Source organism: Bidens hawaiensis, unplaced genomic scaffold (assembly GCF_021521415.1).
Source record: "Bidens hawaiensis isolate Kalapana, Puna unplaced genomic scaffold, B.hawaiensis_p1.1 tig00030813_1, whole genome shotgun sequence".
NCBI lineage: Eukaryota > Viridiplantae > Streptophyta > Magnoliopsida > Asterales > Asteraceae > Bidens > Bidens hawaiensis.
In genome coordinates, this window is record NW_027495157.1 from 97,321 (window position 1) to 169,409 (window position 72,089).

A 72,089-nucleotide genomic window follows, 5' to 3' on the forward strand; every position below is an offset into this window, starting at 1 on the left:
TAGCATTTTAAGTTCAATTGTTAACTGAACTAACGAGATGTTAATAGTTGAACATGATGTGGATTTTTTTCCCTATTATTTGGTGTTAGTAATAGGTTATTATTTATATCTGATATGTTTTATTTTGTATCCTAATTATGTTTCGTATAGTCATAACTGAGCATAATATTTATTCTTTTCATGCATCAGCATCTACTTTACGATCAGGTTCCGGTTATTTGCACGGAATAGAACCTTTGAACGGAAATAACTTTGGTACTTGGATAGAATAAGTTAAGTTGGCATTGGGATTTATGGACCTTGATTATTCTTTAAGGCATGATGCTCCTGCTCCTCTTGCCGATAATTCGACGGCAGAAGAAAAGAAAATTCATGATTGGTGGGAGCGTTCTAACAGAATGTCTCTTATGGTAATAAAGAATTCAATCTCTCCTACCACTAGAGGAGCCATCCCTGATTCGGAAAATGCTAAGGACTACTTAGACTTGGTTGAGGATCAATTCAAAGGTACCTCAAAAACTAATGCTGGTATCTTAATTCTTAGAATGTTAACTACCAAGAATAACGGGACTAATGGTGTGCGTGAGCATATCATGATGATGAATGACATGTCTAACCAATTGGAAACTCTAGACATGGAAATTAGTGAAGGTTTCTTAGTTCACTTCATTATGACATCTCTCCCTTCTCAGTTTGATCTTTTTAAGATTAACTATAATACTCAAAAGGAAAAATGGAAGATGAGCGAATTGATTTCCATGTGCGTTCAGGAAGAGGAGCGCTTAAAGCTAGAAAAACATGATGTTGCTCACCTAACCACTTTTGACTCCAAGAAAAAAAAAGAGCACATTCAAAGGCAAGGGTGAAATGGGAAATAAGTCAAAACCCAAAAACTTCTCTACCCCTGGAGCAAGTACTAGCATAGCTAAAGGCACTCCTAAATGTCGTTTTTGTCACAAGATAGGACATTATCAAAGGGATTGCCCAAAGTTTATGGAATGGCTAGCGAAAAAAGGTATTGCCCTAAATCTTATGATTCATGAATCATTTAATATTAATGCACCCTGCAATACATGGTGATTTGACTCTGATTCCACTGTACACATTTCTAATTCTTTACAGGGATTTCGTACAATAAGGAAGCTGGGAAGAAACCAGCGGACGGTTAAAGTGGGAAATGGCTTGGTTTCTGAAGTGGAAGGCGTGGGGACTCTTTCTTTAGTTATGGAAGGAGGCTTCATTTTAAATTAACTTGAAACTTTATATGTACCAACTATTACTAGAAACTTAATTTCTATACCTAAACTAGATCTTGATGGATATGTATTTACATTAGGAAATGGTAAATGTATTATTAGTTTCAATTCCCACAATGTTGGTTATGGTCTATTAGAAGATGGTGATCTTTATAAATTACGTTTAGATCATAATTTTTCAGAATCCCTATTGTCTTATAATGTAGAAGAAAACTTCGTATGTAAAAAGAGGAAAAGAATTATAGAGACTTCATCTAAATTATGGCACCAAAGATTAGGCCATATTTCATGAGAAAGAATGAATCGACTCGTGAAAAATGAAGTACTACCAAAACTAGACTTTTCCGATTTTGAAGAAAAATGTGTTAAATGTATTAAAGGAAAAATGATCAAGAAAAATAAGAAAGGTTCCACTAGAAGCACAGGATTACTTGATTATATCCATACCGACATTTGTGGTCCTTTTCTTACAGGTATTGGAGGGAATAAGTCGTTTATTACTTTTATTAATGACTATTCGCGTTATATGTACTTGTATTTAATACATGAAAAATCTGAAAGTTTAGAAACTTTTAAAACCTTTAAGGCTGAAGTTGAGAATCAACTAGACCGGAAAATAAAGGTTGTAAGATCAGATAGGGGTGGGGAATACTACGGCCGACACACCGATGTTAGACAAAGCCCGGGGCCTTTTTATGAATTTTGTAAGAATCACGGTATAATAAATCACTATACCATGCCCGAGACTGCTCAACAAAACGGTGTAGCTGAAAGGCGTAATCGTACTCTTATGGATATGGTACGTAGTATGTTGGCTAATTGTGATTTCCCTTTATTTCTTTGGACTGAAGCATTAAAAACAGCCCCACATACTTAATCGGGTTCCTTCTAAGTCTGTCCCAAGACTCCATTTAAACTTTGGACGGGAAGGAAACCTAATTTAAATTATTTTAAGGTGTGGGGATGCCCGGCTGAAGCTAAACTATATAATCCTCATTCCAATAAGTTAAATATGAAAACTGTTAGTTGTTCTTTTATTGGATATCCAATAAGTTAAATATGAAAACGTTCAAAAGGATACCGATTTTATTGTCCTTCTCATTCTACCAGAATTGTTGAGACTAGACATGCTGAATTTCTTGAGTTTACAAACTTGAGTGGGAGTAATGGTGGTAGGCAAATAAATCTTCAAGTAGAAACTGAAGAGGCACCATTCAATGACATACCGGTGCCCATTAGTCAGCCACTTGAACCACCTAATGATTTGCCGGTTTCTCATAATAATAATGTTACTAACACTGAGAATCCATCTACATCAAATCCATTAACATCTCAAGAGGTAAATGAACAAGCGACTCAAGAACCGCCATTAAGAAGGTCTTCTCAGCCTAGGCGACCCATAGTTTATTATGATTTTGTGACTTACCTTCATGAGACTGACTTTGAATCGGGTAAAATAGATGATCCAACTACTTTCAAAGAAGCCATGAATTGCGACCAATCAGCTAAATGGTTGAGTGCCATGGAAGACGAGTTGAACTCAATGAAAATAAATAATGTTTGGGAACCTACTGAATTGCCAAAAGGTTCTAAGCCTGTAGGTTGTAAGTGGGTCTATAAAACTAAATTAGACCCTAATGGAAACATTGAACGTTATAAAGCACGTTTGGTTGCAAAAGGATATACTCAAAGAGAGAGAATTGACTATCAGGAGACTTTTTCTCCTGTGTCAAGAAAGGACTCTCTAAGAATAGTTACGGCCTTGGTAGCACATTTTGACTTATAATTACATCAAATGGATGTTAAAACTGCATTCTTAAATGGAGATTTGCATGAAGATGTGTTTATGAAACAACCCGAAGGTTTTGAGCCTAAAGGAAAAGAACACTTGGTATGCAAATTAAATAAGTCAATTTATGGGTTAAAACAAGCGTCTCGACAATGGTACATCAAATTTGATGAAGTAATGAAAAGACATCATTTCATTAAAAACCACGTAGATCAGTGTGTTTATATTAAGATGAGTGGGAGTAGATTCATCATACTTGTATTGTATGTTGATGACATATTGCTTGCAAGTAATAACTTAGACATGTTGCATGAATCCAAAAGATTATTATCTGCTAATTTTGACATGAAAGATCTCGGTGAAGCCTCTTATGTGATTGGCATAGAAATCCATCGAAATAAATGCATTGGGACATTAGGACTTTCTCAAAAGGCATACATTGAGCGGATACTTAAAAGATTTAATATGGAACATTGCACTCCCACTGTAGTGCCTGTAGTTAAGGGTGATAGTTTTGGGTCTTATTAGTGCCCTAAATCAGAGGCAGAACTCGAACAAATGAGACTCCTACCATATGCTTATGTTGTAGGAAGCTTAATGTAAGCTCAAGTTTGTACTCGTCTCGATATCGCATACATAACTGGCATCCTAGGTAGGTATCAAACAAATCCTGGCCTAGATCACTGGAAAGCTACTAAAAAGGTGTGGTGATATTTACAAGGGACAAAAGAGTATAAGTTAACTTATAGAAGGTCAGGTGATCTTGAACTCATAGGCTATACCGACTCTGATTTTGCGAAGTGTAAGGATGACAAAAAGTCTACTTCGGGATACATTTTTATGCTATCAGGTGGGCTCATTTCATGGAAGAGTCAAAAACAACAATTGACCACTACATCGACAATGATGGCAGAATATGTTGCGTGTTATAATGCCACGTGCCAAGCGATGATTCTAAGAAATCTTATTAAGGGACTCAAAATTGTTACTTCCATACAGAGGCCTATAAGAATGTATTGTGATAATAGTGCAGCCGTGAATTTTTCAAACAGTTATAGCTCAAGTGGTGCTGGACTATATCTCGACACAAAGTACTTGTTTGTGCGAGAGCGAATGGAAGACCAAAGTGTTATTGTTGAATATATTAGCACACATGACATGTTAGCGAATCCACTTACTAAAGGTCTACCGCCCAAAATATTCAATGATCATGTAATTAATATGGGCTTTAGGCGAGACCTTTTATGAATGTCATGTACACAATGTAAACACATTTAGGATACTATCTTCTTACTTCACTCAAATGTAAAGTTTGTCTATGTTTATAAATATATGTGCACTATAATGTTCATTTTAGACAAACGTATTATTTACCACCTAACCTATAAATTTGAAGATGAAATCATTATCATAAGAAGGTTTAACGAAATTACCTAATTTTATTATTTGGCCAATTAGTATTATTTTACATGAATATATAGTACACACATATATAAATTTTTAGTAAAAATGGTCCAGCAGCCAAGTGGGAGAATGTTACAAATATTTTTGTGGCTTTTGACCATTTAACATTTATATGAACTAAATGTGTGTAGCCCCATAACAAAGGTATCTAATTTGATGGGAGTTAATACTTTAAGGGGTTAATATGTAAATATGGTGGTTAAAAAGGATTGATGAGTCGTTACCCTAATTAACTGTCATCATACGATCGTTCAATCATCCATTCATACGATCACTCTGACAAAACTCTATAACATCATAATTCAATCCATCTTAATTCAAGGGCAATTAGACTCTTAATCTTGATCATCATCATGGCATCATCTTCATCAAACACTCAAAGGAATGAATCATCTCCATTAAGTAAGTATTACATCCCATTATTTATGGTAGATTAATTTGGGACTTATAGAATTGATATTATATGTTGAAAAAAACAAAAGGACGGTATTTCTGGTGTTGTCGTTTTCGATACTTAAACGGTACACAATTATTTTTTTGACTTTTCCTTTACCTTTTAGCAAGTAGCAACCACTAATGAAACCATAATTAATTATTTAAAATTATTTTTATCATTTTAAAAACCAATATCAAAGTTCTTGTTTTTAAGCATTAGATTGTCATCCAAATCAAGTAGTCATTGGTCAAAATACACAAATTGTTTCACTCTTATTCTCAAAATCCGCCGGGAAGGTGAATATCCTAACTAATTTTATAATATAAAATACTATCTAAATATATTCACATGAAACTCAATAACACATCGTATTACTTGTCTTGAATATTGATGTATGATCTTTCAACAAGACCATTGAAGGTTTGCTCGATAGATTGTAATAAACCTCATCATGAATAAAAGAACTTTACAAAGTAGTAAAAGATCAGGCTTGTAGATTCATGGTTATAAATAACTTTGTTATGCATTTATAATGAAAAACATGCATTAAGATACCAAAACACTTTCATTGCATTGCACTAAAAATACAAAGATGGTTAAAATGCAGGATTATTTACGGTGGTGTCGCTTTCGATACTCAAACGGTACACAGGTATAATTTTTTTTTTCGTTTTATTGTTTTTACCTATTAGCAGGTGGTAACCACTAAGAAAACCATAATTAATTATTTACAATTATTTTTTGTCATTTTAAAAACAAATATCAAAGTTCTTGTCTCTAAACATTGGATTTTCACTATCCACGATTTGCTCGTCAATACCTTATGCATACACCTATTATTAATATTGCTTGCTTATATTCTTTATAAGTTATTTTTAGATATTTCGCAACTAACAATTTTGTGGACCACTGTAGTTTCTTGTATTTACATAATTCTTCAATTAAAGCTTGAATTTGCAGATAGATTTATTGATCCAAGCTTGATTGGACTAAATTGCTTGACCCAACAATCTTTCAAAATACTAGGCTATTATTAGCCTTAGCAACCAGACTAGAATTTACAAACACAGTCTAGCCTCTAAAATATGCAAAAGCATCCTTATAAAGACGATACTTTTTTGCGCGCAGAGTGAACATTTGTATTTTGAGCCATCATATTTTCACAAAAGCGCAAACCATGAAACCAACGATTACTAACGGTTTGGTTCGATTTTTATTCGTAATGGTTCGGTTTTGGTTGTTGAAATAGTACAGATGCACATGTATATAATGAAATTTCAGCATAAATAGAAGAAAACTATCCAACCCCCCAAATTTGCTACGTATTTTTCTTCCCCTATCTTTTTATAATATTTTTTTAGTGGACGTGAGTGGAAAAAAGAAAGAAAAATAGTATTATCTATTTGAATAAAGATAAATATAGGGAAATGTGGAAATTTTATAAAAAGTAATGAAACAAATTTAAGAAAATAAAATATAGAGTTGAGGACAAGAGATAAAAGATGAAGAGGGGGGGGGGGGGGGGGGGGGGGGGGTTGACATCAGTTAATTGGAAGTGATAATCATGGGAAAGAGGGAATTGGTACCATCAATGGATAATTTTTTCATTATAAAAGAATGAACTATGTTAGTATTGGCTATGTAATATTTTTTTTTAATACAGAAAATATAACTCTACTTTTAAATATTTACAATTTTTTTGTTTGAAAATTACGAGAATTGAACCCCCATTCTTAAGACAAAGCATTAACCTATTTTGTTATGCCACTAAGCGAAAGAACTTTTGGTTTACAAATATAAACGGAAAAATATTTTATTCCACAGCTAAATTAAGTTCTAGCCTAAACACAAAGTTGTAAACCATTTGGAGGTGATATAGAACTTATTGTGTAAAGGGTAAATCCACAAGAATTGAGGAAAGTGGTATAGGAAAAGGACATAATAATTAGTACCCCTAATATTTATGGGTGAGTGTGACGCGGCTCGATGCAGTTTTGGGCTAAATCAAACCAAAACCAAAACCAAAACTTCGGTTTTTAGATTTTTGGAATCGTTCAGTTTTCGTTTTTTTGGTTTTTGTTTTGGATAAGATTCGGTTTTGGTTTTTTTTTGTTTTTGCCATTTGAGCTTACAAATTTTAGGCCAAAAAGAAAGTTGGCCGAAAATAATGAATTTTAAGTATAAATGATTTTGTTTTGTTAACTAATAGACTATTATGCATCTGGCCAAAAGTATTTGAATTACATATTTAGTAAATTCTTATAAATAACTTAAAATAAAAAATAAAAATCTAGAAATTCGGTTCGGTTTTTATTTCATGCAAAACCAGAACCGAGCCGCTATGTAAAACAAAAACATAAAACCAAACCGTCGGTTTTTGTTTCAGTTCGGTTTTTTCGGTTTGAAATTTTCGGTTTTTTCGATTTAGGATCAGTTTTTTCGGTTTCTTACACACCCCTACTAATATTGGCGGCAATAGATGTCCACGAAGCGATTTGAATGATAAAAGTAATAACTTTGTTACTTTAGTACACAATACAAGACCACGAGATAGTGAAGACTTGAAAACGACATCACCAAGGGTGATCCAGAATATCCGTACCAAATAGAGTTATTTTGAGAGTGACATGCTTACACAAAATATCATTCACCACACCGAGTAAGATTTTTAGTTTGTCGGTCATTTAAAGAGAACCTATGTGGCTCAAACTCAACAGAACATAATATCTAAATCATATTTTTGATTATGTTAAGGGTCACAATGTGACACACATTTTCAAAGTTAAAAAAGGCAAAGAGTAAATAGATGTTTTACGTGTGGTAGATCAAGTTTCCCCGGGCCGCTAAGACTTACGTTTATCATGAAATGAGATATATTATTGGTCCATGTGCGATTCTAGCTAGTCGGGTTGTATGTCGTTACGCGGTAGCAATCACTTGCAATAACAAAAAAACTATGAAATGAATAGAAAGAATGATCATATAACATACTCTCTCGCTCCTTTTTGATATTTTTCCCTTGTTTCTTAAGAGAAAAAAACACGACAAGAATGAAACACCTTGTGACAATTGTGTTGTGAGTTTAGTTGTTATTTTAGTTGTTGTCAGAAATAACGCAACATACCAACGCAATAATAACAAAATGAAATTGGTCGAACCCAAAGTGGAGAGGCTCGTTTTTCAACCTCCTCATGTGTTCCCGAGTTGAGTAAAGGAGAGAAAGGAAAGGAATCCTTTTCTTTCTTTTCATTTTCACTTTCTTTCCTTTTTCCTTTCCTTTTCATCCAATTCTTTCCAATTTGGAAAGAAAATAAACCCATCCAATTTACTCTTCATTTGCCTTGTTTTTCGTTTCCTTTCTTTTCTTTTCTTTCCTTTAATGAAACTCGGGAACACACATTTCCTTGTTTCTTTTCCTTTCCTTCCTTTTTAATGAAACTCGGGAACACACCACTCCACTTCTTTTCTCTCCTTTTCCTTTCCTTTCTTTCGGTTAATGAGACTCGGGACACAACGTTAGCAAAAGAAAAAAAAAGTAAGTAAATAAGATAAAACTAGTAGTTTATTAATTACGTGAAATTGAATGAAAATATACTTAAAAAGGACTTTTGAGTTGGATAATATATGTGGGGACCCAGCAGCAGTAACCGGAGTAAACTTACTTACTTTTACTTACTTTACTTACCACCACCGGCGAAGTAAATAAACTCCTCCGTCTCTTTTCCCGAAAACTATATATACTCACTCCTCCCTCGTTATTTCTTTCCTTTGCCCTAATATATATACATATATCTCAGCCGCAACTTCAAAACCCCCAAATCAATCACTCCTTCAATGCTCTTCATTCCTCTTGATCCAACCTCACATATTATTATCATTATTATCCCATGGACTCAGCTCCTGTTGTTACACACATCATCAGATCCTCATTTCTTCCCGATAAAGGTACCTTATTATTATTATTATTATTGTTTATGTAGGGTTTCGATCAAATACAAATTAAATTGACGTGCTAATTGTAGTGTAATTATGTAATTACACCACTTGATTCGCACAGTTAGCACGCTTATTTAATTTGTACGTTAATTTCCCCTGATTATTTTATTATGTATATCAGTATATGTACAGTTTGATTCTATATGAGTCCTGTTATTTAAATGTCTACGGAATTAATTAGGGCTTTTTTCATTTCTGTTCGTGTAGTTTAGAATTAGTTTTAAATTAGGGTTTGGTTAGTTATGTTTGCTTCTGATTCATTGCAAATTGTCTATTATTTGGCTATTAATATTATTACTAATGTTTTACAGATGATAATTGTAATGTAAATGGTTCAAAACCAGCTGCCTGTCTGTACAGGCAAGCTGGTGAATTGACCGGTCTTCGAAACGGGGATGCAGTTGATGGCCTTGATATGGTGGGTAAGCATCTGCAAAGGAAGTCCGGGAAAGGTTGTAGAAGTAATGGTAATGGTAATGGAAATGGTTCTAGAAGGTCACGGTTAGCGCATATGGAAGGTTCTTTGGATGTGACGGCAGGGGTTGACGGGAACAATGTAGTTAGATACAGTGTTGTGGATAGAACACAGACGGGTCGACATAAGACGGTTGTTTCTGGGAAACGAAGTGAGAAACGGAGTGGGAAAATTTCGAAGAGTAAGTGTGATTCTTTTTCTGTTAAGGCGGGTTTGTCGAACTTTAGTTCAGCTGCTGGTGGAAATAACGTACTCGGTATGGATCTTTTTGCAGTGAAATATTATTATTCTGTATTATTATGTTCATTTAATTCATTTAATGTTATTGTGTGGAACAGGGGTGTACGGTTCTAAACATGATGTTCGTGAGTTTGCAAAACACGTGAAAGAAATGTCACTGAAAGAGCTCCTTGATGGGAGTTACAAGTGTCCCGACTCCATTAAAGTGAAAGAAAAGTCAACAGAAGCGTTAAATGGAAGTATTTTGCAGTCAGTTAGAGAAGCGTGCTCGGTTCTTCATCTCCACAAGCTTACTCAAACTCCGAAGGTGCCTGCTGTTGATGCTAGTTTTAACTATTTAACAAACTCTAGCACAAATGATGACAACAAAGGAGATGCAGTAGACCCGTCTGCTTGTAATAAGGTTAGTTAAATTTCTGTATTAATCTTTATCTTCTAAGAATTTGTCTATTAAGCAGCTGCTCATTATTTGGGTTATGTAAAGAAATGGTTTATAGGAAAGTAATGTTTATTACTTGAAGGTGTGAATAATACATAACCCACTACATCTATATATACACATCAAACCCTAGCTAACAGCCCATAAAGGGCCCATGGGCTCTATCTAACCAAATGGGCTAAAAAAACCCTAACTAAATACAATTAACACTCCTCCTCAAGTTGGAGCATAGATGTTAATCATGCCCAACTTGTTACAAATAAAATCTATCTGAGCTTTCCGGAGCGGTTTAGTTAGAATGTCGGCTAGCTGGAAATTTGTCTTCACATGAATTGGTTGAATGGAAGGAGGATCAATTTGTGTGCCTACTACCCGATCTCTGATAAGGTGGCAGTCGACCTCAATGTGTTTTGTCCTCTCATGAAATACTTGATTCTTGGCTATGTGAATAGCTGACTGATTATCACAGTATAGCCTCATCAAGTCATTAGAAACAACCCCGAGCTCTCTGAGAAGACGACGAACCCATGTCATCTCTGATGTTACATCTGCCATGGCTCTATATTCTGATTCGGCACTCGACCGGGAGACCGTGTGTTGCTTCTTACTCTTCCATGATACAAGGTTTCCTCCAACAAACACACAATATCCGGTGGTAGATCGTCGAGAAATTGGACAACCTGCCCAATCTGCATCTGAGAACCCTGATATCCGACCATCTCCTTCTTCCGTGAAGGCACCTACACGACAATGACCCTGATCAGAGTATAATATGCCCAAGCCAGGTGAGGTCTTAAGATATCTTAAGACACGAAGGGCAGCATCCCAGTGACCGGTGTATGGTGTAGCCATAAATTGGCTCAGAACACTGACAGTAAAGGAGATATCCGGTCGTGTGACGGTTAAATAGTTAAGTTTACCAACCAGCCGTCTGTATCGCTCAGGATCTTTCATTGGATCTCCTTCCTTTGGGAGGAGTTTCTTCGTAGGAAGCATTGGGGTATCAACAGGTTTACAACCCAGTAAGCCACATTCAGTTAACATATCAAGAACATACTTTCGTTGGGAGAGAAGTATTCCTTGTGGAGATCGGGATACTTCTATGCCAAGGAAATACCTCAGTCGACCTAAGTCGCTGACCTGAAACTGAGACTGAAGAAACTGCTTGAGTTCGGAAATCCCGATCTCGTCATCACCTGTGATTATAATATCATCCACATAAACAACTACGATAATCCTCTTCCCTTTCTGGTGTCTAAAGAAGACAGAGTGATCGTAGGAACTCCGAGTCATCCCAAACTGTCCCATGACACTAGAGAATCGACCAAACCATGCCCTGGGAGACTGTTTAAGACCATATAGAGAACGACGTAGTCTACAAACTTTCGAGGCCTCCTCCTCAACGACGAACCCTGGGGGCTGCTCCATATATACCTCCTCCTCAAGAACACCGTTAAGAAAGGCGTTCTTGACATCAAGCTGGTGGAGCGGCCAATGATTAATGGCAGCAAGAGCGATGCAAATACGGACAGATGGCATTTTAGCAACCGGAGAGAAAGTTTCATCGTAATCAATGCCATATGCCTGAGAATACCCTTTTGCAACCAACCGAGCCTTTAAGCGGTGTAGGGAGCCATCCGGGTGTAGTTTAACCGTAAACACCCAACGACAACCAACAATACGCTTCCCTTTAGGAAGTGTTTCAAGATCCCATGTATGATTGGACTTTAGAGCCCCAATTTCATCTTCCATAGCCTGTCTCCATCCTGGGTGAGCGAGAGCGCTCGTCACATTTTTGGGAATCGGGTAGGAATCAAGGGTAGTGGTATACGCATGAGATTCAGGAGATAGGTGGGTGTAGGCAACATAGTCCTGAATTGGGTAACGAGTACATGTCCGGGGTTCCTTGCGAAAGGAAATAGGTATATCGGGAAGTGGGGCACCAGGAGGGTCATAAACAGGTGTGTCAGATGTAGGCGGAGTATCGGAGGGTATTTCGGGGTCGTGGCCAGGTTGTGATTCAAGAGTCGCTGATGTTTGACCCCTACTTCGCCTAGCATATGTGAAAAGCAGTGGCGGAGATTCTATCGGTGGGTCAGAATCAGAGGAGATTGGATCGGTAGAAGGAACTGACACAGGAATGGTGGGGATGAAGGGAGATGTGGGTATATCGAGGTCAGGAAATGGGTCAGAAACAGGAGTGGAACACTCAGGAAAGTAAGGACAGGGCTCATTAAAAGTGACATCGGCACTAGTAAAGTAGCGGTGAAGAGAAGGGCTATAGCATCGATACCCTTTTTGAACCCGTGAGTAACCAAGGAAGACACAACGAATGGCTCGGGGATCAAGTTTGATGGTTTTCGGACGATGGTCATGAACATAGGCGACGCAACCAAAAACTTTAGGTGCGAGAGGAAATGGATCATCGTTGGGAAATAGTACAGAAAACGGTGTTTTACCATGAAGAACGGGTGTGGGCATGCGGTTAATCAAATATGTGGCAGTGAGAACGGCATCTCCCCAAAAACGATGAGGAACACGTGACTGGATCATGATTGTGCGAGCAACATCCAATATGTGACGATTTTTGCGTTCGGACACACCATTTTGTTGAGATGTATACGCACACGATGACTCATGAATAATGCCGTTGGTTTTTAAGTATGAAGAAAAGTCGGTGGAAAAGTATTCTTTAGCATTATCAGAACGTAAAGTTTTAATGGTGGTGTTAAATTGGTTTTGAACATAAGCATTAAATTCTCGAAATATGGAAAATACCTCACTACGAGATTTCATCAAATAAACCCAAGTAGTGCGAGAATAGTCATCAATAAAGGTAATAAAATATTCAAAACCCAACGTAGATTTGATAGGGCAAGGACCCCATACGTCAGAATGCAACAGTTCAAAACAAGAACTGACTCGATTAGGTACCCTAGGGGGATAGGGACGCCTGGTATGTTTACCAAGTTGACACGACTCACAATGAAAATTAAAAGAGGAAAGTGGTAAATTTGGTTGCATTTGCCTTAGAACCGCTGTAGAGGGATGACCTAACCGACAGTGAGCCTCCCTGACAGCGGAATCACATAAGTTTGCTACAGGATGCGAAAACAGGGATATACGATAGAGACCTCCTGATTCAAAACCAGTACCAATTACCCGGTTTGTTCCTAGTTCATGAAAAACGCAGTGAGTTGGGTAAAAGGTCGCAGAACAGTTGTTTTGTTTGGTAATCTGACTCACTGAACAAAGACTGGTAGGAAATTTAGGAACAAATAGGATAGAAGACAGTTTTAGGTTTTCCGAGTTGCTGATGGATCCTATGCCGAGAACGGGACATGAAGATCCATCGGCAAGACGTACCGGTGTATGGGAAACATTTTGAAGACTAGAAAAAATGCCCCGATTCCCAGTCATGTGATGTGTGGCTCCAGAATCGATTACCCACGATGAGTCGAGGCTAGAAAACTTACTCGGATGTGCTGAGTTGGTTTGAGGAGGATTCAACTGGGAGGCAAGAAACCGTTGAATCAGATCATGCTCCTCCTTAGTAAATGTATACGTGTGTTTCTCTTCCATTGTAAAAGACGGAATTGGGAACAAGTGATGGTGAACTTGACAATACCCAACAAACTCAGAACTAGGCAGGTGATTTCAAACAATATTTGTGGAACCGAAACGCACAACGTGGACCAGAACTGATTTAGGTTTTAAATAAAACTTGTCGGAACAGCAGGTGGCGGGTGATGGCAGAAGGTGGTGGTGGCAGACGGCGAAAGGCGGTTGCGGAGCAGGAGGTTAGTCGGAATATTATTCCGACAGTACTGGAAGAAAAAACCGGCTGCAGCGGCGTCGCACGCTCCTTCACGCGCCAGCGCGTGGGAGAGCGGCTGCAAATGACGGCAGCGCGTGGTGGCGCGTCAGTGGTGGTGCGGCAGTGATTTTTTTTTAGGGTCGGCAAGTCGAGGGGTGACGAGTTCAGTGGTGGTGGAGGTGAGATAAACGGTTTTGGCCGAAACTGGAACAGGAGTGAACAGTAGCAGGGATGAACAGTAAGTGATGAACAGTGATGGTGAAAAGTAGCAGGTCTTGAACTTCTGGAACTTAAACGGGAATTGATATTCAGACAGGGGTTTGTACCAAGAGCTCTAGCTCTGATACCATGTAAAGAAATGGTTTATAGGAAAGTATTGTTTATTACTTGAAGGTGTGAATAATACATAACCCACTACATCTATATATACACATCAAACCCTAGCTAACAGCCAATAAAGGGCCCATGGGCTCTATCTAACCAAATGGGCTAAAAAAACCCTAACTAAATACAATTAACAGGTTATATTTAAGGTGGAAAGTTGCGCGGGTGCCATTAATAACCGTGCAAATATACTTCAGTTTCCATTGTTTGAACCGAAAGATATTTTGGACCGTTTAACTCTTCCTCCAGATAAGGATCTTGATGTTATGCTTCTTGACAGTATGAAGCCTACTTTGTCTTTAAAAGGTAACTTTTATAAACGTTTCGTTATAGAAAATTGCACAAATGGCCCCTGTGGTTTGACCATATTGCAAGTTTGGTCCCACATTTTAAAAGTTGCATACTTAGTTCAAACATTTGAGACGGGTTTTTTGTTTAGTTCCCACCGTTAATCCTAGTTAGTTTTTAACGGATAAGTGTTATGTGTCATTCATGTTAGGGTAATTGTGTCTTTTCATTCACGGGACCTTGATAACATACTCTTTTAAACTCCAGAACTCGTAGCATTGACCTTATCACCTTTGATCAGTGAAAAATCGAGGGTTCGGTTATTGAAGGTGATGAAGTGAACATTAGGAGTTTAGAATTTGAAGGAGAGTATTATTAGTGTTCCGTGTTTGAAAAGACACAATTACCATCGCTGAAATGACACATGGCATCCCTTTTTCGTTGGAAAATAACTGGGATTAATGGTGGGGACTAAACGTGCAACCCTCTCATAAATGTTTAGACTGAGTTTGCAATTATAAAACTCTGGGGACCAGAATTTCAAAATGATCAAACCACGAGGACTATTGCTGTAATTTTCTCTTTTTTATTATGCATTAACTGTTAACGTTATTAATAACGACAGTACACAATGGAGGTAGTTTACCAATGTTTCCTTGGTCGCATGTTTCTGGAGGACATTTCAAAGCTAACCTAGATGTGGTCAAGTCAACACCGAGTAAGAGCGCGTGCCAAAGTAGATGGGTCAAAATGGGAAAGTCAACCGCTTCTTTACGGGACATAAATGCTACTACTTATCTTCAGGATTTTCAGTCTTTTACGTATAATCAGAGCCTAGTCCCGTTACAAACCCAACAGCCGCAGTCAACTGTAAAGGTTGATCAAGAAATAACACCTTCTGGGACCCGCACAACAGCTTCTAAAGGTTGCATGTTTGTGAAAAGATTAATAATAATATGTGCATTTTCCATGATGAAAAATAGGGATATATTAATATATAATAACTTTATAAATCTACTTGTTCTATCACAGGTGAACAACATTCTCCAAGGGCGTTGTCTGCTGCACAAACATTATGCAGCATTGCAGCAGAGTTTCGTAAGCGCAACCAATATGGGCTCGCCAGCTGGCATAGGAAATCTTCCCAGAAATCTATAGGAACTAGCAAGTTAACATCAGACGAGAAGCTCGAAAAAGCATTATTCACCATCCCGAGTTCAAGACCACCCGTGGGATCCACCAATGGTCCAGATGGTGCCAGGTCACATAGTTCAAAGAAGCTGAAACAACCAGTCAACGACCCCACCAAAGGTCAATTCCACTGGTCAACTTTTACACCTCAATCAAACAGATCATCATCTCCAAGTAAATTGTTCAAGAATAAGAGTTCACCGATGGAACTAAAACACCATGAAAGTAGCAGTAGCCTGTTGAAAAGATCAATGACTGCCCCGCCTGCAAAATTACCAAACAAACCTTCAAAACTGAGGAAACTTGTACCTTTTGAGTGGAAAAGCCGAGGGGCCGAAAAGGGTCATGCAAAGTAGTAAAATTTGATTCTTTTGGTCAATTATGTTGTTAATTTACTGTAATTTGAATTGGTAGTTTGGTGTGTATAGTTTTAGAGTTTATGGTGTAGTATTTGTAGTACAGAAAAGTTTCCCTTGTTGGGCCCATAATTCAACCAGCTATGTATGTTATTTTCTTTTTCCTTATAGTCGCACATTTTGCATAGTTTCTATCGCGTGATAAATAAATAGACTCGTTAGATGAATAATGTTTCGGAAACTTTAAACTTTCACCGATAACGAATGTGTTTTTAATGATTTTTAGAGTTCATATATTGTGTTTTTACTGTGACATTTGTATTTCTTTTGATTAAACTTTGAGTTTTATAACTCTATAAGTTATTTTGTATATTAAATCCTATTAAAAGGGGATGTAGCTCAGATGGTAGAGCGCTCGCTTAGCATGCGAGAGGTACGGGGATCGATACCCCGCATCTCTATTCACTTTTAAATTTTATCCTTTTTTTTCCTTCTTTATCTTTTTTTCTTATACATATTGCCTCCTGTGTAAAAACAATGAGTTATACTATGTTAATTGGTATATGTATGGGCATATAAGAGAGTATAATAGAAAAGGAAGACTTCAAACGAGCAACAAATGGTTTTTGATCTTTCGGGGAAGTTGTTAGATCTAGCATATGTTATATTTCACCATAAACTATAAAGGCTTTTTGAATAAGCGAACCACATGTTTAGTTCAAAATACTTGATACCTTCATCATTCGTATGGCTCTAAAGTCTAAGCATGTTTCATTCATATTTAAAAACTAGTTTTAACCGTCAAATCTAATTCTTAATGTGTGATATCAAAATGAAATTTTGACATAAAAGCTTATCTTTCTTCTCTGCGTCTTCTTCTCTTGAGTCTTGACCATATTTTTTTGATTTGTTTTTTTCGTTAAAACACAACCCGAAATGATGTTACTTCATATATTAAAAAAATAATGGTCATGTATATCTTTTAATATTATGTGTAACTCCGTTTTAGTGTAAATATATTGTTCTTTTTCTATGCATTTGTCCAACACGTTTAACTAATATTTGTAATGATATATGTAACTACGATACTTTTTTTCTGAAAGGCAGACAAAGTTTTATTAGTATACTAGCAAGAAGCTAGCACCGCCAATTACAATTATAAGAAAAAAACAGGCTTGACATCACCAAGGCCCACCGCCAAACAACAAGATCAAGAACAACTACTTATTACAATCGAAACTTGGTCCAGTCCTCTCACGTTAAACCTTTCCTTTTAGATCTATGCTTGATCCAGATATAACCAAGAGCTTTATTCTCTTCAATCAAATATCGAAGGTTAGCCGGCTTTCCATTGTGGACTAAGGCGTTCCGTTTCTTCCAAAAGCACCACATTGTGATTAAACAAACCGCATGAAACACTTTCGCTTTTGCTTCATGAAATGTCAAAAATTTATACAACACAACCAAATCCCGAACACAAAAAGCAAAAATATGAGGTACCTTACACCATTAGGAGATCAAACACTTACACTGCATTTTTGAGTTTTTTATTTAAGGGTTTAGATAAGAAAAGATAAGAAAATTTTTCTTTTTTCATTCTTGAGTTTTTTCATTAAAAGAAAAGAAAAAGAATGAAAAGAAAATTTAGTGTTTTTTTCCTCCAAAATTTTCCAGTCAAATATGGCCGGATTCTGAAGGAAAGTTTATAGTCATGACAATATTACTAATTTACCATATCTTTTCCTTACATGATTATAAACTTACAATTTTTTTCTATCTTTTCCTTCCTATCTAAATTAAGAATATAATTAACACTTCTGTTTATATTCTTTTATTTTAACTCAAGAATTTCGTTTAAAAATATATAATTTCTTTTCCTTTCTTTCCCTATTTTCGTTAGTATTTTAAAACCGAGAATGCATTTGAGTAAACTCGGATGAGAAAAAAACATGCTCCACCTACTCTCATTCTTCTCACGTTCCGGACAAACCGTAGCCATTACCGGGATATTTCTTCACGCCAATAATATTTTTACACGTTGAAAAGGAATCCGACTTTCGAAGAGTTATTAATTTAAAACAGCACATTTTTGTACTCTGTTATGCTTGGCCTTTTCTTCTTCTTCTTCTTCTTCTTCTTCTTCTTCTTCTCATCAGGTAATTAGTGTCGTTCCTCTTGCTTTTTCTAATGAAATCAGGGTTTTAGTGTTAGTGTGTGCATTGCTTATTCGGTTTCGTCTGTTGTCATGCTTGCTGATGAAATTAGGGTTTGATGTATTTTGGTTTTTTGTACTCTTTTTAGGCTGCACACCAGGTGTTCGACCAAATGCCTGTCATTTTCTTTTGGTCTTGAAGATTGAGTTCTACAGGTGTTTAGGCCTTAAGTATATTTCTTTCTTTCTTTTTTTGAGTTTAAATTGTTCTGTTTTTCCTTAAATTATATGTTAACAAGTTTCTTACCTAAGCAGTTAATGGGGAAAAATATCGGATATCGGCCGATGACCGATATTTGAGATATCGGTTATCTATCGGTAATTTTAACATCATGTAGAATTTATATATATATAGCAGTTTAACACTAACAATTCAGTATATTCTCCTATTAACAAATTAACCTTTTGCAACACTAACAATTGTAGAAAGTAGGAACTGGTTAATACTCGAAACACCAACATTAAACACTAAAAGTTGAAAATTAAGACTTAAAACACTCATATCGGGAATATCGGTGAAATATCGGTCAATATTGCCAATATTATCGGTACCGATAATCTGGCCGATATTTTGATCGATATTTCACACGAGGACAGATAACTGAGATACCACTGATATACCACCGAGATTGACTGCATAGTTTCTTACTACACTCGGTCTGTTGCTGTTCTACTCCGACGTGTTTTTATGCATGAATTACAAGTACGTATAGTGTCGTCTTGCTCCCTAGGTTGCGTGCCTCTGCGGTTTGTTCGTGCTATCACAGGGGCACTCCGTCTGGTAACTAGATCGATTTCTCTATTGATTTTGCTTGCATTTTGTTTGTCTTTTGGCGTTTGAATCCACCATTGTCGTCACCGTCTGTGTTTTCATCACATGTCATGGTCGTTCTCCAAAACTCATATATCAAACCCTAAACCTCCCTCATTTATCGCCTTCAAACTTTTGTCAACCAACTCTGATTTCTTTGTAATGTGGTTGTCTTTAAGCCATCCCCTGTTCGATTAGCTTAATTTATCGACCCGTTTTGAAATTTGATAACTTATTCGTTTAATCAGGGCTTCGTGACTTTGTTTACAGGATTGCCTGCAGAGAGGACGCAATGCACCACTTTATTCATCGCCTCCATCAGTGACCAACAACAAGCGGCTGATTTCTTAGGCGCCAGGTCACATAGTCAACGACCCCACCAAAGGTCAATTCCACTGGTCAGATTTTACACCTCAATCCAGCAGATCATCATCTCCAAGTAAATTGTTCAAGAATAAGAGTTCACCGATGGAACTAAAACACCATAAAGTAGCGGTAGCCTGTTGAAAAGATCAATGACTGCCCCGCTTGCAAAGTTACCAAACAAGCCATCAAAATTGAGGAAACTTGTACCTTTTGAATGGAAAAGCCGGGAGGGCGAAAAGGGTCATGCAAAGTAGTAAAGTTTGATTCTTTTGGTTAATATGTTGTTAGTTTATTGTAATTTGAATTGTAGCATGGTGTACATAGTTTTAGAGTTTATGGTGTAGCATATGTAGTACACAAAGTTTTCCCTTGCTGGGCCCCATAATGCAATCATGATGTATGTTATTTTCTTTTTTAATTAAGTAATACTCGCACATTTTGCATATTTTCTATCGTTGTGTCAAATAAATAGACTCATTAGATGAATAATGTTTCGGATACCTTAATCTTTATCGATAACAAATATGTCATACTATGCACATATGTATATAAATAGACTCGTTAGATGAATAACTATACATTTTTAGTAATGAAATCATAATGTGTGTAAACCATGAGTCATACTATGTACATATGTATATGTATGGGTTTATAACAGAGTATAATAGAAAACGATGACTTCAAACGAGCAACAAATGGTTTTGATCATCCTTCAATAGTTGAGGTTGTTGGCCTGTAAAATCCAACGTGTCTGGTAGTTAGTTTACCATAAAGGCTTTTTGAATATGTATTATTGAATTTTGTACCAAATGTTTAGGTCAGAACACTCAATACCTTCATCCTTGTATAAGTGTAAATCTAAACATGTTTCATTCATATTTGAAAAATAGTTAGAAACGTCAAATATAATTCCTCTTAATGTCTTATATCAAAATGTAGTTTTGACATAAAGTTAAATTCTTTTCTTTCGTTTACAAGATGGCTATATATGCATGTCTTTTAATATTGTGTAAATTCGTTTTAGCTTGTCAAGACTAACGTAAATATGCTCGTTTTGCTAGGCGTGACATGTTTTGTTAGTATTAAGATTTGGTAAACAACAATGTTAGATGTTAAAAATGGAATAATTAAAAGTAGCTTTGTATATTGTTATCCGTCTTTAATTAGCGCTAACTCACGACTTCAATTCATGATTCAACAGTAGGCATTTGGATTTGAGTTCTATGAGTGTTGAATTTTGATTGACAGGCGACTCATCAGTGGCGGATTCATAATTTTTATTCAGCGGGGGGCAAACAATAAGCAACACTTTCTTCGTATCTCATCTCTTTGACAAGGTTGGTAATCCAAAACTCTTAACCTAGGAAGATCTTAATCAACTAAGCTAGGTCTAGAGTTTCAATTATAAGAATGTTACATGACACCTATCAGACAACAAATTTAAGCCAAAAATTCAATCATTTTCAGTTTATTTTATGTAACTTTTAGTTTTATTTTATATAACTCGAGCAATTAAATTTAAAAGATAAAAACTACAATATTTGCTACTGAGTTCTCACAATGCTCAAGCAATAAAAAAAAATAGAATTAACATATGGATTAAAACTTCAACAGTTTAATTCAACATAAAAACTCAATTACTCAAGCCATACCAACCTGATATATCGTGTTTGATTTTAATTGGATGCTTGCGATAATGCGACTACTCTAATTCACCAAATGATATCGAACCTAATATCCCTTCTGATTTCGGTTGGAATATGGCCGACAGCGGCTTGATCGCTTGAATTGTCCATGTTAGGCTTTTTGTTCTATTTTTCTCATTTGATCACTAACAAATGGAGTTTTTCAATGAGTTGGGCTTGTTTACTGGGTTGAGACTTGAGAGAAATTTAGAACTTGGGGAGGGGGGGGCTAAAAGAAAACTAAAGGGGACCTAATATTTTTTAACAAGATTTAACACTATAAAAATCTGAAATTACTAAGGGCTAGTGAAAGCTTAGTGGGGTCTATACCCTCCTGACTTATTAAGCTTTTGTCCGCCATTGCGACTCATGCTCTTAGGGTAAAGTTACTAATTTGTGTGATTATATGTTTAAAGTTTTCGTTCATCAATGGCAGGCTGACAGTGTAAAATCATTTAAGATTTGTGAACATCTTGGCCCGATATGACTTTATCATCTAAGTATGTAACAGTTTTCTTTCGAGTTTGTAACACCTGATATCAGTTTAGTGGCATTTATAAAAAACTAACTTTCAACGTGTAAAATAAAATTACACATTTAATTTACATAATTTTTTCCAACCTTAGCGTTTACTCCACCGTTGAACACTTGAATGCATGAAAACAAGTATCATATACACTATAATGTTAATTTATAATTATTCCGAGCATAGTAAAAATACCACTTAAATTATAAGTTAAAAATTCATAAATTGTTATATATCACCGAGTAAGTTAAGTTAAGTTAAGCTAAGAATATTCAAGTGGATGAATATTCTAAGAAAGCAAAAGATGGGTGGGAGGCACGTGAATGAAACCCAAAAAGTTTATGGGATCATGATAGCAGCTTTGAGGGACAACGCGTCCCCTTTTACATCATTTCCTCTCATTTTCACTTCATTTTCATTGTTAAAATCACCTAATTTCTTATAATAATTATTTCTAATATAAAATTTTGTTTTAGGTAAAGAAGAGACTATGATGGGAATATAATCATATATCTAATGATACCCTTAAAAAGTGTGGTACTAAAGATGATAAAAATAGACCCAATGGGTTTAATGACAAGCTAGTATAAATTGAATTATTAATATGAGTAATTTTAAAACGCATACTTAACATTATGGGTCAAAATGAGTATGGGGCTCCACAGTTGTATTCAATGTCCGATGAGTCTTCTACACGAAGTATTGAGTTTGGTTTAAGTAAAGATGATGGTTCCAAAAAATATATAGTTGTAAAGATGTTGAACAAGTATGAAACTTTAAATACTTAAAAAAAAATATATATTGTATATAACAATGTTAAAATAAAACAAACCCGTTGTAAGTTTTTTTTTTTTGAAAATCAGGCTTTTGATCAGACACACGAATACGAGGTTGAACAACTTGTTCGGCTCTATTTATTATTATAAAATAAAACGCACAAATTACAATACCTCCCAACTATGTTTGGGATTGAGTATGAAAAATGTTTATTGGTTTTTTCAAAAAACCATTTTAAAAAGTCAGAATTTTGGGCTTTTATAAAAATGTTTTTTAACCCTTCAAAAAGCTAAAATAAAAATGATTTTTATGATTGCCAAACACTTTGTCACTTATTGGCTTTTTGAAAACACAAATAAGCCAATAAGCAATTTTCAAACTCAATCCTAAATATGCTTAAACTCATTTCAATCCTAACCCAACTCAAAGACTATTTTATTAATCAAATAAATCAACTGGAATAAAAACTCTATTATGGTTGATTATAAACTGAAGGGTGAATTATGAGACTTCATTAGTTACTGTGAAAAAAAAAAGAAAAAAAAAACTTATAGCTCTTCAAAGGTTACATCTTTGTTCATTTCAAATCTTAAACTTGGTTGTTTTGCATACATAATAAATGTATAAGAATAAGAACATTTCACATTTGTCAAAACTTACTAGAACTTGTATCGTCTTATGTCGATGGACATTCCGGATGATTGCCACCTGTCACACACTTGTGAAAGCTAGTGGACCCCCTGTTAACGACGTGCATGCACGGCCGTTAATGGCACGTCACCTCAAAAATTAAATTCTTTGCTTTGGAATTTTTGTAAAAGGAAATTATCAGAACAAATATATCAATGTTTTGTCTAATTTATAAAAACAAAACTTCATAGATATATAAATAACTAAATAACTTAATTGTTATAGTACGGAAATAATTATAATCCAGGCTGTTTATATAAATAACTAAATAACTTAATTGTTATAGTACGGAAATAATTATAATCCAGGCTGTTTACGGAGAAGTTTATGCTGATGCAAGTGACGTAGCAATAAAATCACTTTTGATCAAGACTTCATGACGAAGTTAAAAACATAATGTCTTCTTGACGAAGTAAAAATTAATGTTTCTTTTAATCACAATTTATTTAATACATATATTCCATATTTATAATGTATTTGAACGAATTTGAACCAACAATATTGTATTTACGAGTGATGACCTCATACTGCTAGACTAATATATTTATGAGGCAAACCTTTGTTGTTCCTCGGGATGGGTTGGTCTTTTTTTTTGTTCAATAGTGTGAATTTATCAGTTTTCGTCTGAAAATTTGATTTCACTCTACGTTTTTTGCTAAGTAATGTAAATTTACCAGTTTTCGCTGAAAATTTGAGCTCCCCTCATTTCGTCCGAAAATTTGAGCTTGTCGCCGTTTTCGTCAAAGATTCGTCACTGAATATATTGTACTACTTTTAACTCTAATTAACAAACTACAACTTTTAACGTACAATATTTCTTGTCTCAAACTAAGGGGGTGTTTGGGTAAGCTTTTGCTGCTTATTTGATTTTTGAAAAACAAAAGTTATTTGGCAAAATTCCTCCAAAAGCTTCAAAATAGAGATTTTCAAAAGTGTTTTTGCTTTACAAAAATCAAATAAGCAAGTTTAAAAAGTTCATCCAAACACCCCCTAAGTTGTTGAAATAAGCTAGCATATTCACCATAAAGACACTTTTAAAACTCATCAATATATTTAACTATACATATGTATAACCTTTAACTATATATATAAGATTGCCTATAACTGTATCCTCTCAAATCCTAATCAAAACCAAATATTTATGCATGTTCATTTGCTTTTGACACATTTTGTTTTCTGCTATAGAGATATGAAATTTTTTACTAGGGTTCAGCTGGTCGTGCATGGTACGTTTTCAGCTCCTAAGTCTTAAAGCTTCGTACTTAGCAGGACTGACTTTACTATTAAAAAAAGGGTTACAATGCAGCTTGTTGTCCGTTTGCCCATCATTTTACTGTAATCGTTTTACGTTCAATGAGAAAAAATATATCTTTTGCGAGAAAAAAAAGTACTAGGGGAAAAAAGGACAACTAAACAAAGTAAAAGGAGTAAAACAAAACCAACCCAAACTCGTAACCTTAATACACATCAATCAATCACGCCAATTAGCATATAAGTATAACCCATCTCCGAACCACCAGGCTCGGAAAGACCCCACTCCAAACCTGAGGCTCGGCACCAAACCCTTGAGCATATAAAAACCACCTAAGCATCCATACACAGTGTTCATTTGCATCACTCAACACACCAAATCCAAGACAATTAGCTTCAATTCAAATCCTAGGGTTTTAATTTCAATTCAAATTCAGTATCATGTCAGATCACGAAGATCACAAGTCCGAGTCGTTGATTGAGAAGATATCGGACAAGATTCACGACCTGAAGAACGACTCTTCTTCGTCAGATTCAGATGACGATAGCAAGGTTTCGGAGATCAAATCGAAGGTTTTTCGCCTGTTTGGCAGGAAAAAGCCGGTGCATCATGTCTTCGGCGGTGGAAAACGTATAATAATATAATACTTTGCCCTAACTTGCTTTATTATGTTGCTTAGTTTCCGTACAGTTTGTGTAGTGATGACTGATGATGGTGATTTTATAATATATTGATTGCAACTGTAGATCTAATTGTGGTTTGTGAAATAAGTATGTGTTTTAATTGCTTCAGTTGATTAATTTTTGTGTAATTTGTGTAGTGAATAATAGTTATGATTTTATAACATATTTACTGCAACAGCAGATCTAAATAGGAATTTATTTTAATTGCTTTAGTTGTTTAATTTCTGTATAATTTGTGTAGTCATAAACTCATAATCATGATTTTTATAACTTATTGGTGAAAACAGTAGATCTAATTATAATTTGTGAATATGTATGTGTTTTAATTGCTTTAGTTGTTTAATTTCTGTATAATTTTGTGCAGTGAATAATAGTTATGATTTTATAACATATTGACTGCAACAGTAAATCTAAATAGGAATTTATTTTAATTGCTTTGGTTGTTTATTTTCTGAATAATTTGTGTAGTGATAATAATCATAATTTTACAGCCTATTGATGACAACAGTAGATGTAGATCTAATTGTAAGTTGTGAATAGGGATATGTTTTAATTGCTTATGTATTAAGTTATGTAATTCTGTGTAATTTGTGTAGTCATAGTGATGATTTTATGATATATTGATTGCAACTGTAGATCTAATTGTAATTTGTGAAATATGTATATGTTTTGATTGCTTCAGTTGTTTAATTTCTGTATAATTTGTGTAGTGATAATATAATATTCATGATTATATATAACATATTGATGAAAGCAGTGGATCTAATTGCAATTTGTGAAGTAGGTGTATGCTTTATTTGTTTTACTTGCTTAATTTGTGTATGATTTTGTGTAGTGATAAACTGATAATAATTATGAGTTTGCTAACCTATTTATGACAATAGTAGATCTAACTGTAATTTGTGAATAGGTATATATGTTAATTGCTTACATATTCAGCTGTTTATTAATCTTGATTTTATAACATATTGATTGCAACAGTAGATCTAGTTGTAATTTGTGAATAAGAATATGTTTTAATTGCTTCATTTGTTTAATTTGTGTACAATTTGTGTGCTAATAATCGTTGTTTTGTAACTTTTTGATTGTAACTGTAAATCTAATTGTGATTTGTGAATTAGGTATATATTTTAACTGCCTTAGTTGTTTAATTTCTGTATAATTTGTGGAGTGATAATAAGCAGTTAAAGTGTATTCCTTTTTACAAATTACAATTAGATCATGATTATTATCACTACACAAATTGTACTGAAAATATTAATTCATGTTTTAACTGCTTCAGTTTTTTAATTTGTATACAATTTGTGTAGTGATAATAATCATGATTTTGTGACATTTGATTGCTACTGTAGATCTAATTGTAATTTGTGAATAGGAATATGAATTAATTGCCTCAGGTTGATTTCTGTGTAATTTGTGCAGAGATAATATTCTTGATTTTATAACATATTGATGAACGCAATAGATCTAATTGTAATTTGTGAAGTAGGTGTATGTTTTGATTGCTTTAGTTGTTTAATTTCTGTATAATTTGTGTAGTGATAAACTGATAATAGTCATGATACTGTAACCTGTTGATGACAACAGTAGATCTAATTGTAGTTGGAGAATAAGAATATGTTTTAATTGCTTACGTATTCAGCTGTTTAATAATCATGATTTTATAACATATTGATTGCAACAGTAGATCTAGATGTAGTTTGTGAAATAGGTATATGCTTGATTAGGTTATGATTAAGGAAGAGTTCAATTGTTTTTTGTATTTAGATTAGTGGAGAAAGAACTTAGCGTATTGTTAAACCGTTGGGATTTGTTCTTTTGGTTTGATTGCTTAAAAGTTAAACTAAAGCAAAAGGAGAATTGAAGATCTCTTTTTCTTTTAATTATTATTGAAGTCTTTTTTTCCAGTTAAGATGTTACTTTTTTGTTTCCTAAAGCTTGATAATATAATTAATATCCCACTCATGGAAGCTTTATGTTATGAATATAATTTATAAACCGATAAACGTGATTTCAAGCTTAGATACTGTACAGATTGGGAGATAATTAATGGATCTAATTGTAACTTGTGAAATATGTATATGCTGATTAGGAGTTCGTTTGGCTTCTACCTCTAGATCAAGCACTTGGCATATTGTTAAACTTGTTCTCTAAAACTAAAGTAAAAGGATATGCACTTTTTCTTTAATTATTAATGAGGTCTTTTCCAGTTAAGATTGTAGCTTTTTGCTTCATAAAGGTTGATAGTATCCCACTTTATTCTTTAATGGAAGCTTAATGTTTATAATTTATAATTCATAAAGTAAAGTTGGCTTCCTCTCATTATTATAAGCTACCAAAGCTCACATTAGTGCTTATTTAAGTTGCTTTTATGAATATAATACAAAGTTACCAATGTTAAGCATGCTAATTTATCTTTTGTTAATGGTCTAACTTTTTGATTGTGTGTGAAGCGGCTGATCTGCTTCTGTGGAAGGATAAGAAACTATCGGGTGGGATCCTAGGTGGCGTGACAATCATCTGGTTTCTATTCGAAGTGTTGGAATATCATCTGCTGACTCTTGTTTGCCACAGTCTGATACTCACTTTAGCGCTACTGTTTTTGTGGTCAAATGCCTCAATCTTCATCAAGAAGTGAGTAATTTTCCAATTTCAACAATCTGAAACTTATTTACTCTTTGATTATTATGTGTATTCATGACCCGATGCTTCGTTTGCAGGTCTCCACCAAAAATTCCTGAAGTTTCTATTCCAGAAAAACCTGTTTTGGAAATTGTGTCTTCATTGAGGATTGAAATTAATCGAGGTTTGGCAGCTATACATGATATTGCTTCAGGGAAAGATTTGAAGAAGTTCTTAAGCGTAAGCTGCAATATTTTATAATCAATTTACATGCAAATCAATGGTTTTTCTAATTTTATATTGTTTAGGTTATCGCTGGCTTGTGGTTCGTGTCATTCATCAGCAACAGCTGCAACTTTTTGACATTGGTTTACATATGTAAACTTCATAACACTTGCTAGTTAATGCTACATATAATTTTTGTATAATGTTATTTTACTGATTTTTGAATACGATGCAGCGGTTGTGTTGCTGTTCTCGGTGCCTGTGGCATATGACAAATACGAGGATAAGATAGACCCGCTTGCCGAGAAAGCATGGATTGAAATCAAGAAGCAATACAAAGTGCTGGATGAGAAAGTGTTGTGTAAGATCCCGAGGTCGATCAAAGAACTGAAAGATAAGAAGAAGGTTTAAGGAAAGAAGCTGCATACTAGGTGTGTTTTATATCTCAAAAAATGGTTATTGTTTTCCAGTCAGACACTCAGAATTGTGTTTTTATGATTTAGGGTAAGTGGGTTGATGATATAGGTCCATATATATGTATATACCCTTCTGCCCAATATATTTACTTGTTTTTTAGAGTCATGGTGCTGTTTGTTGTGTTTCAGTTTCATACGTGGTGTTACAGTTTTTATTTAGGTGGCACTTTGTTGCAAAACTAATATGATTTAGTGGTATGTTTGGTTTTGTGTTGTTGGTCAAATCTTATTATATGCATGCGGTTTATACCGAAATTTTTGTACAGTGCGCATTTGACACTTCTCTAATCAATAATCTAGCATATTCTTTTTATGATGAAAACAACAAAACAATGCCAGAACATATGATAACTGTTAAAATTGCGGGGTCGAGTGTTCCTCAAATAATTGTAAGGTATCAACCTGCCCCCTTAAACTGACCCACAGGTTTGGTTTTGATGCTAATGTTTATGTTTCTGTATGCTGGCTAGCAAATTGGTGGAGTTGTGTCATTTTGAGTGGTCTAGATATGGGTCCTTGCAAGAATGGGTTGAGTTCGGTCGGAAAAAAAGTCTAGTTAAGAGGAATGGTCAAAGAGGTCGAAGGTTGGTACGTCTAAGATATTTACTTGTTAGCTCGAATGAGCTGAATCACCTCCAAGTATTCATTCAACTTTACGTTGTAAAGCTCGTAAGCTCTCTAGAGAAACAATGAACCTTTCTTTGGGTTACATGTCTTGCATTTCGTTATAGTTGTTTCGGATCATTGTCGTATTGGAGACGAAGGTTATTGATAAACACAAATCCATCACATCTGGATTCAGAATAGAAACAAAACAGACGAAGGTTATTGATAAACACAAATCCATCACATCTGGATTCAGAATAGAAACAAAACGCTTTTTATGTGGACACGATTACATGCAAAACCGAAAGAAAACTAAAACATTTTGGCCATGATATATATAGTCTACTGTTTGCCACTTGAAGTCATGAAACCACCTCCGCCCCCACTCTCCGTCATAAAACGATTAGGTGCCCATTTGATACTTGCTTCTAAAACGACTGGTATCAATCCAAGACCATTTTGAAACATGTTTGACTTTTGACCTTAACTAAATTGATACGTCTTAATGACTTGTGACCTGCCTTTTGACTTACCTGACTAGCTTGTTAAATGTAAATCAAAATAATGATGTATGAAGAAGAAAATTTGTCATAATACGTTTGATTTATAAGTTTTTCTACACAACTTCTAATTAGGACTAAGGAGGCATGCTATGTATCTATGTATTCTTAGGCTTAAGAGGCATTATCTCGGTGACAATCAAATACTTTAAAATTGTAGAATATATGAAATAGAATTCACAGTATTCATCAGAAAATTTAAATTACTCTTATCCTAAATTGATATGTTTTGCAAATTTAGAAAAGTTTTAATAATAACCTAACAAAATATTGATGCTTCAGAAGTAGTCAAATAATTAAAATAAAATAACTAGAGGTATATTGTCAGGATGGCCGAGTGGTCTAAGGCGCCAGACTCAAGTTCTGGTCTTCGAGAGAGGGCGTGGGTTCGAATCCCACTTCTGACAAAAAACGTTTCTTTTTATTTTTTGTTTGATTTAAGCGTTATTTTGTGGTCAATTACTTTCTCAAGCAAAACATTTTCAGTTTTCAGCAATGTGAAGATTGGACCGAAAATTGCCAATCCAAGCAAAAAGCAACCTTTTGGTTAGAAGATCAATGATTTCAACAACACTCTGAGCATGATCATGAATAAAATGTAAGTTAATCTCAAGATGTTTCGTGCGCTGATTAAACACCAAATTGACTACCAAAAGTATGACGCAGATGTTGTCATGCATTCAAACCATAAAGTAGCGGACTGAAAAGAGGTATGCATGACTCATGTGCACATACATAATCCAACGAAATTTAGTGACGGTATGCGCATATTAGAATCACATTTGACATAAGTTTTTTCATGTTCAATCAAAATTTATATTATGGATGCAGAGTATAATGAGATGCTTGAATTAATTATATATATATATATATATATATTATATTTATCTTAAAATGAATAGTTGCTTCATTGGTTCTTTGATTGCTCAATAGAAGATCTCAAGCTTGCACAAGCCAGATTTTGCACCAACTTACTTTAAAATTTTGGTTTCTTTACAGCAAAAGGCTCGTTTCTAACATACGAAATAGATAGAAAGCGACTAGGCGAGTCCAAAATACGACATAAGAGAGATTGAAGTCTTGTAATTTGTAAAAGAGGGATGTGATCAGTGATCAAGTGAACACACTATTGATTCAGTATCATTACGTGAGTGACGCATAAAGAGACCGACTCTCTCTTTATATTTCATCCAGCAACACCATGTTTGGTATCGTTAAAGATAAAACACATTGACATAATATTGTAATTTGTAATCATAGATGCTATTGTTCTTAGTTATATCCTCAAAGATTGAATCAAAGGTGATTTATTTTCCTAGACTTTTATGATATGATATTCTAAGTAGCATAGATAATATCATATTGCCAATATAAATTACAAGTTTTTATTAAACCTATACATTAGTATTGTGGCTAAGACTTACGAGCACATCCTATAATCATCATAAGATGAGTGTAGGTTACAGGCCAATTACTTTTTGGTATTATTTATTATTATTATTATTATTATTTGAAAAACAGGTTGGTAATTAGTTACACAAAAAAAGAAAAAAAAATAGTTACACCTAAATGAAGTCTGCATAACTCTTGTAGAAACTAAAATGATAATAGATATCGAAGAAAACTATGGCCAGCTAATTAATTATGGTATAGATTAAAGTTTAAAATAAAGCAACAAAGTCTGGATGGCCGAGTGGTCTAAGGTGCAAGACTCAAGTTCTGGTCTCCGAGAGGGGGCGTGGGTTCAAATCCCACTTCTGACATTTAATTGTTTTTTTCTTATGAAAAGATTTTTTATTTTTTTAAAAATATAATCCGTTTGTAGAAGCCCATAATAATATTGGCCATTAGCCTGTTAAGAAAAGTGCTAAGGATGGCAAAACAAACCCAAATAGGTTGTTTTGGGTCAATTTAGATAACTTTTAAAATTGAGATGAGTCAGGATTGATCAAAAGAATTTTGCAAGAGGGGTCAAGATGGGTTGGGAAAATACTAGTGACTTTTGGTTATAGGTTAGAATGAGTTTGCTTTTGGGTTAGAATGGACTAAAACAAGCTTTATCCAACTTTATTTCAAACAAAACCCACGGAATCAAATAGAAACCGAGAAATCGAACCAAAATCATTAAACCGAACATATACCGAAACCGACCGAAATGAAAAAAAAAAAGCAAAACCGAAGCGAAAAAAAACTGAAAAAACCGAACCTGAACCGAGAAAAAACCGAGTTTTTATTTTATGAACGAGGAAGACCGGGGAAACGTTTTAATTATTCTACTTTTTGCGTTTTCGATTTATATTTTGAGTTATTATTTTTTTTATTAATTTTTTTGAATATTTTTTGAGGGGTTTTGAAACCTTTTATATTTTAACCTTTACTTGGTTCAAGATGGGTTAACTTTATCCATCTTGACCCATACCCAAACCGAATAAAACCGAGAAATCAAAACCGAACAAAAACCGAAAACATTGAAACCGAATAGATACCGAAACGAAAAAAAGCAAATATGAACAAAAAAAAAACCGAACCTGAACCGACACGAAACCGAGTTTTTTTTTTTAATGAACGAGGACGACGTGAGGGACATTTTTGTTATTTTAGTTTTTGCATTTTTGATTTATATTTTGAGTTATTATTTTTTTATTAAAATTTTTGAATATTTTTTTGAGGGGTTTTTGAAACCCTTTGCATTTTAACCTTTACTTGGGTCAAGATGGATTAACTTTACTCATCTTGACCCATACCCATCCTAACCCTCTATTTTAAAAACCCATCCTGACCCAAACCCATCCTAACCCATCACCCAAATCTAACCCAACCCACTCATATTGCCACATCTAAAGAAAACTGTAGTTTCTTGAGAATTGAGATGTGAATTTGATTGTATTCGTATAATTCTTATTTAGAATTCATATTTTATTATAACTTTAGTGTAAGAATACAGATTTTACTAAAATGAAATCTAACATACATACAGTATGTTCGAAACTCTGTTAAACAAATCAATATTTAACTTAAATATATACTACGAACCTTCTCTTTAAAATAGACGATTACTGTTCTTAATTGTTCTAAAATGCATTAGAATATGTCGCCAGCTTACGCAGCTAAGGCTGAAGCATAAATAAAGCTTATGCCATATTGAAATAATGTTACTAACTTGCAAAGAAGTCATGCCATCATGCCGAAAGATCTTTCTGCCTTACAAAAGGCTCAAACTATTCTATCGGAAAAGCATTATGTCTTACAAGGTCCGTAATATTAGGGACTTACGGCAGGTCTTTATCAACTAAGCTACTTCACAATTATTCTAAACATAAAGAAAACATATAATATGACTAAAACCAAATAACCAAGTCAGATACTCAGATCTAAATGTATCATAACTTATAAGACACTCGCTTTTTAATGAGTTGTATGGATTTTATACAAAACAAAATTGGAGTAATATTTATGATTGGATGTCTTCTAGCCCAAAAACAAGTATAAATAGCCTGATACCTTTAAATTCTTTTGTTTATAACAAAGTATGTACACCTTTTGCTATCAAACCCCAGTACTTCACTACAATGGCCTCTTTACTTCTAGATCAGTTTTCATAATAAAATAAAATAAAATAAAAAGAAAAGAAAAAAAGAAAAGAAAAGAAACAGAAATGCTATCTTCTAAAGGATGCTAATATATTGGTTTAAGTCATATGACAATATATCATCTTTGTACTTCAATTCATTTGAAACACCAATAGGCTTTTATAAACTCATATTTTACCAAGTTGCATATATAAATATAAATATAAATATAAATATGAATACTTTTAAAAAATTATAAAATGATTTGCTAGACTATAACATATTCCCTTCAATTATTTAAAGGTTTATTACCGCCTTTAAGAAATAAGCCCACCCAATAATCAGTTTTTAGTTCCTATAAAATCCCAACCTTTGTATCAAAAACTGACCAAAATTTTATTTTTGAACAGCTTTTTCTTTCTTTTTTGAGCCTGCTTGTGACGAGATTTCAACCAACCATCGCGTCAACCATCCCCAGATATTTGACGCTTCATGTCTAAACCCCCCCCCCCCCCCCCCCAAGGCGGAAAGTCCAACAACTAGTTTTCTCAAATCTTTTTAGTTAACTGATCTCAATATTCAAGTCTACGGTAAGCCATGTGATGTACTTAAATAACTATTCATGTAACATTCGCAAATTGTTGCAAACAAAATACAACTAGAGGGTTTATTTCATTGAACTAAAAGAACCAAAGTCAAAAACATAACAATAACATATTAACAAAGAACATGGTAGGCTGATTCGTCCAATATACAAGGAAATAGCAAATGACCCACACTTGAAAAACCAACTCTAGTTATAAAGCTAGCTTCCACTTATTCATACACAACCACACACTTTGAATACAAAACACAATCTACAAACAAACAAACAAAACAAACATTCTGTCAACACTACTACCAACCTTTTCATATCCATTTTCGAGCCATCGCGTTCCCTTCTCCCGAACCACTTCCTGCCGCCAGCAAAGCAATCAAACTACCGCCATGAACCCTCCCTTCCGCTCCACTTGACCGCCTCGCACCATCCGCCAGATTGTTCCCTTGTTGCACCCCGAGAGGCTTGAAACCTAGAGCAGTAAACCCGGTAGTATCCGGTGGAGATAAGACCATCTTTTGAGCCTGGCTAGGTGCGGTATCCTGAACCAGGGTTCCCAATGTGGCACCACCATGGACCCGTTTGTCTTGAACCAAGGCACCGTGAGAGGTGCATAACCCTGTTTTACCCCTAGCAAATGCGTTACAAACTTGATCATTGGTTCCATATTCTGAACCGGGCTGGCCCCATGAGCATCTTTTACCACCACCGTGAGCCTTACAGAAATTGGTGCTACCTTGTGCACTTTTCCCGCATCCGACAAACTGGCATCGTTTACCGCCACCGTGTCTGACACAACAGTCGGTACGCCCCCGCGCACTTCTAGTGCAATCAGGGACTGCACACCTCTTCCCGCCACCATGTGCCACACAAAATAGGGTTCCACCATGGACACTTTTTGGGCAAACACCGCCACCTTTGAACGCGCACCGCTTTCCACCGCCATGACCCTTGCAGAACGGGGTGCTACCTTCTGCACCCTTCGTGCATCCTTCAAACGTGCACCGTTTCCCACCACCGTGCGCCTTGCAGAACATGGTGCTTCCTTGTGCACCTTTCGTGCACGCCGGAAACTGACACCGACGGCCACCACCGTGAGATATGCACAGACCCGACAGTCCTTCAGCGCTTTTGGTGCAGTTCTCTTTCTGGCATCGTTTACCGCCACCGTGGCGGATGCATAACCCAGATTTCCCTCGTGCTGCACGGGTGCAACCTTCGTGGCTGCATCTTCGACCGCCACCATGAGCGATGCAGAAATCGGTTCGACCTTCTGAGCTCTTGGTGCAGCCCAAGAACTCACATCGACGACCGCCACCGTGGGCTTTGCAGAAAGCAGTTCGACCCTCGGCTCCTTTATTGCACCCGGGTTTTTGGCACCGCCGACCGCCTCCATGCGCGATGCAAAGCCCAGAAGCACCTCGTGCACCCTTTCCACATCCCTCGAATTGACATGTCTTTGCACTACCGGTTCTCTGCTGCTGATGTGGCTCGGTTATTCCAGATGAACATGTGACTGAACTTGTTGGCATGGCTATAAAGCTGGATGATGGATTCTTTTGTTCCAGATGTGATGACATTGATCCATCGTCCATATCACACCCGACAGGTGGCGGGCTAAAGTGAACAGTGGTGATATCAGACTCGGCGGGCACAGAGAATAAACTCAGTTCAAGATCAACCATCGATGGTTTGTTACAGGTGGGCACTTTCTTTTTGGCAGCTGTCTTATCACCACCAAGATGGAGACTGAAATCCAACTCAAGGTCCATTGACGATTCTTCATCGGTTTCTTTAGCAGATGACATGTTGGTGCACCCAGTTGCTGAGCTGGCCTTGCTGTCTGAGGAGCTTGGAGAGTGGCCTAAAGATAGGCTAAATGGAAACCCAGGTTGCATGTCCCTTGACCCAGTGACCGAACCCCATTTCCTTTTGATACCTTTTGAGTCTTGACCGGAGTGATTAAACGAACCTGGGAAATCCAATCGCAGTGTGGTATCCGCTGCATAACCTGATCCGGACCCGGACCCGGACCCGACTACATGGAAAGAGTTGCTGAGGTTTCTAAAGGCATCAGGGACATGGTTTGCCGCAAAACCGTTAACATGGAATCGGTTATCCATTGAAGTGAAACGCGAGTCTCTTGTTTGATGTTGATCAAACCTTATTAGCAAAAGAACAAGTTACCTAACTTCGGCTGCTATAAATAATATCCACAAACTTAATGTATTTCTAAGCTAAAGATCTAGAATACTAAGGTTAACTGCCAACAAATGCCGAGAACATCGCACCCGCCGCTGACAAAACCTGAAGTGTCCCGTCGATCCATTTGCTTTATATTGTAATCTTAAAACTATCTTAACAACTTAACACACGGTTAACGTGCTGCAACAATACTCCAGTGCAGTCTCTTGAATTGTTCATCCTGTTTCATGCAAGTTATAAGATGTTTAGTAAAACATGAAGCTAAAAAGGCACAAATTACAAAACTTCAGCATAACTACTGCAAGTGACAAAAAAGAATCTAAGATTTCCAAATAAATCTTAAATAATTATCTCGTATAGTCGTATTATGAGGTTTAGCCGACAATATAAACTTTCTGATAAGGAAAAGTGCAAGATCTAAACAAACACATACAGGAATTCCACAAACCAATAGTCTCGATCTGATACGAGAAGCATCAACTATACAATTTCATTAAAATAAAAAAAATCTAACAAGCGAGCATGAAAACATAGATTAATATCACCAATAGCTATGCAGTTAATGCGGTAAAAAAAACAGATAGCGTTCAAGGGCAGCTATTTGAAATATAGGTTATCATGGTGGGATAGCAGTGAGAAAACGGTAATTTTAATACCATGCAATACATATATACGTGTGTGTGTGTGTATCAAAAGAAAAAAAAACAAGTATCAATAACTGAAACATGATTCAATCATAAGCAATGAAATCTTCCTCCGAGTCCACATCAACCACGGAATGGTTGGTAGATGAAAGAGCAATAACATGATTCTTCTAGAGCTTTGATTAAAAAAACGATTATAAACAAATAATATATCAAATTTGAAGTTTGGGCTATTATGGTATTTTCTAAATTTAGCCCAAATATACCACCCTTGAAAATCAATGCTATTACCGCTATCTAGAAATAAAAAACCGGTCAAATAGCGGCCAATAGCGCTGCTAATCGTGGTTCCGCTATTCTAGACCGCTATTGGCGCCACTATTTTGCAAAAGTCCGCTAACCGCTATCCCACTGCTATCCCACCGCTATTGACTGCGTAGACCAATAGACATAAAAATAACACAATCTACCTTAACCCTACCTTCATCTTCCAGAATAAACAATTAAATAACCAAAATAAAAAAACTTGAAAACATAAAACAATTATTCCATCTCAATGAATAATCTCTCAGGTATAGTAATCCAAGAAAACCAACAAAACACAAATAATAAAGCTTTCCATAGCTACTACAAAATCAATAATACAAACACAAAGGAAGTACAAGCTCTATCACAAATTAACAGTCAAGATCTAATATGAAAATTATCAACTTCACTAAAATCAAAACTTTTTTTGGCAAACAAGTGCGTATATTTCATTAAAAAGTAGCGGTTACATCTATACAAAACGCACGGCTAGCCCTTTTTAGATAGCAAACAGGTCATGAAAACACAAATCTTCCAGAAATAAACAATTAAATTAACATATAAAATCAGAAGACTGTTCATTAAAAAGTAGCGTTTACATCGATACAAAACACAAACCGGCAACAAACCGCTTTTGGTCTGGATAACAAACAGGTCATGAAAACACTAATCTCCCAGAAATAAACAATTAAAACAAACATATAAAATCAAAAGATTGATAAACAAGCAAATATTCCATCTCAATTATACAAATAAACGTTACATGATCTGTAAACAGCACATAATAATAAGAATAATATATTAAAATTAATTATTAATAATATAATTACCGATCAAATAATCAACCAACAACGATTAACCTATCACCGTTATGCAACAAATCAGCTAATTAACACATGAATCTCAAATTGAACAAATAAAACCTAAACCTTCAATCGATCTAATATCAAAATTGATCAAAACATACATGTGAAATTAGAGACAGCAGATGCAACAATTGAATAAGAAATAAAGCGAATTAGATGAAGAAAAGAGTTAATAATATTATTATTACCAGGTGGAGAAGAGAGAAAGAGATTTAGGGGTTTTGAGGCTGCCGGCTGAGACACAGGGGAAAAATGAGATGAGATTTGTACGTCGTATGTGTATATATACACCGATAGATATACATATATTATAGTGCGTGTGTGTGGAAATTTATTGATAAAAGGTTGGGGCACGATAAATAAAGAGAGGGTGTAGGTTAAAGAAAGAGCATGTTTTATTATTGTTCTATAGAAGTCCAAAATTTATATTTTAATTAATACATTATTAGGGTTATTATTTTATTATAATTAATAAAAACAAAAAGTAATGGGTTTTTCTATAGTGATGGTTTTCTTTTTTTTTCATTTTTTATGGTGTTTTTGTGGGTCTCAGGTTTAAAGCGTTAAAATCAGTAATAATGGTTTGACATCATGTTACAAAAAGATTTAACCAGACATTGAGGGAGTGATTCCAAACGATGTTAAAAGTTATGTATGTATAGATTTTCTTATTTTTAATAAAAAAGTTTCAAATTTAGTTTTGTGAAAAAAGTGTTAAATATATATGAAAAGTTACTCAATTTAATTTTGTTAGGATACTGTCCATGAGCTTATTTAGAATGCATGTATTTGAACAAAAGAACAAGATATTTATAATAATAAATGTTACAATATATATGAAGAGTTACTTTAATTTTGTTGTCCATGAACTTATTTAGAATACATGCATTTGAAGAAAAAGACAAGATATTTATAATAAATAATTTTCTATATAAATGATAATCAAATTAAAATGATATAAATTCTTTTTAAGGGAAAAAAGGGAAAAAGATTGAATGTCATTTTATCATAATGAGAGCAAGTTATTATTTTAAATATGTTTTTTTTCATAATTTATGGACTTTAGCAAAATTGGTTTTAAGGTATTTATCTTTTATTTATTTTTACTTTTTTTTAAAATATTTCCAGGACATCAATATAAGGAAACTTGGTAAAGGGGCATTCTTCGTAAAAGTTTAAAAACGTACGTTGCTTTTACGGTATTAACCTAAAAAAATGTTATTTTCTCACTAAAACTAACCTAGGTATATATATATATATATACCTGCTGGAGAGATGTGAGAAAGAGATTTAGGGGTTTTGAGGTTGCCGACTAATACACAGGGGAAATGAGATGAAATTTGTACATCATATATGGATATATATACACCGATAGATAGTGCGTGTGTGTGAAAATTTATTGATAAGAGGTTGGCGCACGATAAATAAAGAGATGGTGTAGGTTAAAAGCACATTTATTATTGTTCTATAAAAGTCCGAAATTTACGTTTTAATAAATTATTAGGGTATTATTATAATTAACAAAAAAAGGTGTTTTTGGATGAATCAGACATAGAACATCAAAATCATTATAGACAGTTGAAATTTGAAATTTTGTCTCACTAAGGCTCTCCCGGTTGTTGGGGTCAAGGGCGAAGCTTGTATTTTTGGCCTGTTTTTTTCCTCAGTAGTGTAATTTATGCGTTTTCAAGTCAGAAAATTTTTATATGTAATGTAAATTTATCAGTTTTTGTTCGAAAATTTTGAGTCCGGTCACCCCATTTTGTTAAACTTTTTATACGTATTAGTTCGGTCATCCCAACGTTTTTGTCCAAACTTTGCGACAGGAGTGGTTTCAACGTTGTTAGAAAAATAGATTTTGTGATAAATTTTAAAAATGTTACAATATATATGAAAAGTTACTCAATTTAATTTTAATAGAATAGTGTCCATGAACTTATTTAGAATGCATATTTGAAAAAAAAAATGACAAGAATTTATAATAATAATTTGCTATATAAATGATAATCAAATTAAAATGATATAAATTCTTTTTAGGGGAAAAAGAGCAAGTTATTATTTTAAATATTTGTTTTCTCAATTTATGGACTTTAGCAAAATTGGTTTGAGGTATTTATCTTTTATTTTTCTTCAAATTTTTTTTTTTGGACTTCAATATAAGAAAACTTGGTAGAGGTTCTTCATAAAAAATTTAAGAATGAATGTTGTTTTTATGGTATTAACCTAAAAAAATTGTTAGTTTCTCATTAAAACCGTAACCTAGTGTTATTATTATAAATTTAAGGAAAAAAAACTATTTGTTTAGTTATGATTACAGATACTTGAATTAGAACTATACATTTGTTTCATTCAAAAACTATTTCAATCTATAAAAAAACACTAGTATTTTAAATTTCAAAATGAGAGTATATTTATAGCTAAACAATAAGTTATATATGTCATGCGTATTTATAGCTAAACAATACGTTTTATATGTGGTGTTTATTTTAAAAAAGAAAAACAACTGGCCTTTTGGTTCAGTGACATGAGGTTGGTGGTATTGGTTAAGGCCTGAGGTCTTAAGGACTCAATGTCGAAACCTAATTTAATAAATTTTTTTATAGTGATTGATTTTCTCCTTAATACTATTATCGAATGAGTCAGGTCTGAAATTTAAATATCAATATGGATTATTGGTATCCTGTCTCAAAAAACCTCACCAGGATATTGTGACTTTGTGAGTGGCTTCAAACACCGGAAAAAAATGTTTATACATAAAAATTTAAAAAAAGAGTAATGAAATTCCTACAAGACTTTATTTAATTGGATATTGAATTCTGGCTCATGAAGGTACCTAGCCGCCTCCTCAGACCACATACATAATAAAACCAAACCGGGTGGCCACCATGCCGCGTCAATTCTTTTTTACAAAAGCGTATATTTATATCCATCAAAATCAAAGCGAATTAATGATTTAATTCTCATGTTTTTTATATAAATATTCTCATATGCACTGTTGATGTTAATGTAACATTTAATGTATTTATAAGAAAAACATGTATACTAATATATTTCTTTTTTGATAGACTATTTTTTTTTTCGTATCTTTGGATATTTCTTGATGATTATGTGAATATATAATCAAAATTCAACATCTGTATCACAATATTTTTAATGAAAATAAATTTTATTGTGTTCATAATATATGACTATGTATAACTAACAATACCGATTAGTTATGAGAGGACACGGAGTAACAGTCAAGATTATATGGGTAGTACTAGCTCTGGTAGAAAACATTGTCTCGTTAGTTTTTTACTTATTTTCACCGAAATTTGAGAAATTTTCCTCACTTTCCCCTGTTTGTTATTTACACTTTATATTATGAAGAAACACTAATTGACCCTGGGCAGATTACGGATAATCTGGGGGTTAAATAGATGTTTCCCACGAGGGGTTAGACCCGGCAAAGATGGTTCTTCTGATAACCTGCAAAACAGACCGTGAGCTCGTCACTGAGAAGGGGGGGTACCTCCTTGTGACCACCCTCCGGCGTGAGAATCAGACTAGATTGCTCTTGAATATAAGTGTATATTAAGAGATTGCTAGAGCAGATATCAGGTATAAGATATAAGATACAAGATAAAATGAGATGATCATACCATTTGGGGTATTTATAGCCGAAGGTAGGTTTTCAAGAAGGTGTAGCCGGCTGAATAGTATTCCTGTTCTACCAACTGTGGCCTACGCACGTGCCATGCTGGTAGTTGGTGGGTAGGCAGCGGCTGACAGTGACCAGGCCTACTGTGTACTATTCCTTTTCCACTAACTGCAGGCTATGCCCGTGGTATGACAGGAGTTGGTGAGTAGGCAGCGGCTAATAGTGACGTACAGTACAAGAGCATGCTGCTCGCCATACTGTTGTCAATGAGCTGTCGTATCTCTGGTCAGATCTTTTGCCCATACCTCGTCAGGTACAGTACAAAAGATCCTCCAGTATCGTACGGACTGGCTCATTTGGGCGGGAGTATTCCTCCTCCCGCCTTTGTGCGGGATTGTTCCCGGCTTTGCTCATTCCTTCTTCAGGTGACTACTGAATTATTGAGAGCTAAGTGCCTTGTGCGTGTAGCCTTGCTGCGCGGGTGGCCTTTCCTGATGGCTTGTATCCGCAGCTGCGGGAACAGGCGGAGTACTTCACCATTGGGAGGCATTTCCTGCGGGAACAGCTTGCGTACTGCGCGTAAGGACGTCACGTCTCTGAGCATGGTGGGTCCTGCGGATCCAGTTGGTTTCTGCGCAGACGTCTCTCTTCAAGGTGAGTCCTGCGGGTCCAACTGGGCTCTGCTGGGACCTACCTCTTCAAGTCCCCCCAGTCCAATGTTCTTCTCATGAATGTTTAATAAGTGAGGTGAACTTTTGGACTTAAGCAAAGGGTTTTTGAAAAGGGTTTAGTTTTAAGGTTTTCCATGGGGATTCTTCCCGCGGAAGTCCTAATGTCACTTGCAGAAATTCCCGACTTTCCTGCTTGATCTTTGGGTATGATGCGGGTAGGTCTGTAACCTCCTCGCAAGTCAGGAGCGTTGAGTCCCACTTGTGTGGATTCTCCATGAGGTTTTGGTAGTTTTGAACATAGTGATCAATTATATTAAAACCACCAATTCCATCTTGGAGCTTCAAACAATATAGTTCTCGACGTTCCCGCTATGCGGGGATGTTATTCCCGTTTCCGCAAGCATGGCCCAGAAGATCCTTCTTGGTTTCAATTCCCTACGGAGCGCTAGGTATGTGAAGGGTTTTGCTTTGACACTGTACCCGCACTCGTCTTACGGTTACTTTACTTCCAAGGTGTTCCTGGCGTCAATTCCCTGCGGGTGCTAAGTATGTGAAGGGTTTTACCTTAACACTGTACCCGCACCCGTCTTATAGTTACTTGGTTGCCAAGGTAAGGGGTATTTTTCCGCTTACTTTTGAATCTTTTTGAAATTTTGAAATTCGAAGAGTTGGTGAAAGGATAAGAATAGTCCAAACTGTTGAAACGTCGTCCGACGGTTTCTTCTGACTGTGTCAGGACGTGCAGGAAGTTATGGCAACGTGACAGTACATGGTCATTCCAGACGCTTTTTCAGGCGCGTGGGCGCGATTTTTCGGGCGCGTGGCCGCGAAATTAATGGCACGCGTCCTTTCAACAGCTGTTGCCAGCTTGCACTTTGCCACGTGTCATAGTTTCATTGCACCTGTGATTTCTCTCTCTTCCGCATTAAATTCATCGCATTAATTGCGATGAGTATATAAAGGGGGAGAGGGTCCTTTGTAATCCACACTTTCACTTTTCTCTACATCTTCCAAACGATTTCCGGCGAATACTCACTATTCCGTCGAGCATTCTTCTGAAATCGTTTCTGTACATCCGAAACATGTCTTCTTTTGCCGAGGAGTCTGACGTGTTCGTCGAGAATCCGTCGTCCACTTCCGATAAGGATGACAAGAGTACTGCTGGCGAGTGCCAGTGTGCTCTTCCGACCGACCTCTATCGGTACGTCGTCCGGAAGTTCATGCTCGAGCCGTTCGAGCCTGAGTTTCCGGAGCCACACCAGACGGTGTACGATGCCCCCAAGGGCAAGATAGGGGTGTTCGCTGCATTCTTCGTTTATGGGAATCTGAGATTCCCATTGACGAAGTTTGTATACCGTGTCTTGGAGAGGCACGGTGTGCATCTGACGGAGGTACACCCGATGGCGATCGCCAAGATCCGCCACTTTGAGTGGGTGTGCCTCATTCTGGGCGTGGAGCCCCACGTAGATCGGTTGATGACCTTCTACTCCTGGAGGTGCATCCAGGGGTGGTACACCTTGGTCAATCGGATCAAGGGGTTGAAGATCTGCGCTACCGAGCGCAGTCTTCGGTCGTGAAAGCGTGAGTTTTTTTATATCTCCGCTCGCGTCGTCCCCCTTGCGATGACCTTTAAGAATGGGAGAGCACTCCCCGCCCTTCACGCCCTCAACTACCAGGAGGCGGAGTGGTTCGCCAAGATCTCCCGGGTCCAGACTCCGGTGTACCGCTTTGCGGAGTCTGGGATGGTGATGCTTGGGATGAGCAGGGTGTGGAAGGATGCGTCGCAGGTTTCCATCGTCCTCGAATACGGTTTGAACTCTGTCCCTTATGGTATGCTCTGTCTTCTTTGTTGATATAGGTTTTTCTTCTAACTGTTTATTTATTTTTTTTATTTCAGAGGGGAATGACTTGCATTCGCTCCTGCATCCGCGGGAGGCTGATGGTCCCGCTCGGATGGGTACTCGTGCTCTAGATAACGAGTTGCCCATCCTTGAACAGACGGCGGATCGGTTCGTGGAGGTCTACCCGCCAGGCCACGAGATCCTGAGCGCCAGGCGGCCAGGTAAAGAGTTATTCAACCCTCGACCTCTCAATGCTGAAACCTCTGCTGGAATTCCTCTAATCTTGTCTTCTGATGAGGAATCCGCAGATGGTCCTCCTTTGGTGCGGAAAAAGAAGGCTGCCGGCGGGAAGGGGAAGGCGAAGGTTGCCTCCACTGCCGATCCGGTGAATCGGTCTGATTCAGAGACCGAAAGCGAGGAGGTGGCGGGGAACCCTGGTGGTGATAAGACCACTGCTCCGGAGGCTGCGACAACTGTCACCTCCGGGCAGTTCAGGATGACGACGGTGAGCGGCGTAAAGAGGCCGGCTCCATCGGGTTCGTCCCCGCCTGTTCGCACTTTTAGGCTCAAGAAAACCCGTAAGTACAAACTTCCTTTACTTTTAACTTCATAGCTTTCCATTATACTTATATTATCTTTGTGCAGGCGTGGATGCTACCGCATTCCAGGGTGGAGCGGGGAGGAGCACCTCCGGACCCATGACGGTAGGTTTGGTCAACCTACCTGAGGCGATGACCCAGGCGTCTGCGCCTGCTTCAGTTGGTTCAGTTGCTCACCCGGATGAGCCAACTGTTCCAACTGTGACGACATCTCCGCCGGCTGTCAGTGCCATTTTTACTGAATCTTTCACTGAGCCGGCGGTGACTATTTCTGCGGGCTCCTCCGCAGCGGCGACCACGGTTGTGAGTTCACCAACGGTGAGTTCACCTCCGTTGGTTTCTACCGCGGCGGCCTCCACCATGCCTTCTCCGTCATCGGCAACGACGGCCGATCCTTCAGGTATGCTTGGGCCTTCTCGCCAACCTCTGCCTCCTTCCCATCTGCCTGACCTCTTAGATGGATTTCCCTTGGGTTCAGGTGATGGGTTTGGCGGCTATCGGCCTGTTGTCGACCCTACAGGTGCGTAGGGTTCTTTTGGCCTCTTTTTTTTTTTTTTTTTTTTTTTTTTTATATATATCATCTTTTCCTAACTGCTTTTTGGTTTTTGCGGTGTCGGATTCCAATGAAGTGTATGTTCCATGATGGAACATTCGCCGAGGAACAACCCTTCGCACGCCTGTGGAGTGCGTGGAGTGGGCTCGTCACGCAGCTCCCAGTGGTGCGTTGGGGAAGCAATGGCTAGCTACCAGGAGGGTAGGCTAACCAATGAGCTTCGGATTCTCCTGGCCCGGATGCAGCCGCGCGTCGAGCTGCTTTGTCGTGAAAACGACAAGTTAAAAGCAGCTCGTATCCAAGAAGTAGCTCAGGCGCGGGCTGTCCGGGAGGAGAACAAGAGGCTTACCGCAGTGGCTGCGGAAAATGAGAAGGCCTTCAAGGCCCTTGAAGTTGAAGTTCAGGCCCGTCTCGAGGCCCGTTCCAAGGCTGCCCAAGCTGTTAACGAACAGCTTCGGTTGGCTAAGGAAACTGCGCGGAACGCAACCGAGAGGGCCACCAAGGCTGAAGCTGTTGCTGAGCCTTTACGCCTCGAGAATGAGGAGCTTAAAGCCAAACTAGAGGCGTTCCAACAGGCTCATGATGCCTTGGCGATGGAAGACGCCAAGAAGCTCCAAGAGATCTTGGACCAGAGGGGCGTGCTTGACCACACTGAGCGGAAGCTAAAGGGCGTTGAAGAGGCTGCTGCAAAGGAAGTGTTGCTTGCCAACCTCAATAAAAGTGAAGCCGAACGCGCCCGTAACCAAGCTCAAGCTGCCCTCCAGGAGGCTCTGGTTGCCAAGGAATGGCTTCTTCGAGAAGCGTTGTCTCAGGTAAGCTTAGCTTCATAATGTCTTCACGCTTTTCTTTGTAAATAGAAAAGGTTTTGATACTTGTATTTTTTCTTTTTGTAGGTTGTGCATCGAGTCTTCACGGATACGTCTTATGACGATGCTATGAGCGCAGCCCTCAACGCTTCTCATGAGGATGGGGAAAAGGCCGGCTTCCTGCTTGGTCTAGGGTTCGTTGAGAAAGGCATCCCGCCTTCCAACTTCCCTTTATATGACGTTGATACTGAAGCTGTATATGACCAAGCAGTGAATCAGTATGCCGCCTTCCTGCATCCGGTGGTGGAGAAGGTGAACGAAGTTGCTGTTGCTGAAGATGGGCTAGCTATCCTTAAAGCTTTCCTTGAACCGCCACGTTCTACTGATGGTGCGGGTCCAAGTGGAAGTGGTCCTGAAGCCTGATCCTGAAGATCCCTTTCCACCATTATAGATTTTTATTTTTGTATAGCTTCTTTTGTATGCGGGTATGTACCCAGCAATCTGTAATATTTGAATTTCGATGGAATAAAGATTATTTGCCAATTCCTTGCCTTGTTTATTTCACGCATATTTTGTTTTAACTTAGCAATCTTTAGTACTTAGATAAGTTAACTTTTCAACGTGGCAGATAATAAGTTAAAGTTTTGCGTCCTCTTTCGTGATTGTGTGGATAAGACCGTCACTTGCACTTAGTAGGATGGCTAAGCTTTACCTATATCTGACCTGCGTGGAAGTTTTCCTCATCTTTTCCTTTGAAATTTTCTAAGTGTTTAGAATAAGTTAACCTTTGAACGTGGTAGATAATAGGCTGAAGTTTGCTTCCTTGTTCGTGATTGTGCGGGTAAGACCGTCACTTGCACTTAGTAGGATGGCTAACCTTTACCTACATCTGACCTGCGTGTAGGTTTTCCTCATCGTTCTGTTAGAAATTTTCTAAGTATTTTGAATAAGTTAACCGTTCGACGCGTGGTTGTCAATAGGTTAGTTCGGTTTCTTTTATCATGATTTGTGCGGTTAGGACCGGCACTTTCATTTAGTGGGATCACCAAACTTTACCTATGACTGACCTGCGTGAAGGTTTGTCGTTTTTTGTGTTTGTGCGGGTTTTGCCGCCTTCCACAAGTAACGACTTCTTTCCCACTTATGTATGCGGTTAAGACTGGCATATCAGTGTGGAAATTTCATAAGTATAAATGTAAGATTATCAGCATCAATGTTCTAAGGAGAATCATTTCCATTAGAAGTGGCTCTGGGCCTTTTCTTTACAAGTTTGGAATTGATCAACATGCAAACTGTGTAAACGAGCTCCCTTCCATGTTGTTGGGATGGGAGTGCCATCGAGCCGATATGCACCTGGTTCGGGATCTCGTTGTTTACGCAGTATGTAGTCTCCAATATTGAAGCTGCAATTTCATTCGTGTTTTCCCCAGCTGGGGTTCTACACGCATCGGCCTACTCAGCGTTCGTTACGCCACGAGGTGCGCGAGCGTCCCATCTCTGACAAATGCTTCGACGATGTCCTTCACGTTTGTGCATTCTTCAGTGTTGTGGCCTTTTGTCCTGTGAAAGTCACAGTATTTGCTCCGATCAGCATTGTGACGATGTCGGATTATTGGAGCCTTTGGCCATGGGAGCTCCTCAGTGGCGAATATCTAGGTGACGCTTTTGGTGAGTGGCGTCCATCTGGAGTTCTGGTTCGACTGTGCGTTATCCCTTCCGCCTAACCGATGTTGCAAGCCGGATGAGGTGTCAAAGTTTACCCTTGACTGCCAAATGCCTAGCTTCCGCTTTTTGTTTAGTCGGGCGGTAAGGATGTTGTCTTATCTTGTTTTCTGGGTGTAGAGGTTTGTGCTCTGGGGGAGATCTCTACCCAGTTGCTTTTCCGTTTCCGCAAAGCGTTTAGCTGCTGTCATGATGGCATCCCATGTCGATGGCATGCCATCTCTACCCGTTAAGGTGCGGATGAGCTCTGGGTCGTTCGCGCCCTGGATGAAAGCAGCGCGAACAAGATCTTCGCTGATATTACCCAGACTTAGCTTCTTTGAGTTGAAGCGAGTGATGAAGTCTGGCAAAGATTCATCTTTTTCTCGAATGCAATTGAGGATTGTCCATTGCTCCTCGGTATACTTTCTTTGTTGGCTGAAGTGTTGGCTAAACTTCTGCTGGAAGTCTTCCCAATCGTAGATGTGGTGGATCGGTAGTCGATCGAACCACGCTCTAGCTGCCCCAACAAGCGTCATTTGGAACATGTAACACCACGTAGGTTCCGTCCAACTGCTGACGGTTGCCCCCGCTATGAACCTGTTCAAATGATCGTCTGGATCAGATATACCATCGTAAGTGCCGATGTTGGACATCTGTTTGGCACTTTTCGGGACGATTGCTTCCGCAATGTCCCTTGCAAATTTGGACGTTCCCGCCTTTGCAACAGTTGGTGTAAATGTTTTGGAGAAGTCACGTGGGTTTCCACCCGCGTTTTTTGGTTTGAAGGTTTCTCCAAAACGCCTTCTCGGTTGGGAGTCCGTTTCCTTACGCTTCCCTTTCGCCCTATGACGAGGGTTTGCGTCACTATCGGATTCCTCCGAATCATCGTCCAAGTACTCTCCGAATTCCTCAGGCTGTTGGAGTGAACGTAAGCGTTCATCCAACTCAGCTTGGAATTCTTTTTGACGTGCTTCCGCCCACGCTTTAACTTCATCGAGTGTTTGGCGGGGGAGCCTCGTTATTTGTCTCTCTAACTGGGTATCGGTGAATCCTAGTGAGAGATTATTTACTGCACTTGCCCCAGCTTGGGTAACTGGGGTAGTGTTCGTAAAAACTGTGTAGTCGCCGGTATTCCCCCCGGTAGATGGGGTTGTGGTTACCGGAGTTTCTTTAACCATCTTTCCAGAAGTTTGAAAAAACTGAAAAGAAATGAAGTTCTAGCTTTTATGCACGGATGGTGCCAATGAAGAAACACTAATTGACCCCGGACAGATTACGGATAATCTGGGGGTTAAATAGATGTTTCCCACGAGGGGTTAGACCCGGCAAAGATGGTTCTTCTGATAACCTGCAAAACAGACCGTGAGCTCGTCACTGAGAAGGGGGGGGTACCTCCTTGTGACCACCCTCCGGCGTGAGAATAAGACTAGATTGCTCTTGAATATAAGTGTATATTAAGAGATTGCTAGAGCAGATATCAGGTATAAGATATAAGATACAAGATAAGATGAGATGATCATACCATTTGGGGTATTTATAGCCGAAGGTAGGTTTCCAAGAAGGTGTAGCCGGCTGAATAGTATTCCTGTTCTACCAACTGTGGCCTACGCACGTGCCATGTTGGTAGTTGGTGGGTAGGCAGCGGCTGACAGTGACCAGGCCTACTGTGTACTATTCCTTTTCCACCAACTGCAGGCTATGCCCGTGGTATGACAGGAGTTGGTGAGTAGGCAGCGCCTAATAGTGACATACAGTACAAGAGCATGCTGCTCGACATACTGTTGTCAATGAGTTGTCGTATCTCTGGTCAGATCTTTTGCCCATACCTCGTCAGGTACAGTACAAAAGATCCTCCAGTATCGTACGGACTGGCTCATTTGAGCGGGAGTATTCCCCCTCCCGCCTTTGTGCGGGATTGTTCCCGGCTTTGCTCATTCCTTCTTCAGGTGACTACTGAATTATTGAGAGCTAAGTGCCTTGTGCGTGTAGCCTTGCTGCGCGGGTGGCCTTCCCTGATGGCTTGTATCCGCAGCTGCGGGAACAGACGGAGTACTTCACCATTGGGAGGCATTTCCTGCGGGAACAGCTTGCGTACTGCGCGTAAGGACGTCACGTCTCTGAGCATGGTGGGTCCTGCGGATCCAGTTGGATTCTGCGCAGACGTCTCTCTTCAAGGTGAGTCCTGCGGGTCCAACTGGGCTCTGCTGGGACCTACCTCTTCATATTCCTTTTTTTTTTCTTTTTCTTTTTTTTTGCATTTTATCCAAAATTTTAATATAATGATTACTTTTTTTATTTATCTTTCACAATAATTAAACATATTGAAACATTTTTCTTGTCCAAACATACTTAAAGTCGGTACCCTGTTGTATTGTATTGAAATCTTTTTTAGATTATGAGAAAAAAACAAAGTTGTATTATACGAGAATATTTTTTATTTTGTTTTATATTTCAATTTTTAATCTATTTTAAATGTATATGTAATATCAATCTCAAGTTTAACCAACTGAATCGCTAGTTTTAACTTCTTAATTATTAAAATATTGTTTTTTTAGTTCAACTTAAAATCTTAAATATTAAACACATATAAATGCGAATTTTATAAATAAATTATACTGTTAGAAACTAGATTGTGGAATTTGAGAAGAATGGGAAAAGAAAGAAACCGCTCGGGGTTAAAGAAACAAACAAACTTGGAAAATAATGATGAGATGCTAATGGCTTAATAGTTAATATAACATCCGGGAAAATGGAACGAATCCCTCTCCTCTTATAAATTGGTTTTTACCTATAGCAAATTTAGGCCGATTTGTTCATCATAATCAAAACTAATCATTTTATCATTTTAAATTATGTTTCTTTGACTTTACGATTTCTATATATATATATATATATATATATATATATATAAACTAGATTTTATCTCTCGTATTACAGGGATTGTTTTTAAATTATTCATTTTTAATATTTATATATGTATATTTGGATTTTAATTTTATTTATTATAAGAAAGTTAATAATTAATATACTTGAGGCTTGATGATGAAATGGTTTCACAGATAAATGATATGTTATAATCCGGTTTAAAAGCTATCTGGATTTGGTGATACCCATTACCCGTTTATTTTCTTTATTATAAAATTGTTTCTTAATTATAAATAATATCTTTTTTAAAAAATAAAATAGGATATTAATTTTTAGTATATTCCTATTTTATAAGATTTTCATATCAAATATTTGATGAGATTATTTTTTTAATATAATGAGATGTTATAACCCGTTTAAGAGCTATCTGGGTTTGGTGAGACCTTTACCAGTGAACTTGGGTCAAATGCGTGAAAAGCCTTCATTTACAAATAAAGTAATCTGATTGCTTGAGATAATGGTTGTTTTACATTTTTCGTTTTTTAATATTTATTTTTTGGATTTTAATTTTTTATTGTAAGAAAGTTAATAATATACTTAGGGGTTGATGATGAAAGGGTTTCATAAATAAATGATATGTTATAACCCGTTTAAAAGCTATCTGGATTTGGTGATCCCCCCGCTTATGTTTTTTACTATAAAATTGTTTATTAATTATAAATAATATCTTTTTCTTTTTAATTGAATATTAAATTTTAGCATATTTCTATTTTGTAGGATTTTCATATCAAATAATTGATAAGATTAATTTTTAATTTAATGAGATGTTATAACCCGTTTAAGAGCTATCTGGTTTTTGTAAGACTCATACCCATGAATTTGGGTTAAATCAATGAGAGGCCTCCATTTTTAAAAATCAAGAAATCTGATGGCTTCCATAAAAGGGGGGGAGCAACCACATCGCGATACATAGGATTTTTGGGTTTTCGTTTATATATATATATTATATATATATAGGTTAAGTATAAAATGAAAACTCACTTGAATTGTGAAAACTCTAGAAACTCATTCTCAACCACATGTTTTTAATTAATGTTTAAATCTCGTGATCCACAATTAAAGTGAATAAAAATGTAAATATAAATATAACTTTTTGTTTATCATAAAAACATAAATAAAAATTAGTAAAAAATGTTAAAAAATAGCAAAACATTTTTTTTTTTGATATTTCGATGTTTTGTATTAAATGTTACAACATATATTACATGTAACAAAAAAAAAACGATATTGCATAGGGTTTTCGCGGGTTTTCACAACTCAAATGGATTTTCATTTTAACCTTACCCTATATATATATATATATAGGGTAAGGATCCTAAGAGAACCATTGACAAATTGAGAACTTTGAGAACCATTTTGGACCACTAAAAAAACCCTCTAAAAAATATTAAAAAAATTATAAAACAAACAAAAACGAAAATTTTAAAAAAGCAAAAAAACCAAAATTCTTATATTTCATTCCGGTTTCATTAAAAAAAAACCAAATTTTTTTTTCTTTTTAATTCGTATTATACCTATACACATATGTATACTTTCATTTAATCTCTAGTTACGTAATATACACATATGTACATTATTATTTACCTTAAATTATACATATGTGTATAGGAAAAAACATGTGTGTACATATTATACATATATGTATAATAAAAAAACCGATTTATTTTTTCTTTTTAATTCGTATTATACCTATACACATATGTATAATTTCATTTAATCTCTAGTTATGTAATATACATATATATACATTATCATTTACCTTAAATTATACATATGTATATAGGAAAAACACATGTGTGTACATATATGTACATATTATACATATATGTATATGTATAATTTAGCTCAACCGAGATTTTTTTTTTAGAAACCGGGATGATAAATAAGAACTTTGGTTTTTTTACTTTTTTTATTTTTGTGTTTTTTTTGTTTTATGATTTTTTTTATTTTTTGATTTTTTTGTGATCCAAAATGATTCTCATAGTTCTTAATTCCCAAAAAGTTCTCACATGATTCTGATCATATATATATATATATACCTCTTCTAACATATAAAATGGGTACATTGTTCAAAAAATAACATTTATTTAACTTAACTGTTAAATCAAACTTAAAACTATAGAAAACAAGGAAGATTAAACACATTAACATAGATAGTCAATAAAATAATAAAAAATGCGATTAAGAATGAACATTTTGACTGGTTTTGTCGTAATTTTATTTTTCTTTTTTTTTTGGTTTTAAGGCAGTATATTGTTCGCATAAATCTTTATCAAGATCAAAATACGACCATATAGATCTAGAGTTTTTATTTAATTTTTATTTTTTCTGTCTTTTTTTGTCTTTTATGGGATATTATTTAAAATTTTAAACTAATAATAAAAAATAAATAAATATTTTAATAAATTGGCTGAGACCAAGAGTACTACTTCGATGGGGCGAACGGACATACGTGGAGACACGAGATTGGAAATAAATAAATAAACAATAAGTTAAATAATAAGTTACTTCTACCAGGTCGATAATCACTAAATCCAAAACAGTAATGCATCAACCATGTGTACATTGTGCCTTAAAAGTTATACAGGTATTGACAAACATAAATATATAAGCATGCTTAGGTGTCCCGTAGTACGTTAATAAGATTTGATTCGGTGAATCAGTAATAGTCTGAGTCGGTGGATCGGCAGCGGCTCGGCAGCGCTCGTTGTGCCTCTCATAGTCTTTCTTATCTTCATTAAAATAAATCTTTGTGGGTCAAGAGATTTATTTATTTTATATGTGATTAATATTGGTCGTCCGATTTATCAGTTATCACCCAAGAACATATTTTGACTTTTGATAGTGAATACCGGTTTTCTTCTCGTGTCTTAATAATCATTTCTCATTGTATAAAGAGACATTATTTTATTTTCTCTAAATGTTGAGGGAATATTTACTAATTTTATGCCTTCATATATTTGTTATGCAAAAGGCTGTTCACGAGTCGAGTCGAACTAAGCGAATGCTTGCTTGTTTGGCTTATTTACAGTTGAACCGAGCGGTTGAAATTTGAACCAAGCGAAAATCGAAGCGAGTAAAAATCAAACCAAGCATTTTTTTTTATCAAACATCGAGCGATTCTCGAGCATTATTTAATTCTTTTTCACTCTAACAATTTCAATAAGAAACAAGCTTGAAGACTGTAAATAATATATTCTGTAAACAAATTAGTAGTTTTTAAGTAAACGTGCTATAGGTTGTAAATTTTTATGAGAAAAAAGTTTGAAATGAGATATAATGAACATGTAAACGAAGTTCTAGTATTCTGAAAACTTGAATCGAACAAATGAAACTATAAAATTGATGGAATAGGAAAAATTTAAAAGGGTTTAAAAAATTGTATACTTATATTTTGTATGTGTTGTCTATATATTTGCTCATATATAATTATATATAAAATAAATTAAAAATATTCGAGCCGAATCGAACCGAGCAGACCTTTGCTCGTTGCTTGGCTCGTTTACAAACCAAACCGAGCAGAGCAACTCGTTTACAATCGAGTGAAAAAACGAGTGAGCATTTTTCGAGCAATTTCCGAGCGAGCGGCGATCGGTTTGGACGGCCCTAGTTATGGAACTTGATATTGCAAGTAAATAGTATTTTGTAAATATAGTTTGTTTAAAAGTAGGGAGTATCAATATCCTTTTTAATGATATTAATCTTTCTTGTTATTGTTGGTTATCAATTGGTCCAAAAATTTAAGGTTGATATAACTAATGTCTTGTATTAAGACTTTTTACCAATTAACATAATCATAATATAAAACTGTGGTATTGAGTTGTAATGCAAATAGCTGGTATTTATGGCGAGTGTGAAAAACGAAAGGTAATGTGGAGTTGTGTCGGATTACCTATGTGGGCTTCTTGATAGATGTTTATGTAAAAGGTGGATGAGAGGACTAGAATATGATAAAATGTTTATGTAAAAGGTGGATGAGAGGACTAGAATATGATTATTTATCGATGAAATTGAATAAAAAAATGCGACATGGAAAGCTAGTATCATGTAATTCGGATATCATTTGACACGATATGCTCTTGGTAACCTAGCATTGCACTATCTTTTTATGTTTCTCATTATGGTTGATGTGGTAAAAAGTGATCAGAAAAATAAAAAAAAATAACTTAGTAAGATTTCTTTAAGAGACACTTTATAAAGTTTAATACTTAAGAAAATAAGTTATGAAAATATCTATGGAATCAAATGATATAGCTATTTCATGTAGAATAAAAGTATTTAATTTGACTTTTGAGGTTTAAGCTTTATGTTGTGTGGTTTTTTTTACCACCACGACCATGGAATGGATGATCTGAAATGGTAGTCTAAGATACCACATTTCACCTTTTCATATATTCCATTGCAATGGTGGTTATGTGCTTTGCTTTGCCCACCCCTCTATATGACTCCTTAGAATATATACCCTTGTATAATCAATTTCACAAACCTTTATGCTATAACTTACTATAATAAACTAGATTGTATCAAGATTTAATATCAAACATATAAAGTAGTATGCCTTAAAACATAAAGAAATTGTGTATTGTCTATTCAATAATTGTACATGTTTTAAAATTGACATCTTAACTAAAACGATTAAATCGGGCTTGAGATAGTATGCTTTATTTCTATCATTAAAAAAAAATTATAGAGGGTGAACACGTTTCTTCAAATTTACTCATCAACAAAAGTTTTTCTATCTCATTCACTCACAACCACTTACAACTACTTTATATAATATAAAGAACCCACTCACAATAATATAGAGGACTAGCTGGGAATGCTCTTACTAGGTTAGTAACGATATTATTTAGAAAATATACATACATTGATGTATTTTACCTGAATTTTAGTGTACAGTTAAAATGCGAGACTTAAATTAGCTCTTATCGTTTTATATAGATGTTTAAGCTCTTATTTAATTTTGATTGTTTCTCTATATATGTAAACCTAAATGTATTTTTGCTCAAGGTGTTGATGCGTGGAATATCTTGTGAGGCGAGCATCTTTGTTTAGGTTGAAACGCCTATCTATCGAAAAAAGAAAAAAATAAAGGAAAAAGACATTTGAGGGAGCATAACGATCGGCCTTATGATTCCAATATATGGGGTCAATTTTGTGATTTCAGTCTAAAATCAATCATCTTACCTAGAATAATAACTAAGAACATGTACAAAAAGTTACGTGCGATAAATAGATTTACGGGCTATTAGTAAGTGCCCCTTACCTTCCATGAAGAATATTTCCATCAAGGCATCTTACCTTCCATGAAGAATATTTCCATCAAGGCATCTTGGTTGCTCTCCAATGATATTATTCGAACATGTGAAATTGTGAACATGATACTACTTAAACCAATATCATTCATGTATGTGTGTTGTGTATTTTCTCCAACAATCTTTCTAGAGAAGGTCTCACGGTTATCCATCAATGGTGCCCATTCAGGAGACGTCGTGGCTACTCTGTGTTCTCGATTACACATGGCAATCCCCTTTTTATCAGATGTTATTGATTGTGTCAATGTCTTTCCATATTTTGTCGGTTGAAGTATGCTGAAAATATAGTGATGCTTTATCATATGATATAAGACTCTTGATTAGCTACGGGTGATAGTATTACAACTACATCAGAGCATTTATATATGCATATGTATGATTTTGCCTATTCAAGTTTTTCCAGACTCTCTGAAGATATTATTAGACCACATGTTGTAGCTTAACTAAAAACTACATAGCGTCCGTGTTACGTAGACAATGAGCTTTAAGTCTTTAACTACTCTTTAACTTTCACATTGTGGTTTAACTAATAATAAAATAAAATATTTAAATAAAAGAAAATATTTAAATAAAATAAATGCGTGTCTACGTGTTTTCATATGATTGATGAAGAGAAATGAACCCCACCCAAAACATGGGAGCGCATTAAGGGGCGGGACTAACACCCTTTGATGATGGTGATATTGCGATTTGACAGATGCATTTTCATTTAAATAGTTGTGAGGTAACACGAGCGCCACCCTTCAACAGGTAGCATTAGAGTCACTATGTGAAATATCATAAGGGAAAATTATTAAAATACATTATATGTATATGTATATGTATATGTATATGTATATGAAATTGAACTTAACTCGTATTCAAACAAAAACTTAAATGCTCATAACAACCAAAATAACTAACCAAAATCTATACTCATATAAAAATGAAACCCCAAAATGCATGTATCAGGTAAACTAATAAATAAAAAATATATACGTAATCTCTATTTATTATTTTGAATAGCACCTGCTCTCTCTATTTAAAACTCAAAACATAAGTATTTTAAAACTGCAGTTAATAAACCCTCAGTTTTGTTTCGTTGCATTTAGAGCATCATCAACACACCTGTTCTTGTTTTAAACTGTCAACTCAATATGTCATATTATATTTTAAACCAACTTACACAAACATTTAATTTTACCTGACCTTGTTTTAAACCGCCACCTACTCTCAACTGTTTGTTTCCGTTCTTGCTGACAAACTAGTGATAAATGTTTGTTTCTATTTTTGCTAACAAACTAATGGTGTCAAGATGGTACCATTGGTTTGTAACATTTGTTTGTTTTTAAATCTGAACAGTGCCTTGTAGGTACCACTAGAGACACTTTTAGATGCATATAGTGTAATAAAACTTGACACGTATTTAATTTTGTGTTATAAACTAAAATTTTAATCCCATATTAACCTAGAAATTTTGTCATCTTATGTAAACGATTACTTATAACAAGAGGATGTATGCGTGGAATCCCAAATGAATAAAGAAAGGTTTAACACTCCAAAATATTGATAGACACATATGTGTCCAATATTGAATTTTGGTTAGTTCTCACGATTTCTTTTCTACATTTAAACGCTTTCATACACAAATAAGTTGAATTTTAGGTCCTATATATATGACAACTCCCCGTTTTCAAAGAATTCTCTCACTAACACGTGACAAAATAAGACATCATCATCATCGTACTCAGTAAATCCTATCAATAGCAAAGCTATGGTAGAGTCTGAGGAGGGTAAGATGTAGACAGCCTTACCTCTAACCCGTAGGAATAGAGAAGCTGCTTCCGGTGAGACCCCCTACTCGATAGTAATTTTGCATCAAGCCTTGGACATAAGGCAGATTACACTCAACCATCGGGACACCGGATGATTGGTGCGTGTACCCTTGTCTTTCGGCTATCAACGCCACCACATGATGCCTGATTAACCTTTCGCCACTTTTAACATTATTTTCACGAGATTAGTAAAATAATGTCAAAATTAGTGCAATTTCACTTTTGCCCACACGAGGTTCACACATATATACATTATATGCGAGATGTATGCAACAGATCAAGCATTGGCTTACGTGACAAAATTAAGACCAAATCTTTTAAAAAAAACATCACGTGTCGTCTTAACTTCCTTGCAAGTTCCCACTCAACATATAACATGCCACAAAGATAGTGGGTATGCAACACATTCACCGGTTAATGCTTAATACACTATAAGAGCGTGATGACTTTTTCATAATTAACGTAAAACTAGCTTGTATCAACACCGAATACAATATAATGCATCAATGACGAGTACAAACACGTTATGTTGTATGTCACAACGCACCCGTCAAGGCGACCTAATGTGATAAAGTAGTCTCAGTTTTTCGGATGGTTCTCAAAGTTCTAGTGATTATTGTTTGAACTCCCCCGGGCATTAAAATAAGCGTTCTTAAGTATTTAGGAATCATACTCACACACAGTGATGCATTTAAATGAAAAACACTAAAAATCCAGAAATTGTTTTATTGATCGGTAAGTATACAAATTCACTGATGAATACACACTAGAGGTCAAATAGTAGTGTGTTTACCCGTGATTACATCTATTTACTAGTGAATATAATATAAGGCTGAGGGGTGTGGGGGGCGCGAGAGGGGGCGTGAGTGGGGGCGCCAGCCAATAATATTGTGACGTGTGGCAGAGAGAGAAACTTGATAAGATGGGTGTTGGTAGTGGTGATAGCGCCCCGGGCCATGGTGTGGAGGGGCGCGAGAGGGGGCGCGAGCGGTTTATTTTTTTATTTTTTTATAAATGTATTAAAAAAAAGTATTATTAAAAAACAAGAAATTATTTAAAAAAAACACACATTAATTAAAAAAACACATTAATATATAAAAAAAAATTAAAGTACTAAAGAAAAACATTATTCTTATTATTCGGCTTCGTCTTCTTCGATCAACCTCTTCCGGATACGTTCCTTTTGTTTTTCCATCAGCATTTGGTCGACCGGATTTAGGTGGCTGAAGTCTCTTGCAAGGAAGTCCAAATCTCTCATTCTTTTTTTTTCCTTTTTGTCAATAGAGACCACCTCCATGGTTTTGTTGAATTTATTGAGGGATTCAACAAGATCGTTGATGTTTACGGCTTCCCCCTCAGCCGGTTTTTTCCCCCTGGCGTCCCTTCCCAATGGCCGCCTCCTCGGCGGTGAAGACGTTTCCTCCCCCGCAACGTTTAGGTCGAATCCAACCCGGCAATCCGACCCGGCGGAAGTGCTGTACGCTCCAGACGAACTAGTTTTAGTCCGTTTCGGCCCTACTTCCGCATCAAGGTCCGGCGCCACCAGCTCAACCCACTTGGAACACCTTCTCAACCTCTCCCACACCTTTACACCGTCCCACGTCTTCACCGTCCCATACCTCCGCAGGCACTCATGCTTCCACTCTTCGACAGTGAAATTATAGACCGCCAAATCGTCACTGCCACTTGGTCTCATACGACCGGCGTTCCTGTTGAACAGATTAGTAAACAAGCCGACAAATTTTCTGATTTCGGTCCACCGACCCGAAATCATATCGGCGGTCCGCTCTGTACTCCCAACGAGCGAATAGAACGTCTCCCTAACCTTTGTCCAAAAGACCTTGCTCTTTTGGTAGTCCGCTGCAAAATGCATAATAAATTTGTATGTCATTTAACTTTTTTATTTAACTTTTTTATTAAAAATCATTTTTAAAAACGTTAAAACAATTACCGCAACGCCGATCCTCAGAAGTGGCTATCCAAGCCCGACACAGGGCTTCCTTCTCATCCGATGACCACGGAGTGATTTTCCGTTTCGCCCTTCCGGTCGAAGCCGAACCCGACCCGTCCGTTGCAACTTGTTTTTTCCGGTGGACGCGTCTTCTTTGTCCCGCAGCTTCACCTTCTGGTTCTGGTTCTTGTGTCTCCGGAACTACAAAGTTAGGAGACGGTTGTATGTTGGATGGTTGAAAGCCGGATGGTTGTTGCGACCCCGAATAAAACATCGGTTGGTCCGGTGCCGACCATAAATCGTCGTAACTGTAATCTGATTCTAGGTTTGGGTACCAATTTCCAGCCATGTTTTTAAAAAAAGGTTTGGAAGATGGGGTGATTTCGGGTTTTGGGTGTGGTATGTGATATTGGTATGTGATATTGGTTTGGGTTTGATATATGTTTAATACAGAGAAACAAAATCGAGTTGGATATTGGTTTGATATGGGTTTGATATGGGTTTGTTATTATATATAGGAAAAAAAAAAGTTTTTTTTTTAATAAAACACCCCCCAACGGCTCTATTCACGCTTTCCAAGAAAATTTCACGCCATTCTCAGCCGCTAGCACCCTGGCGCCTGCCTCGTTTTCCGCTCTCGCGCCCCTCTCGCGCCCCTATCGCGCCTCGGTGGTGTGGTGCTCGCGCCCCGGGGCGCGAGCGTCTGGCCTCTTGCGCCCTTCCTAGCGCTCCACACCCCTCAGCCTAACTAGTTTTAGAGCCCGTGTCACACACGGGACAAGTAAAACAAATAATTACATAACGTATATGAAAAAAAATGTATTATATCTATGCTTGTATCTATACAATGTGTACATAAATTGATTTTATTTATATCACAAAATGATTTTTTTAAATGAACTAAATAAAAAAATGTCAGTGCAAAAACGTACCATAGAATACTTCTTTCTATTGAAAAATTCATTCTCGGTGTCATATATGTATGAAAGAATTTTGATTATGAACTAATTTCGGAAATAAGACTTCTCATACGATATTAGTTCTAACATTTCAGCCTAAATACAAAAGGAGCGTTACCTTTATTGATATATTTATCAATTTACCAACCATCAAAGGAAAGTAGAACATTAAATTGTAACAATGGATGTTCTTCAAGAACTATGTTTTTCTGAGCTACACCATGAAAAATATTTTGATAAGTTTTAGAGGGCTTGTCATAATGACAACATAAAAAACATGTTAACTCATTTAATTTTGTGAATATTTTGTTTCATTTGAGCATAGTTTAACATGTCATGCTTCCCATACGATGTTCTGATCACTATTGAAAAAAAAATTAATGTTGATATAAATATTTCAAATTTGATAAAAGTTAAGCATTGATAGGCATGGGGTGGTATGTCGAAAGTGTTCGCAATGTTTTCTTAAATTTTAATAGTTGAGGGGAAAATAGTCAGTTTGTCAAATCCCGAACCTTTTGATTATTTCAAAAATGCCCTTAAAAATAAATTTGAAACCCGAATCATGTTTAAAATTTTAACTTTCATACTTTTGACATTTTAAAGTCAACATTTTAAACCTATAACAAATTTGACGATAAATCTATTCTGTATTCTCAAACTTTTTAAAATACTCAAAATTTTCATTTTTGAACCTAACAAATTTTGACCAAAATGTAGTTAACTTGTACCAAACAATCTATTTACCAACTTTTGACCCATAAAATCAAATTTAAATTCTACAAAAAAACCCGAAACAATTTTCATTTGAGAAACATGATTTGTTGTTGATTTTTGGAATTCACCAAGTATTTTGAATATATAGTAAAATAATATGTTAATAATTATATTTATAAAAATATATAGATATTATATAATTATAGTGTAAAAGGAAAGTGAATAATTATTGATTTATTATATATATTAGGGTATATTAGTTTTAGAGGGAAAAAATTATGAGAATTAACCAAAACATAACAAGTGTCCACATTTATTTTACTTTATTAGAATAGGTAGATATAGTTCACGATAATTTTACAAATAATTTTTTATTTTTTAGAACAGCTGACTCACACCCTTATTATTTTGTTTCTAAATGCACACCTTGGTCCATCACCGAACTTAACCCTCACCACAAAACCAAACGCTAACGGCGTTTGTTTCATTAGAAAGAAAAAAGAAAAATATTATTAAAACTTCCAAGGGACAAGAATATAGAATATGCTAGGAATAATTCGGTTTATTCTGTTGCCTCTCTTAGCACTTGTGCAAAGATAAAGCCACCCGTTTATTTGTGGAAAGATTGAAGCAGAAAATAATAATCATATATTATCTAAGATTTAATTAATTTAAAAGCCATGTGTTTATTGCAAATATTGCTTTCCATATTAACTATAACTATGCCATTTGTCATAAGTTATAACATTCATAAAAAGCAAAACTGATACATAGTAAAAAAAATAATAATATTTAACTTAGTAAAAAAATACAATAAGTTATGATCAAATATGTTTGATAATTTGACTTTACTTGGTCAATGGTCATGGCTTATAGAGAAGGTGAATGGACATGTGAAAGAGACATAATTGATTTAATTATTAATATTATAAGATGTTAATTAACTTGAAAAGACCTTAAAGAATCAAATCAACAAATCATTTTTTTAATTATGATTAGATATTACTTAAATTTCACGAATGAAAATATAATATATTTAATAAATGAAAAAAAAAAAAAAGAAATTGCTCTAAGTTCTAACTCACAATCTCAACAACAGTCACTGCTGCAAATACCAGGAAAAGAACACCACCAACATATGCAATCACCTGCACAATTATTATTAATTAATTTAATTAATGTTAATAATGTAATCAAATGTAACAACTACCACCACCACTGGATCACTTTATTATAATATAAATAAATAAATAAATTGCTGTCTTTCTGTCAGGAATATATATGTTTGTGTTGTATTAGCAAGTCTAGTGTTTGTTTTTAGTTTGTGATTAATTTAACTAATCATTTGTCATTTAGTTGCGTTTATGCGGATTCCATTGCATTTTTGGATGATAATTATAGTGTATTATTATGCTGTATGATGAAAAGTTATGTTAATGTACAAGAAATGGTATATTAATGATGCTGAAATAACTAACCTTTTCTGATAAGAAAGTTCCAAGTAATGAGCCTCCAAGCACAGCCAGCTGCGTCGAGTCGTTAGAATTTAGAAGCAAACATCGGTTTCATATATGTTATAAATTTTACAATATGGATATTTTCCTTTCCAAACTAATCATGTAAGTTTAAGTAAAATAACACTACTTAATAAGTTAGATATAAGTAACTTTTCATCTAAATTTAGGCCCATAAATGAACAAAACATTCAGATGTTCAACGAACACTTCGGTGGGAAGTTTGTATACATGTTTGTTTATTTAATAAATGAACGAACACGAATAACATTTTTTTGTTTATTTAGTTAAACGAACAAACAAGAACGCACACCTCGTTCGTTCATTTATGTTCTGTTCATTAATGTTCGTTAATTTACGTTTGTTCGTTTATATTTCATTTGAATCTTTTACGTGCATTGCAATTTAGTCTGGTTTTATGACAATAAAATAATAAAAATATCACTCATTACAATTTAGTCAAATTTTATGATAATAAATATCACCTGTTACAATTTAGTCTAGTTTTATTAATTTTTAACAGCTTTAAATTAATGGTCACTCAATTATGTTCGGTTGTGTTCTTTCATCTTTGTTCAGTTATGTTCAGCTATATTCGCTCGTTTACATGCATGAACCTTTGTTTACACTGTTAGCGAACAAACATAAACGAACACGTTCCATTTCTTAACGAACAAACACGAACAAGAAACCTCTGTTCGCTTAATTGTTCGTGTTTGATCATTTGTTCGGCTAAAGTTAAACAAACGGACATGAACACGCCATGTTCATGTTTGTTTGGTTCGTACAAGCCTATGCAAATTACCAGAGTTGCAAGCCCATGACCGGCTAGCGCCCCACCAATGACTCCAAGAGGTGAAGATGCTGCAGCAAGAGCTATACAAACACAATAACATGCACATTATTATTATTATACAACTGGCAAATATTCTTCATTATTCTTAATTTCTGCAAAGCCAGCAAAGATATGTTACTTACCAATTGTGGAGAAAAATGATTTATCACCCCATTCAGCTACAAAGACTAAAACGAAAGTGCTAATTATCGTGCTAGCTGCAGCCAAAATCCCAGCACCATTTCCGAAAACTTCAGACACAGCTATCTCGGCCTGAAACGTTATATTTATAAGTTCAGTTACAAGTTTTTGTTTGTGTGATTTGGTTATATATATCATTATATTGTTAAAGTTTACCTCCTTTTGTTCTTCTTCTGCTTTAAGACCATCACTAGAAGATGCATCAAGCAAAGTTGAAACACCAAAATAAACCTAAAACCGATTCAGTTAACGGTGTAGTGATTGATTGACATAACATTATCTTGATGAATATTGGTTTCACATATTACCAGAAGCAATGCTGCAGCAATATCATCAATTGGTAGGTCCATGTCACCGAATCTGGGATTAAAAATAGTAAATTAGGATGATGAAATTAAACTGATATTACCATCTACTAAGATATACAAGGAAATAAATATAGGTCTGCAAACGAACAAAACGTTTGAACCGTTCATTGGGAAGCTCGCTTATATTTGTTTATTTATAAACGAACGGTCATGAGCACTTGTCTCCTTTGTTCATTTAAATTCATTTATGTTCGTTTGTTTGCGCGTTCATTTATGTTCGTTAGTTTACATTTGTTTAGGTTCGTTCGTTAATATATTCATAAAAAATTTTAAGGCCCGTTACAATTTAGCTAGTTTTAATAACTTTTTAGCCCAACACATCGTTGTTCACATTTACTTTTAATTGGTTTTAGCATGCTTATGTTCGTTCATCTATGTCCAGTTATATTTGTTCGTTTACATACGTGAACTTTTCGTTTATACTATTAGAGAATTAACATAAAAGAATATGATGAACTTGAACAAGAAAACTCCGTTCGTTTTATTGCTTGTGCTCAATCGTATGTTCGGTTAAAATTGAGCAAACTTACACCTCATGCTCCTTTCGTGTTTGTTTGGTTCGTCTACAGGTGTAAATAAAAATAATAAATAGTGTAAACCTGAAGGGAAGGATTTCATCTACATAGTGAAAAGTTCGCCCAAGAACAACAGATATAACAGTCATTACCCTGATCAAGAAACAAGATATTGTCACAACATATAAAATGAAAAATATAACTTATTAAAGAAAACTAGACAAATTCCCCTGCAAGATGCGATGGGAATTCAGTTTCAGTCGGTATTGGTTAGGTTCTGTTCGTTACAGTACAGATACGGTACCGAGAGAGAAAGCCAAAGAAATACAGTTGTGATATGCCAAAAGGGTATCGGCAAGTGTTTTACATTGATTGAAAACCATAGAAACAGATAGAATCTGTGATATGTCCAAAAGGATACCGACACGTGTTTTGTATTGATCAAAAACCATAAAAACATATACCGGTACCAATGTCAGCATTGGTTCGGTTCGAGTCGTCACAAAATCAAACACATGTGCGTATTTAGCTTTTTTCAAAAATCAAAATTAAAAAAAATCTCTGTGGCTAAAATTCAAAGTACAAAAATATTGTGGTCAATTTATTAACGATAAAACTATCCTAATTTAATTTAAAGAAAAAACCTTTGTGGCCAAACTTTAAATCACAAAACTTTTGTGGTCAATTTATAAAAAGAATGAAAACTGTAAGAAAACCTTTGTGGCCAAACTTTAAAACACAAAACTTTTGTGGTCAACTTTAAAAAACTGAAAACTTTACTATCCCATACACCAATATTAATATAGATATATAATATGTTACTTCCTAATTAGTAAGGTTTTAATGAAATTAAAATGTATATCACCAACCCAAGTGCACCAAATGTTCCAAGGAAGACAACTGCAGCTGAGTTCCGAGCTGCTAAAAGTGCCTGCAAGAGTAATGTAGAATGCACAGTATAAAATCATATAACTTTGGATTTAAAGCAGAAGAAATAGCTTTTATATGATTTCATTTACCGCTATGAAGAAAGTTTTGTCTCCCAATTCAGAGAAAAATATCAGCAAGAATGCCTGGAAAAAAGAAATTATTTCAGCATATGCTCATAAAAGAGATCGCTTTCATGTATGTGTGCGCACGCCTTAATGTAAACAAGATTGATATAATGAGTTTTATTATGTTATGAGTGGTAGGGAGATTATACTAACTGAAGCAAAACCTGTGCTCAAATCACTGAGATCTCCGAAAAATGAGGTGAACTGCATTACACTAGCAGCATCTGAACTAGCAAGGGCGTTTTCGGCATCTTGAAACGTTAATATTCCAAAAAGCAGCATAAATTTTAGGTAGCTGTTCCATGATGCATCCATTGATAAGTTTTTAAAAGGAAGTAACGATTTCTCTGAAGTACTGCATTCCAAATCGTCCATTTTGTGTGCCAGTTTTGTTGCATCATCACCATCCGAATGAAGTACCTTAAAATCCCAATGTACATGTCAGCATGTTATACAAAATCATATCCTAAAATAAAGTACATTCTCATCAAAAGTTGTATTTTGAATGTCTACCACATGTTTGTGGAAAGTTAATACAAAATACACTTATGAAGGGACTAACATTTGCATGCGTTCTCGAGAGGTGATATTGCCTGAAACGACTAACATGTAATTTGAAGCCATGCTGCCTGTGCATCAGATGAGAGTTTTGTGAATTCAGAAACTTTCAGGTAGCTTAAAAACTTGACACAAACAATGTGACTGGATAACAATGGTAATAAATCGCTAAAAATAACCTAATCAATATGTAACTTGAAAGGTATGTAGCTTGTGAAAACACGAATTATAATATAGTTTTCTGTATCTTTAAGAGTGGAAGAACTGAAACCATAAGCAACTACTTGCAAAAATTGTAACAATTGCCATCTTTGGAAGCCATGATAACTGTAACTAGTTACTCAATTTGCAGAATTTTAAGCTAGCGCTACAGATTTTGCTAGTTATATTGTTTAGGGGTCTGCATAAAGTCATAAACCAAAAAAAAAAAGAAAAACTGAAACAAAAATTGACAGTTTGGATTTATGTTTTTGGCTATTATGGTTGTACAGTGTAACATGTTTTGCAGGTTTTTCAGTATGGTGTTCCTGTGCTAGTATTGGATGATTCATGATTCGAGTTTCATTTATTTAAGTAGTATACAGAAACTTAAACATATACTAATTTATATTAGTTCTGAAGTTAAAATTCAAAAGAAAAAATAAAATAAGTAAAGAAATCCAAAAAGACGAAAAATGAATGTTTTGTTCTTTGGTGGAATACAAGGAGAAGGTGCCGTTAAATATTTTCCACATTCAATAATAATAAATTAAGATTTTTATAAGAATGGAAATGATTTTAGATAGATGAGGAGGTTTTAATCAAAACTACGTAGTTTTGATTGGTTTTTCGTGTAAGGTTACACGTCCAACAAAACCGTATTCACTTTTCCCAATAAACAATTAGTTATTAATTAACAAAATGAGTTAGGCCCAAATTCATTATTTTGGGCATTTTTATTTTTTCCCCCAAAATTTTCAAGCTCAAACCATACAGATTTAAAAATTTCGGTTTTTGGTTGTGTTTTAGCTGAAAACCAAACCAAACCAAACCAAACCAAACCGTGCAATGTTGATTTTATCACTCATCCATAAGACTCATCAAATGTTAACATCAATTCAACTGCTTATCCTCCAAAACTAAAATCCACAAATACCTGTTGAAACCGCGAGAGAGCGAAGTATGAAGATTAGCATCGAGAAAGCATCGAAATGCTTTGATAGGTTTAGAAGAGTGGGCCGCCATCATCTTCTTCTTCTTCGGGAGCAGCAAGCTCTCTGATGAACAGAGAGTCGTCATGCTTCCCATTTTCTTTCACACGCTATCTATCACCTCCCACTGTGTCTTGCTTTTAATTGGTTTGTTATGGATAAGCAAAACCGTTACTTTCCCACCCCCTATCGTTTGTATCCCATTCCTGTTTGTACATTGTGCAGTAGGAGTTGTACACTGTGATTATTGTTTAAACCTTTTTACATGCACAGCCGTTTCCGAAAACTCCTTAAAATTTTAGGGCCCGGAAAGAGTAAAAAACCGGGCTCAAATCGGGTTCTTAGATGTAATAGATAATTTGACAATTTTATTGATACCGTTGCCTTTCAAAAACACAAAACAAACAAATAATAATAATAAACGTGTTACTAAAATGACATATAAAAGACAAATGAAAGTTTTTTTATAAAAAGCAGAAACACTAATTGTGGGAATTGCTATGACCTTTGTTTCCATAGTCTAGATTACTTTCCATTCAACCATAGAGTCTTTTTCTAGGCTTTTGTGTTCAAACAAAATTATATATGAAATATAAATTATTTTTGTTAACAATTGTGGGCCTCTCAGAAGAGCGGGCCTGGGTTCGTTGCTCTCCTCACTCTCCCCTTGCGCCAGGCCTGTTTACATGTACCTAAATCAGACTCGACGAATTTACAGGTTTATAAAGGTGTAGATCCCGAGCCGAGCCCGAGCTTGTCTATGAGTAGTTTTTCAGGCTTGAGTTTGACTCGTTTCAAACTTTATTTGTGAAGCTCAAGTTCAGCTCGTGAATAATTTTTTAAGATCGAGATTGATTCGTTTTTTTATTAATTATTTTAATAAAGTTTATACCTAAGTTTTGTGTACAATTTTAATTATATATATACATAATACACATTACTACTTGTTTTTATCATAATTGTATACATAATATAAATTATATTATGAAAAGATATATTTAATATAGTAAATAAAAATAAGATAATTAATTGCCTTGTTAAGGCTCGCAAGTCAATTCGAGCTCGACAAGTGAAGCTTGGGCTAGTTAAATAAACAAACTTTTTTTTAAGCTCAAGTTAGGACTCGTTAAGCTCAACTTGTTACGAATTTTAAACAAACAAATCTCAAGTAGCTTACCATTTAAAGTTTAAAGCAAATCGTGATTAGCATGATGTCAAGTGACTGATAATGATTCCATGATTACCACATATAGTAGGACAATCAGCAATAATTACTTTCAATGTCAACTAATGATTGGTTATTGGTTGTGTTCTTTAGTTCATTCCAAACAATAATACAAACTTTTCGGGTGTGTTTTGTTTGTGACTTTTTTTTTAAAGAAATTGAAAGTTAACAAAGAAATTGGAATTTTAATAAATTGTATTTGGAACGAAAGTGATTGGAATATATTAAAGGACTTTAAACTTGAAGTATAACTAGGAGACACAAAAAAAAATGTAAAAATTAAGTGTAAAAATCACCCATGCGGTCAACATCCATTTTGTAGGAAGCAACCTTGTGGTGGTTTTTTTTTGCAAGTATCACCCCCGTGGTAAGCACATTTTTTTAATTGAAAGTTTGAAATCCTTCATAAAGTAGGACTTTGACTTCTGTTAATTTATCACCGCAACCACTACATATTGGTTGCCACCGCCACACCACCTCCTCTCTTCTCTAACCAACGCTACCATCTCCTACACAACCATCATTGTTACTACATCACAACCACCAGCGACGGTGGAGGCACATGTGGAAAGAGCAACGTCGGGGTGGTGATGGTGATGATAATATGATGATGCAATTGTAGTTAATGACTTATGATGGTGGCATGATTGGGGTGATAGTTGCAATATCAGTGGTGGTGGTGGTAGCGACTGGAGGAACATGGTTGTAACAAAAGTGGTTGAGGTGTTGGTAAATGCGACGATGGCAGAGGGTGATGACGTTGGTGACAATAAGAACGATGCATGGTGAAATACTTCAACTTGTTTTAATTTATTCCTTCTCTAACTTAGAAGGAATGTTGATTTAAGTGAATTAATTCAAACAGCAACTCCAGTTCATGTTTCAACCAAACATATAAAAAAATTAATTTTAGTTTAAATTACAACAATTTTACGAACCAACACATTAAAATAATTACAGATTTCAATTTTGTTAAATATTTGTGAATCACGGGGATGGGAAATATAAAATATAAACTTTTAAAGAAGTTACACCAAAATTAAATTGGGCCTTTTGTGCCACATGTTTGATGTTAACAGGCCAGCTTAAATTTATGACACTAAAGCCCAATTGCTTGAAATCGTTGGTCGATTGCCTCCTGGTCTTAACTCATCAAATCGTTGGAAGTTGGTTCTTATTCACCAAACCGGACATGCGATTTGATTGTTTGAATTAGGATCGGTTCACAAAAGCGGACTTAAGCTATGCTCCCAAGATAAATAAACGAGAGGAAAAACAGAAAGAAAAGAAAGTGAGGGAAATAGATATTATTTAACTTCATTTTATCGAGTTTGAAAGAAAAAAAAATTAATGAATTTTGAAAGAAGTTAGAAGGGGATTTTACTTTCTCACAAAATTCGTCCATTTTGAAATAAAAATTATGACCGAAAAGTATCAAAAGTTTTTCTTTTCTTATGACATTCAATTAAAAAGTTCACAAACACAAATATTTCCCCCCTTTTTTCGGTTTCTTTTCGTTTCTCTACTTTAAAAAGACTCAAGAACACATCGTTAGGGTTAGTGCCTAGTGACTGTGTAAATTTGTTTAATTTGTTTGTTTTTTTATGTACCACATATCGATGAATAAATTCTTCTTTATTTCTATTTTTTGTTTACCACGTATCACTGTATCTTTTATTAATTTGCATTCAGTTGGTTTGTGTATCTATAACTGTTGTAAATTATTTCAGTGTCGTTTGACTATTATTTAAATTTCAATGTTGAAGACCTTTTTTGAGTTTAAAAAAGTCGGTTTATTTAATTTTCTGTTTATTATAGTAGTCTGCAGACGTTAAAAAACAAAAAATCTTCTTGTTGCAGACTACAGAGGTTTGATGCACCTCTTCTGCTGCAGATGGTTCGCAGATATGGACATATGGTCCGCAAACTACAAACACTTTTACATCTAAAAAAAACAAGCGTAAACTATTAATCGTTTCCAATATCTGAATTTTGCTCAGCAATATTCTTCAACCACAACTTGAGGTATTATTTTACTATTTTCTAGTTGTGTCATAGTCCCAAACACCTACGTTTATAACTACAATTCACATATGAACAACATTACCATGTCTACATCTGGATACCAAGTTAATTAGGATATAAGGCTGCCCATTGCGGAGCCTTTTATCAAGCGTCTAGACCAAGCCAGCAATTAAAAAAGGCGCCAAGCCACACCACCACCTAGTTATTGCCAGCGCCATCCATTTTCAACCTTTCTGCGCCATTTCTAAGACGTCGTCTTCCCTTCTTAGTGAGTGGGGTCCACTTCAAACTCACCAATCATATTGAAACACGCACATTTATTTACTTTTCATTACCTTTTCTTTTATTTTAAATATTAGTTAACCAAGTTAACCCACAACGCTTAAATTAACGGGTGGCAAGTTATTTTGTGGTGTCTGCGTGTTAGTGACGTGACGCGATAACTAGCTCTTGCTAGTTATTCCACAACACGGCCTAATAGTTCTAGATATATCGAGAGGTAAAAGGATCTAAATTGTAAATGATCGTCACTAAATTTACAAAATCAAACCTCTTTTTCATCATTGTGGTCAATGGTAGATTATTTGGAGTGCTAAATATTTGCACACTTCATTATTAGAGGTGGCAAAACGCTTCGTGGTCCTTTGAAGATACAGGAACGGAAACACTTTTGGCTCTAGTTTGAAGAAGCAGGATTTGATTTTTGATGATTTGGGTTTTTTTTTAATTACTCTTTTCTTTGGTTTTCTAGTAGGTGTTTTAAGGTTAGAATTAGTTTGGTTGATTGGTTAAAAACTCCGATGTTATAATTTTGATGGTTGTCCCCTCTTAGCTTCTTGATATGGGCGGTGTGGGTGCAGCTTGATGCTAGACTGTCGCTATCTAGTAAAAACTAATATAAATCAGTGTCCTAATCACCTTAAACTAGTCAGGATAAGTAGGGTGTCGAACCACGAGGAGTACGTGGTCAGTGTAAAGTGTAAACGATTCCTAACATTATGAAGTAATTCAATTAAAGTGCTGATCACACTAGCAAACAGTTTGGTTTTATAATAACTGAACAAGTAATCAAAGATTTAATCAAGTAACAAGGACAAATCACACCCGGGAATCCAAGTAAGCAATCAAACATCAATCTCATGCAACTTAACAGATAAACTATCATGTGTCAACTATAGACTGACTAACCGGTTAAACCTTAGGCATCCACGCTCGCTAACACACGGAACTGGTTATCAAACGGTCCCTACCAGTGTGACTAAACTAAGGGCAATCGTATGAACGTATGCTTTCTCACA

At 35.6% G+C, this 72,089-nt stretch overlaps 5 protein-coding genes and 3 non-coding genes across 8 annotated transcripts; 6 read left to right on the top strand and 2 right to left on the bottom strand.

Moving 5' to 3' along the window:
* The first annotated feature begins 293 nt into the window (after positions 1 to 293).
* LOC143581121 (uncharacterized) lies at positions 294 to 866 on the top strand. Its single transcript, XM_077063975.1, has one exon. It carries the CDS (start codon positions 294 to 296, stop codon positions 864 to 866), a length of 573 nt encoding a protein of 190 aa, XP_076920090.1.
* A 3,085-nt stretch (positions 867 to 3,951) lies between these two features.
* LOC143581123 (uncharacterized) lies at positions 3,952 to 15,620 on the top strand. The gene is made up of 6 exons (XM_077063976.1): positions 3,952 to 4,228; positions 9,253 to 9,672; positions 9,755 to 10,059; positions 14,446 to 14,602; positions 15,210 to 15,516; positions 15,617 to 15,620. The coding sequence occupies exons 1-6, from the start codon at positions 3,952 to 3,954 to the stop codon at positions 15,618 to 15,620; spliced, it is 1,470 nt and encodes a 489-aa protein (XP_076920091.1).
* Positions 15,621 to 16,519: 899 nt separating this feature from the next.
* Positions 16,520 to 16,592, top strand: TRNAA-AGC (transfer RNA alanine (anticodon AGC)). The gene has a single exon. It is a non-coding gene; the product is annotated as a tRNA-Ala (tRNA).
* An 8,298-nt stretch (positions 16,593 to 24,890) lies between these two features.
* On the top strand, positions 24,891 to 28,664 carry LOC143581125 (reticulon-like protein B2). The gene is made up of 5 exons (XM_077063979.1): positions 24,891 to 25,080; positions 27,587 to 27,767; positions 27,854 to 27,995; positions 28,064 to 28,133; positions 28,216 to 28,664. Exons 1-5 carry the CDS (start codon positions 24,891 to 24,893, stop codon positions 28,389 to 28,391), a joined length of 759 nt encoding a protein of 252 aa, XP_076920094.1. The 3' UTR covers positions 28,392 to 28,664.
* Positions 28,665 to 29,945: 1,281 nt separating this feature from the next.
* TRNAL-CAA (transfer RNA leucine (anticodon CAA)) lies at positions 29,946 to 30,029 on the top strand. Its single transcript has one exon. It is a non-coding gene; the product is annotated as a tRNA-Leu (tRNA).
* A 1,272-nt stretch (positions 30,030 to 31,301) lies between these two features.
* Positions 31,302 to 31,385, top strand: TRNAL-CAA (transfer RNA leucine (anticodon CAA)). The gene has a single exon. It is a non-coding gene; the product is annotated as a tRNA-Leu (tRNA).
* Positions 31,386 to 33,840: 2,455 nt separating this feature from the next.
* On the bottom strand, positions 33,841 to 36,246 carry LOC143581124 (uncharacterized). Its single transcript, XM_077063977.1, has one exon. The coding sequence runs from the start codon at positions 35,910 to 35,912 to the stop codon at positions 34,101 to 34,103; it is 1,812 nt and encodes a 603-aa protein (XP_076920092.1). The 5' UTR covers positions 35,913 to 36,246; the 3' UTR covers positions 33,841 to 34,100.
* A 26,092-nt stretch (positions 36,247 to 62,338) lies between these two features.
* LOC143581126 (protein PAM71, chloroplastic-like) lies at positions 62,339 to 66,418 on the bottom strand. The gene is made up of 11 exons (XM_077063980.1): positions 66,356 to 66,418; positions 65,947 to 66,213; positions 65,758 to 65,811; positions 65,608 to 65,669; positions 64,823 to 64,891; positions 64,164 to 64,215; positions 64,012 to 64,086; positions 63,798 to 63,927; positions 63,625 to 63,695; positions 62,784 to 62,831; positions 62,339 to 62,453 (listed from the first exon to the last, which is right to left on the bottom strand). Exons 2-11 carry the CDS (start codon positions 66,166 to 66,168, stop codon positions 62,382 to 62,384), a joined length of 855 nt encoding a protein of 284 aa, XP_076920095.1. The 5' UTR covers positions 66,169 to 66,213; positions 66,356 to 66,418; the 3' UTR covers positions 62,339 to 62,381.
* Positions 66,419 to 72,089: the final 5,671 nt, after the last annotated feature.

Bases quoted from the DNA above. Each gene is read 5' to 3' on its own strand.
- LOC143581126 (XM_077063980.1), bottom strand. From the start codon at position 66,168: ATGGACGATTTGGAATGCAGTACTTCAGAGAAATCGTTACTTCCTTTT. The intron at 63,928-64,011 runs GTAAACTTTAAC...ATAACGTTTCAG, and splicing joins CAGAAGAAGAACAAAAGGAG to GCCGAGATAGCTGTGTCTGA. The intron at 62,454-62,783 runs GTTAGTTATTTC...ATAATTGTGCAG, and splicing joins GAACTTTCTTATCAGAAAAG to GTGATTGCATATGTTGGTGG.
- LOC143581125 (XM_077063979.1), top strand. From the start codon at position 24,891: ATGTCAGATCACGAAGATCACAAGTCCGAGTCGTTGATTGAGAAGATA. The intron at 25,081-27,586 runs GTATAATAATAT...TTGTGTGTGAAG, and splicing joins TGTCTTCGGCGGTGGAAAAC to CGGCTGATCTGCTTCTGTGG. The intron at 27,768-27,853 runs GTGAGTAATTTT...CTTCGTTTGCAG, and splicing joins GCCTCAATCTTCATCAAGAA to GTCTCCACCAAAAATTCCTG.
- LOC143581123 (XM_077063976.1), top strand. From the start codon at position 3,952: ATGGCAGAATATGTTGCGTGTTATAATGCCACGTGCCAAGCGATGATT. The intron at 10,060-14,445 runs GTTAGTTAAATT...GTTATATTTAAG, and splicing joins ACCCGTCTGCTTGTAATAAG to GTGGAAAGTTGCGCGGGTGC. The intron at 14,603-15,209 runs GTAACTTTTATA...TAATAACGACAG, and splicing joins GCCTACTTTGTCTTTAAAAG to TACACAATGGAGGTAGTTTA.
- LOC143581121 (XM_077063975.1), top strand. From the start codon at position 294: ATGGACCTTGATTATTCTTTAAGGCATGATGCTCCTGCTCCTCTTGCC.
- LOC143581124 (XM_077063977.1), bottom strand. From the start codon at position 35,912: ATGGATAACCGATTCCATGTTAACGGTTTTGCGGCAAACCATGTCCCT.